This window comes from Vicugna pacos, chromosome 22 (assembly GCF_048564905.1).
Source record: "Vicugna pacos chromosome 22, VicPac4, whole genome shotgun sequence".
In the NCBI taxonomy this organism is placed as follows: Eukaryota; Metazoa; Chordata; class Mammalia; order Artiodactyla; family Camelidae; genus Vicugna; species Vicugna pacos.
This window is the reverse complement of record NC_133008.1, coordinates 26,871,126-26,932,715: the sequence shown is the minus strand read 5'-3', so window position 1 is coordinate 26,932,715 and position 61,590 is coordinate 26,871,126. Positions and strand designations below refer to the sequence as shown.

The following is a 61,590-nucleotide window of genomic DNA, read 5'->3' as shown; positions in this document are numbered from 1 at the left end:
ATGAGGTGATTTAGGGTCGGGCTGGTCACTGGAAAGGGATTATTAAAATCTCAGAGGCACCGGCCAACCCTGGGAAGGGGGAGGGGGTGCTGCAGATTAAGCTGCTGTGAAAACAAAATCTGATGAGCTTCGGCGTTAAACGCAGAGACCCTGGGACACTTGGAGAGGGCAGGGGTGGGCCACACCCCTCCGCCTCACCTCGCCCCACACACCTTCCACCCGGCCGAGTTAGGTCCTTTTGTAATAAGCCACTAATCTAATTAGTAAAATGTTTCTCCAGCTTCTTTGAGCTACTCTAGTAAATTAACCAAATCTGAGGAGGGGGTCATGGGAACCACCCATCTACAGCCGGTTGGTCCGAAGCACAGGTAACAACCTGGACTTGTGATTGGCGGCTGGAGTGGGGAGGGGCTGTCTTGAATTTAACCCTTATCCTGTGGGATCTGGTGTTCTGTCCAGGCAGATAGTGTTAGAACTGAGTTAACTGTGGTGGTGTTGGAAAAAACCCATCTGAATATGGCTGGTGGTGAGCACCTGGCTACCCCCATGACCCCCTCAGATGGCCTTGTGGTGTGGGTATTCTGACGCTCTGGCAGCCTAGGGCAGGTCCAACTCCTCTGTCTGGCCTCATGAGCCCTGGCAGCAAGTCACTGTGCTTTGGATTCCTCGTTGGTACAGCGGGAAGGATGATGGAACCTTTCCAGGGAGCCTATTCATGATTCCTGGCATGATTCGAGCAGACTTGGACCCACTAGGGCAGTGAGGGATTCGAACAGCCAAAGAAGATGCTGAGCTAGCCTACAGCCCTGTCCACCAGGTCCAGCCACTGGGTCTGCCATGTGTCCCCAAAGTCCCACTCTGCCCTGACATGACCCTCCCTGGGACTCCCACCTCCTCCCTCCAAGGCCCCAGGTGGGGTCACCTGGCCAAGGCAGGACCCAGCAGACATGGATAGAAGGTGGACAGGTGCCTACTTCTGGGATGAGGGGTGTGCCCTCTGGGATCCAGGGAAAGGGGGCTTGTTCTGCCATCCAGGGCCCTCCCCCTCAGCCTCACAGGCCAAGTGCTAATATGGTGCTGTTTTCCCGAGGAGGCAGGGCCCTGGGCCAGGCATGAATCCTCCTTAGCATAGCTTCCCCTTGCTGGCCCTCGGGGAGCAGGACTCCGGGAAGCCAGGCCAAGAGTGCCTAGAATCCAGTTAATGAGGCCCCTGGGTGCTGTGTGCAGCTATGCACGTGGGTCCACTGATCTCTGTCTCTCTGGGTCCCCAGGTTCCATCCTCACCCCCTGCCCTGGGGAGGAGAGGGAAGAAGACTGTGCCCACAGTACGGCTGCAGTGGAACCCTGGTAGTTGGTGGCTTCGGGGCCCCTCTGAAATATGGAGAGGTTGGGGCCTTGTCCAGACTTCTAGGGTCCAGGGCTGGCAGGCCAGGCTTGGACAGCAGCCCTAAGAAGAGGGCAGAGAGTGAGCCAGTGGCACGGGCCAGCTGCACCCTGCGGTCAGCTACTTAACAGTTCTGTGCCAGCTGGTAACGGGCCATTGCCCTGGGCACCCAAAGTGCCCATCCTCCCCCAATGCTCTGTGTACTCCCACCTCCCCGCAGTCTCCTCCAGGGCTAAAGAGTCCCCCCGCCCACAGGGGCCTCCAGGCCTCGGCTTGTCCATTCTCACTGTCACAGCCAAATGTCATCCCGTCTGGAGGCATCATTTCATTCAAGTTTCCTGAGACCCCACATGGTTCCAGGTCCTCATTTTTTTGATGGAAAAACAGGCCTAGGGAAGGGAAGCGACTTACCCAAGGTCACCCAGCTAGTGAGCTGCAGTATTGTGATTCACATCCCATCCAGCCTGGCCCAGGGCTTGGCCTCTTAACACAACCCACAGACCCCCAGGGAAGGCACGTGGGTACCAAGCACATGTGTGTGGATATTACTTGGGGGGCTTCTTGTCCTGGGGGAACACCCTTGTGAGGTGTATGCTATGTGTCTTGGGTAGGAGTATGTATTGCATGTGTGAGTGTGAGAGCGTGTGTGAGGATTCTGTGTGTGAGTGAGTGGGGTGTCTGTCCTGGGTCCAGAGACTGGCTGTGAGCTCTGTGTGTGCATCTTAGGGTGCAGTGAGTGTGTGTCCCCGGGCAGATGTGTGTGCGGGAGACAGAGTGTATCTGAACAGGGTTGTTGGCATGTGTGCAAGAGCCACGCAGGCTCTGGGGGACAGAGCAGCCCCAAGTCCTCGGCTGATTTTACAGGCATTTATTGTGCTCCAGTGAAGTAGAAAAAGAAAGTGCTCGCGTTACAAACGCCGCTGTCACATCCCGTACGCCAGCTGCAAACCAAACCGCGTGTGTCCGCTGGGTCTCTGGGCATGCAGTTTGCTCCCACTGTGGGAATGGGGTTGGGGGCTGGGGGGCGAGCCTGGGCTCTGGGGGCTTCGCTTGGGGGGCTTCTTGTCCTGGGGGAAGCCACCTGTGGGGAGTGGGGAACAGCAGGGTAGCTTTGCTCAGTGCATCCTTTGGGTGTGTTGGGAACACCCGGCTCCATGTTGGACCCCTGCAGTGCTCCAGGGAGGAGCCCCCCGTTCCCACCCCACGGGCCCCCCAATCTGCTCCCCCCAAACGCTAACCCTGTAGGCAGGTGCCAGGAGGCTGGAGGAGCCATGCAGGGGGAGGGGGTCGGCGGGCCAGGCCAGGCCCTGCCAGGAGCAGCAGCCAGCCTCCCTGGGGGAAGGCGGGAGGCCCGGGGCCCTAGGCGGAGTTGTAGTAGTTGTGCGGGTGGTGGTTGTGGGCAGGCTCGCCCAGCTCCGGGTACTCGGGCGTCAGGCAGTACTTGGGGTCGTAGACCTGGCGCGGCAGCCCGTACACCGTCATGCCCCGCTGCGAGGCCCCCTTGTTGCTGCCCATCTGCAGGCTGACATTGAGCGTGTCACAGTGCTCCATGCCCAGCCCTGGCTCGAAGATCTGACGCTTGGTCCCGGGCGCGGTCATGCCGGCCTGCAGAGGGCAGTGCGGTCAGGCCATGGGGGTGGCGAGGGGCACGACCCCACCAGCCCGGCCTGTGCGCCCCCCTGCCCCCGCATACCTGGCTGGCTCCCTTGTTGGTGCCCATCTGCAGGCTGATGGTGGCCTGGTCCAGGGGCTGGTCCGTGCCCAGCTTAGGGTCATAGAGGTGGCGCCGGGTGCCGTAGGCTGTCATGCCCTGCTGACTGGCAAACTTGTTGGTGCCCATCTAGGGAAGCCAGGAGGAGAATCACCCTGAGGGTTACAGAATCTCACCACGGGCCCTGAGGTTTAACTGATGTCAGTTTCCACCCTCAGGCTACAGACCGGAAACTGAGGCCCAGAGAAGATGTGTCACAGACTGGTAAATGGCTCAGAGCACTGGGGCCTGACTTCCAGTGGGCGATCCTGGCGAGGGAGCTAGCTTCTCCTGGCCTCAGTTTCCTCATCTATATAAAAGGTATGATGCCAACAGTACCCACCCCCTAGAACCATTGGAGGAGTGAGTTAGGGTACAGAAAATGCCAAGCAGATAGTTTAGTAGTAGGGACCATTCTGTCCCCCCCGAGCCTTCAGGGAGCAGGGTACCCTCTCAGCCTCCTCGTCCTCCCGCCTCCTCAGCAGCCAGACCCCGGTGAGGAAGGGGCGGTACCTGCAGCCCGATGATGTTCCTCCCTTCTCTTAGCTTCTCGGGCTCAAATTTCCGTTCCTGCTTCTCTGCGTATTTCACTCCCACGTTCACCTTGTTCCCTTTCGTCTTGGCCTGGGGAAGGAGGGGGGCTGGGACTGATGAGGGAGCTTCCAGGCTGCATCGTCCCCTTGAAGACCCTTAGCTGCACATGCTGGGCTTGGGGGGGGCACCAGCATCCCAGCCCAGACTTGCCCAGCCCCCCCTGCCCCGTGCCCGCCCTCCACCCACACTCACCATGCTGGCCAGGGCCAGGAGGGTGGACTGCACTTGTGTGTGGTTGGTGTTCTCGAACAGGTCGTTGGCCTCAAAGATGTCATGGGGCTTCACCCCATACTTGGTGATGGCCTTGATGAAGTTTCCGATGTTCTCCAGCTGGAGGGGAGCCGGTGGTTGTTAGGGGTGGGAGGGGGTGGAGGTCTGAGGGGCTATGGGCCAGGGGTTGAAAGAGTTAAGAGAGTCGAGGCTCACCTGGTGCCAATTTTGGGTGGATTCATTGACCTTCTTCACGGAGCCTGGCTGGAGTTTATTAATGAACCTACGAGGAGGAGGGGAGGGGAGTGAGGAAGGTGACCTGGCTGCTCCCGGGCACGCCCAACCCAGCAGGACAAGGGGTCAGGATGAGAATCAGTCGGCGGGCACTATCCTTTTTGCTGTTTCCCCCGAGTCAGCTCTCAGCAGCAGCCCCACCACACCATCAGCAGGCACAGGCAGGACCGAGATGGGTAACCAACCTCGGGGAGCTCGACTTGGTCCCGGTCAGAAAGTCTCCCTATGTACAGGTGTACAGGAGTCTCCGGGTGTGCCCCTGCCTCACTGGTGACCATGTTCCAGTCTCATTTTCTCTTTCAGACCTCTACACCACAGAGAGCCCACAGCTCAGAACTGGGGCCTCTGCGCTGGCCACCCTCACCCCCTCTGATCTTGTCCAAACTTGACTTTAGATGCCATTCCTATGCCAGTGACTCCCCAATATCTCCCTGCAGCTGGCCTCTCAGCCTCTATTCCAACTCCCCACATGGATATTTCCAATCAAATCCACACTACCCAGACTCCTGGCACCCACCTGCCCCTCCCCCTAGAATTCCCTCCATCCTCCCCAGCTCAGTAACCACCCCCTTCCAGGTCTCAGACAAAGCCCTCTGCTGCCCTCGACTCTCCTCTCCCTTTCTCATCCCCACATCTGATCCCTCAGCAATTCCTTTGGCTCTGCTCCTGAAGACCTCCAGAAGCTGGCCTCTGCCCTGGTCTGAACCACCAGGGTCTCTCTCCTGGGCTCTTGCCTTGATCTCTGATCTCCCTTTGGGCTCCCAGCTTCCACCTCATTGCCTCCAGATGATTTTCATCCCACAGCTAAAATGGCCTTCTTGATACAGTTCCAGTTACTCCCCAGTTCAGAGCACTCCCATGGTCTCCCATTGCCTTGAGAATAAAAGCCTAACTCCTTAGCATGACTAAGAGGTTCGGTATCATCTGGCTCCCAGCTAACTCCCTCCACTTTCCCTGATCATACGGGCTTCTTCAGCGTTCCTTGAACACAGGAGGCGTGCTCCTACCCCAGGGCCTTTGCACTGGCTGTCCCTGCCCTTAAAAGCCCTCCCAGCAGCTCCCCTCACTTCATCCAAGATTCTGTTCAAATATTCCTTCCCTGACCATTCTGTACATAGCAGCAACCCTTCACCCCACTGGGCACACCACCCCCATCCTTCCCCGCTTGATTCTTCATGGCACTTCCCATCACAGCCATGTGTGTGATTATTTCATTAATTATTTGGTCGATCGCCCCCCACTAGGACTAAAGCTCTATATGAGCTCTAAGTCGAGTCTTTCGTTCACTATCCCCAGTACCTAGACCTGGCTGGCATACAGAAGGTGCTCCATAAATGCACCTACTCCATAAATGGGTAGGTGGGTGGCTCTGCACTCTTTAAGACCTGGGACACCAGGCCGTTCTCCACGCCACCCCCATTCCTTGTTCCTAGCAGATATGGTAGAACAGCATACCCCGGCCCCTCCCTTTCCAGCAGCTAAGGCTGGGTAAGGCTGCGCCTTCGGGAAACTTCCCAAGCACGCGCTCTGGCCCTCATGGTCACCCTGCCCTGGGTCAGACTCAGAGATGAAGACAGGACTGTGGCTGGGCTCAGGGGCCCGCCCAGAAATAGGGTTGTGGTGGAATCTGGAAGGTGGAATCTGGAATCGGGGCTTGAGAGTAGTGAGGGATTGCATCTCCCTTGGTGATTAGGTTCTGAGAAGATTAGAAAATCAAAGCCCACTAAAATTACTGTGACACATCCCTCAGGTCACCAAGCCAGTGATGGACAACTGTTGTGACCCGCTGCCTTTTAGCTGTGACCTCCCTTTGTTGGAACTCTGAAGGCCACAACTGTGGCTGCCCTATATGCATTGAAGACTCTAGATTCTGAAGTCATTTCTGTTAGAACGGCATGAGACTCTGGCCATGTGTTTCACGTAACAGAGCATCAGTTTTCTTTTCTATTCAATGGGCACAATGATCATTTTCCTTCTCAGAGTTCTGTTTTGAGGTCTCAGATATAAAGTGCCCAATCCAGCTCTGAGCTTATGGTTGTGTGAGGGATTTGGGCAGTAGAGGTGAGGGGTTGGGACGGGGGCAGCCCAAGGTGGAGGGAAGGGAGTGCTCCACTCACTCGCAAAGGATGATGCCGTCTTTGAGGCCGTCCATGAAGTTGTTGCCGATGCGGCGTCCTGTCACCCCCTCAATCCACTCTCGAAGCTCCTGCTCCCGCTGATGGTCGTACTTCTGGGCCAGCTGGGGGTGGGGGCACAGACAGGGTGGTGAGGTCGCAGTGGGGACCAAGGTTGGCTCCCAGGCCCTATCCGAGGCTCTCAAAGCCTGATCTCTTCCATCCCTTCCCAACTAAAGCAATTCTGCCACAGTGTCCAGTGGGGAGGGGGGACAGGGGTGTGTGTGTGCTGGGGGGTTGAGGGCCCGGGTTGAGGTGGCACCTGCCCAGGGTGCCATTCCGGGCATTCTGAGGTTTGGCACCAGAGAATGTGGACCAGGCGGGTGGAGAGTGAGATACTGAGCTGGGGGGGGGGGCGGCGCCTAGCCCTCTGGTTCCCCCTCCAGACCAAACTTGGGGCTTAGCTTCTCCTGGCCCTGCCCCACTCCTGGAAGCCTCAGGCAGGGAAGGAGGAGCCCTAAGGAAGTGCCCTTGAGTGCCGAGTGCCGCCTGGCAGGGGACTGCTCTGTCTTGCATCTTTGTCTCAGTGTCTCTCCAGGTCCTCATCCCCGTGGCTCCCTCTCTCGCTGAGGGTGAGAGCATGCTGGCCCCAGCCATGTCTGTATTTTTCTGTCTCTCCCCATCGTCGGATGTCCCTTTCCCAGCTCTGTCTGTCTTTCCTTGGTCCTGTCTTCGCGTCCCCATCTCTCCACGTCCGTCTGGTGGTGGGGCCCAGGGCTCCTCCATCTCTGCCTCCGTAGGTCTCTCGGTCTCCAACTCCAGGTTCCCTGCCTCTGGTGAGGGTAGGGCTCCGCCGTCTCTCCGCCTCTCCATCCCTGTCTCGGTCTTATCTCGCTCCTGGCTCGCTCTGCCCTCCCCCATCCGTCTCTCTCTTGTCTCGGGCTCCCAGAATCTCTGTCTACGTCTCTTTCCCCAACTCCCCTACCCCCGCCTTCTCTTCTCCCACTTGGCCCCCCTCCGTTTCTCCAGAACCCTCCACCCTAGCCCAGACAAGCTCCCAGCCCCTGGGGGACCTGGCTGCCCCTTCTCCTGGGAGAGGGGGAGATGGGGGGACCTCCCCCTTACCTGGCCCGGGCCCTGCCGCCCCCCTCCCCACCAGCCCGGCTTTATAAAGCAAACCGGCCCTTATATAGCGCGGCCCCGCGGGCCGGGCTCCCGAGGCCGCCTTATATGGCGCGGCGGCTCCGCTCGACTCTGGGGCCGGCGCTGGGGGGAGGCGGGGGCGGCGCTGGGATCTGTCTCTGGCCTGAGCACCCACCCCCACAACCTGCCCCTTCCTCCAGCCCTTAAGATCCCCCCGACCCAGATTCCCAATCCCAGCTCCCCACTTCCTGCCTGTGGAACCCTGGGAAAAGCCACCCTGAGCCTCAGTCTTCCCCTCTGTCCAATGGGGTTGGGACTCCTTCCCTGGCAGCACTTACGGGAGCATTCCAGTGGGCTGGGGACTTCCACCTCGTTGCCCTGGACAAGCTGACCCCATTCTGGTGTGTGTCGGTGGGGAGGGGCAAGTTCAGGGTCCTAGTTCTGCACTTCCCTTATATAGGACCGAGCTACTTGCCTCTCCTCTCTGAAACCTCATTTTCCCCATCCATAGACCTAAGGAGGTGTCTCATTGTTTCCCCAGCTCCAAAATGAGTAGACCCTTGCTATGTCCCTAATGCCCACTCTCTGCCCTCCCTAGATGTCTCCCTCTCCTTTACCATCTCCCACACTTTGGGGTCTCACCTCCCAGGAACCCCAGCTCTGGAACACTCCTCAAATTCTCTGCCAGGCTGAGGATGTGGGCAAAATCAAGTCTTTCCCCAGCCCCCCAGGAACAAAAAGGATTAACAGGGGACCCTGATCAAGTGGGGTTTCTGCAATGGACCGACCGCCTCAGTTTACCCATGATGGCTTACGTTTCCCCATTTCACACCTCAGCAGTAGCTCAGGGCTCTGAGATGCTCAGGCCGGGGAGGAAGTCAGCCCCTTCCCCATCTTGTTTCTCTCTCAGGTTCCAAGTCACATAGGGCAAGAAGAGGGTCCAGGGAACCTCAAGAGAGTGGGGCCTCTGGCCTGGCAAGGCATGTGGGCCAGGCAGGGGGAGGCCCTCCAGCCCTACCTTGTTCTTCACCTCGGCTGACAACCCGTAGGCGGGGCCTCGGTTGAAGTGAGCAGAGGACATGCTGGCTGATGGTGGGTGGGCAGCGGTGGCCGTGCGCTGAAGACCGGGGCAGCAGCTGAGGCTCCGTCTGTCCCCTCTTCCCTCCTCACACGTTTTTGAAGATCTGGAGGCGGCCCGGGCCTCTTCCAAGGCCGTCCCATTGGCCATAGGGGACTGCCAAGGGGCGGGGCACCCCCATCTCAGCCACCCCCACTTCGTGATGTCAGGGCCTTGGTATTGGGAGCTGATTGTGTCATTGTTTCCACCTAGGGGGGCGGCCTGGGTTATTCTTGGGTGGGGGGGCTTGGCCAGACAGAGACCCACCTTTCCCCTCTCCCCACTGTTCAGTGGGCCTCAGGCTGGGTCTCCTAGTCTCTTTGTGTCTAACTCTGAGGCCATGTCCCCACGTCTCTGAGGTCATCTCTCTTCATCTCTTTCCAGTCTTGAGACAGGACTGCCGCCTGTGGTAGTTTATCGAGCACCAGCTGGGGTTTAAGTCCAGACACCAACAGTCTATAACTGTAAGCAAGTCCTTTCTCCTCTCTGAGCCTCTGTTGCCACGTCTGTAAAATGGACTAATGATAGTGCCTGCCTCACAAGGGTGGTGGAGGGTCAGAAAAAATAATGCCCCTGACATGCACAGTGTAGTGCCTGGCACAGGGAAAGACTCAGGAAATAGCAGTATTTCTGCTGAGAATCTGGCACCCTACTGCCGTACCCTCCAGCCCCTCATAAGGACCTGGGGGAGCAGAGATCCTGGATCTCTGGATCTCTGGGTCACAGGCCATGGACACCCCCATATATCCCTGTCCTAGCCAGGCTGGCCTGGAGGGAATACTTGCAGGCAGCCCTGCCTGGCCAGATCTCACCCCTGGACCACAAGGATGACATGGATGACATGCACATATCATGCCACAAATGTCAAGGTCATGTTAGTGACACTTGGATAACATATCAGCAACCTGCCATACACTCATGATATGTTAAGGACATGGTAATTTGCTGGCCACATGCTAAGGGCACAGCAGTGACATGATAATATAACAGCCCTTATGTCAGGCCCTACCCCAAGTGCTGTACATGTATCAGCTCATAGTTCACAACACCCTCAGAAGAGGATGCTGCTATCATATGCACTTTACAGATGGGGAAACTGAGGCACGGGGTGTGAAATCCCTTTCTCAGTGTTGCATCGCTCACCAGTGCCAGAGCAGAATTTGAACACGGGCCTATGAGGCTATGACCCTAACGCTAAGAGGCTAAGGCAGGGTTTCTCAACCTTGGTACTGTTGACATCCGGGCTGGGTAATTCCTCATGGTAGGGGGGCTGTCCTGAGCATTGCAGGACTTCAAGCAGCAGCCCTCGCCTCTGCCTACTCAGTGCCAGGAGCACCCCTTTCCCCAACCCTTAGCCTTGACAAACAGAAATGTCTCCAGACATTGCCAAATGTCTCTGAGAAGGGTTTAGGGGTAGTTGGTGGCAGATTGCTCCCATTTGAGAAAAACTGGGCTAAGGCAACTAAGGATAAGTTGATGGAGTGTAATGAATGATACGTTGAAGATACGCTAAAATACGTAAAATAAGCTTACAATTAGCTCCCGCTGTGTACTAAGTGCTTGGCTTTGTTAACTCATTCTTCATAGCAGCCCTATGATGTGGGGTCTATATTACGTACAGAGAAGAGAAGCCCACTGCCCGGAGTCACACAGCTCCTGGGTGGCGGAGCCAGGATTAGCACGCGCAGATTCTCGGATCCATCCCATGCTGGGCCGCCCTCTGCCGGCCACAGGTTGGCACTGCGCATGCGAGGACCCGCGCCTTGTCCGAGCTCTCGGCTGGCGCCCCCTGGCGGTCCAGGAAGGGCGGGGGCGGGGCCTGGCGGCGTCCGGGTGGCGATGACGCGACGTTCTGACTCACTCGGCCCCGCCCCCCTGCCCGCGGCCGCTTGGCCATTTATAGCATCCGCGCGGGCTCTGAAGTCACAGCCCAGGCACGACGGGGGCGGGGTGGGGGAGCACTTGGCGCGCCCCCAGACGGGGCAGCCCGGGGTCTCCCTAGGGGACAGCCCTTTCTGGTTCCTTTTGTCCCTCCAATTCTGGATCGGTGTCTCTGTATCTCTTGCTGTGTCTTTTGGTCGTTCTGCGTCCGTCTCTCTACGTAGCTGAGTCTTTTTCTGTCTCAGCCTTTGTCTCTCTCTGTGTCTCTGAGTCTGTCTGTCTGTCTCTGTCTTTCTCTCTGGCCCCATGTCTCCTCTGTATTATCTCTCCATCTCTGTGTCTCTGTTTCTGCTCCGCGTCTCTGGGTCACCGTTTTTCTCTATGTCTCTGTATTGTCTGTCTTGTGTGATGGATGAAGGCAGAGGCGCAGAAAGCGGACCGATCCCTTCCCGAGACCCCAACCTCAAGGGACTCCCCCATCACTGGCTGCTGGTGTGCTGTCCCTGACTCAGCTCCTATGTGGCGTTTCCCAGGCCACAGCCCCCCTGTGTCTCAGTTTCCTATCAAAATGAAAAGGATGCGCTCTTGTAAGGAATAGTTTCCAGAAAAGTCCAGGACAGTCATGAAGAAAAGCCCTGCCTTTCTTCAATCTTAGGAGACCCCATATGAACTTCCTGACTCTCAGAATTGTCACACACACACACACACACACTCACACACCTCTGTGCCTGTATGTCAACCGGGAGAATTCCCCACTTCTCCCTACTCTTGTCTATCTTACCATTTTGGGTCTGCCAGCTCCCACCCCTCACCTAGCTTTCCCCTCCCAAAATGGCTTCTGTTTCTGGAAGGCTGGCTCCACACCAGGCACTTGTCAGGCACAATCTCATTTAATCCTCACCATCACAGTTTCAAGGTGGAAATTCTTAGACCCTTTTTATAGATAAAGAAAATTCCAGGTTCAGAGAGACTAAGCCACTCTCCCGGGGTCACACTGCTCCTACTACTTGCAGATCTTCCACATGTATTTCTTAAGTGCCGAGCACGCTCCCACCTTGGCACTAGTAGTCCCTTCTGCCTGGACGCATTTCCACAAGATGCCTGCGTACCTTCTGCCTCATATTTTCTGCTCAGATGTCCCCTTTTTCAGAGAAGCCCTCCCTGACCACCTGCTCTAATATAATAGCATCCCTCACCCCCAGACTGTGAGAGGGTGATCAGAAGGGAGCTGTTCACTTAAGTGTTTGCACCTGGAAGTGGGTATGTCCCCCTCCATCAAAACTTTCATTTTAACAAGTGTTTTGGGGGTTTTGGGGGGGAATTAGGTTACTTATTTATTTACTTCCTTTTTTTTAAATGGAGGTACTAGAGATTGAACCCAGGACCTCATGTTCACTGGTCTATCTCCAGTACCCAAAGAGTGCCTGCACACAGCAGGTGCTCAAACACTGCTGAGTAAATGGAATTAAAATCGGTAAGTCAGGACTGGAACCCACATCCATTTGAAATGTTGGTGCTTAACCACACACAAAGTAAGGGCATAATTGCCCAGCAACTCTTAGACTGAGGACAGATGAGGTGGGAAGGTCCCCATTTTCATTCCAACCCTCCCCAGAACACCAGTTGGAGGGTGGAGAGGGCGTCAGGTCCTAGGCTGTGGCTGGGGTTATTCCAGGCCATTCTACAGCTGCCCAGTCTCTTGTTCAGCCTTGCACGTTGCAAGAAGATGTTTTGTAGGAAAAATCTGGTTGAACAAGAGAGGTTTTTTTTTTTTTAAGTGGACTGGACTGGCAAAAATCAGAACGCGTAACAACATGCAATGTTGGTGAGGCTTAGAAAGCATCATTGATGGGCGTGGGCAGTTTGTTAATAGCTTTCAAAATGATAAATGTCCTTATCTTTTCTGGTGGTTAATTTTATGTGTCAAGTTGATTGGGACAGAAGTGCCCAGATACTTGGTCAGACATTCTGGGTGTATCTGTGAGGGTGTTTTTAGATGAGGTTAATATTTGAATTTGCAGCCTGAGTAAAACAATCCCCTCCCCAATATGGATGGACCTCATCTGGTTAGTTGGAGTCTTGACTATTTGACACCCCTCCCCTCCAACCCGGCAAGAAGGAACTCCTCCTGCCTGCCTGCCTTGAGCTGGGATATGGGTTTTTTTCCTGCCTTCAGCCTGAAACTGAAACATCAGCTGTTCTTGAGTCTCAAGCCTGCCAGCTCTTGGACTGGAACTTATACCGTTGGCTCTCCTGGTTCTCAGACCTTTGTTCCTGGACTAGAACCACACATCATCTAACTCTCCTGGGTCCCCAGCTTGCCAACTGCAGATCTTGGACTTGGACTTCTCAGCCTCCGTAATCACTTAAGTCAATTCCTTACAATAAATTCTCTCTCTCTCTCATATATTTTTTCCTATTGGTTCCATTTTTTGTTTTCTGGAAAACCCTGCCAATCTCATACACCTTCTGAACCAGCATATCTCATTTTTAGAATAGCCTTTAGACATATAAATGTAGATGTGAAGAATACCATTTATTGAAGGGGCCTTTTCATAACAAGTCACCCTGTAGAGCCATCAACAGGGAACATGTGAGCTAGACAAAGATGACAGCAGAATATGCAGCATTTTGTCTCAATTAAATAAAGGCACTGTGTGCTGTGGTTAAGAGAGGGGACCCTGGATATATATTCCATTGGTTTGGGATATGCCCTAGTGCTTCCTGGCTGAGTGGCCTTGGACAGGTGTCTTAACCTCTCTGTGCCACAGTTTCCTCCTCTGGAAAATGAGTATATTAATAGTGCCTGCTTCGGTAGGTTGGTTTGTTTTTCATTTTTATTTTAAGATAATTTTAGACTTACAGAAAAGTTGCAAAAAATAGCATAGAGAGTTCCCAAATACACTTCACACTGCTGCCCCTACTACTGACATCTTACATAACCATAGTAGATTTATCAAAACTACGAAATTAACCTTGGCACAATATTATTAATAAACTGCAGACTTAGTTTGGATTTTTCCAATTTTTTATTTGTGCCCTTTTTCCTGTTCCAGGACCCAAGCCAAGATCCTTCACTGCATTTAGTTGTCATGACTTTTTAGACTCCTTAGTCATAATTCCTCAGTTTTGCATGACTTTGACACTTTTGAAGAGTACTGGTCAGTAATTTTGTAGCCTGTCTCTCAATTTGGTTTGTCTTGATTAGACTGGGGATTTTGCATTACTGGGAAGGATACCAGAGAGGTGATGTTCCCTTCTCATATTAGGGGCTTATGATGTCACTATGACTCATTGCTGGTGATGTTAACCTTGGTCCCTTGGTTAAGGTGATGTCTGCCAGGATCCTCCACTGTGAAGCTGCTAGAGTTGTTGGGAGTTAAAGGGTCTACCACAGGGCTTCACACGCAATATTGTGTTCTGTGTTTAAAAAATGCAAAAAATATGTAGATGCGTGTGTCTGAATCGACTACTTCTGGAAGGATAAATAAAATGAGAGCTGCAACTGCCTCACAAGGAGGAGGAAAACTGGGAGCTCGAAAAGGCGGCTGCGGAATCGGCCACCCTACGACCAACCACGCATGCCTTCACCCAAGGTCCTGCTTAGCAGCGCGAACTGAGCCTGCTCGTAGCAGGGCACGCCCAGCAGAGGGCAGTAGCACTCCCTGCGGATGCCCACGTGGCTGTCAACGTGCTGGGGGGTGGGGGTGGGAAAGCGCAAGCCCTCCTAGACCGGCAGGTGATTGGCTACAGCGCCTCTCAGATTGGCCAATCACAGGAATTTTGATGAGGCCGATGTCCTGCGGCTGCGCAGAGTCGTCGAGGCATCGTAGGGCTGACTACGTGTGTATTTCTAACCCCAAGCGAGCGCCCTGTGTTGTGGAGGCCAAAGGACTACAGAAATGGCTTTAAAGGGGCGGATAACCGCCCTCGCCTGGAGCCTCTGCTACTGCCAACCCCTTGTTTTATGTTCTAATCTACTTGGGTTATTAACAGCCTGAAAACGGGGCTTTCTGGGGAAACCCAGGAGCCCCCCACTCCACTCTGACCTCTTCACATTCCCTCAGTTAACTCCACTCCAGCCACACAGGGCCTCTGCAGCTTCTCCTTGTGCCCAAAGTGTTCCCCGAATCTCTAGATTGTCACTCACCTCCTTCGGGGTTTTACTCAAAGTTCACCTGCTCAGTGAAGCCTTCTCCAAACCAGCCAGTTTCAAACTGCAAACCACTCTTGCATCTCCTCCCCTTTTCTACTTCACTTTTATCGTATCCCTTATCTTTTTTTATAGACTTTTTTCTATATTGTAATAAAATATATAACACAAAACTTACCATTTTTAAGTGTACAGTTCTGTGGTATTAAGTACATTCATGTTGTGAAGCCATCACCGCCATCCATCTCCAGGAATTTTTTTATCTTCCAAGGCGGAAACAATGCCGCTATCAAACACTAATTCCCTATTCCCCCCTCCTAACCCCTGGCACCCACCATTCTACTTACTGTCTCTATGATAATTTCACTACACTAGGTATCTCATATAAAAGGAATCATACAGTATTTGTCCTTTTGTGACTAATTTATTTCAGTTAGCATTATATCCTCAAGGCTCATCCATGTTGTTGTATGTGTCAGAATTTTCTTCCTTTCTAAGGCTGAATAACATTCTGTTGCATATATATATACACACACACATACATATACACACACATCCACGACATTTTTTTTTGCCCATGCATCCATTGATGGACACTTGAGTTGTTTTGGCTATTGTAAATCATGCTGCTATGAACATGGTTGTGTAATGATCTATTCAAGTCCCTGCTTTCAATTCTTTTGGGTATATACCCAGAAGTGGAATTACTGAATCATATGGTAACTCCATTTTTAATTTTTAAAGGCACTGCCATACTGTTTTTCATGGTGGCTGAAACAGTTTACATTTGCTAGATGTGTATAAGAGTTCCACTTTCTTCACTTGTTAGGTTCTATTTTTTTGATAATGGCCACCCTAATGGATGTGAAGGGTTTAAACAAACTTTAAAAGTATGTCATACATACAGAAAAGGATACAAATTATAGCTCAATGAATCAATTATCACCTTTAAACTTTAATTTTACTTAAAGTAAATGCATAAATCTTAATGGAGAGCTCAATGAATTTTTACTAACATACACACCCACATAATCACCACACAGCTCAAGCTATAAAAATTCCTAATCTGTTTATTAATATCAGCCCTTTTGTTAACCACATGTAGCATTTTACATTTTTACTTCATGAAAATATGCTCTTTCTTGGAAACAAATTCTAAGCACTTGGAGGACTTAAATTTCTTTTCTGTTTTTCAAGTTAATTTTATATTTCCTTCTGGATCTAACACACAACATATATTTGTTTTAAAATACATATAAATAGTTGTTGAATTAATGAATGTATTTTGATGCTTTGTTTGAGATGGCAGAATGACAGAAGGCATAAATCTAAATCTCTAAATTACATGAGAATACAGAGAATCAAGTTGTACACACAAGCAAAAAGGGACTAAAAATTGGTGTTAAATACAAAAGGTAATATGTTCTAAGTTCCAAGTCAATGGATATTGACAAAATGATACACAAAATCATATCCTAAACAGTTTTGAAGTTGCAATTAATTTTTTCAAGCTGAAAGTAGTAAAAATATTTCTATTTCTGAGTCTTTCATCTGTCTTCCCCACTAGAATGCCACCTCCCCAAGGTCAGGAATCTTTTTGTTGCTCATTGCTGTTCCTCAACACATAGAACAGTGCCTAGTGCAAAGGCGGCTCTCAATAAATGCATGTGGTGGGGGTGGTATAGCTCAGTGGTAGAGCACGTGCTTAGCATGCATAAGGTCCTGGGTTCAATCCCCAGTACCTCTATTAAAAATAATAATAACAAATGCATGTTGAGTGACTCTGAGCCTTCTTGTGGTGGTGGTGGGGCACACCCTCAGCCTCCTATGCACAACTTCCCCCACTTTGGCCCTGGGTCTTAGACTGCAGGAGGGTGGGAGGAAGCTCCTCCAGATCTCTACAGTCTCTTTCCACACTCTGTGCTGGGGCACTCTGAGAGGGCTCCCCTACCTCATTCTCTGGACCGTGTGATGCGGCACATCCAGAGGCTGTTAAGGATGTTCAGGACCAGCATCGTCAAGGTCATCACCCCTCGAATATTAGAACAGCATCACATTGATGCTGGCTACACAGACTACAGCCATGGCCACCTCATTCAGCGAGGCCACTAGTGAGGGGCTCAAAATTGACCAAGGGCTGTGAGCAGGCACAAATGGACATAGAAGTCTGAAAGGTAATGCGGTCTGTCCCCAGGCTGGGGCAAGATGGGGGAGGGCAGTGGCAGAGTAATTAGTCAGGCATGCATAAGGCAGTCCCCATGAGGCAGGCATGCATGGGGCTGTCACAAGGGACTGTTGGCAGGCTTTAAAAGTTGGGGTAAGCTTCAGGAACATTCACTCCTTTTAATATCTATTGAGCACCTACCATGTTCCAGGCTCTGTCTCTAATGCTGGGGACACCATATCAAACAAAATATCCCTGTCCTCTTGGAGCACATGGTAACCAAGTCCACAAGAGATGTTCCACACATGCAGGTAGGGTGGTGGGAGAGGTAGTGTCTCCAGGGACCTTTCCAGAAGCAGCAGAAGCTGAAGAGAGAAGCCGAATGATAACACAGGAACATCTGATCCCATTGTGGAAAATCACCACCAGGTCTGAAGGGAACAGGGTTCAGAAGTAGGCAGAGGATTGAGTGAATGTCATGTCCCACCCAGCTGGACCCCATCGACCATAGAGCAGGTCACCAGAGTCATCAGCTGCAGTCTGTGGGATGAGGGGAGCAACTCCGGACCGCTCTGGACAGGGCAGCTGGGGGCCCAGCCTGCAGGGGTCAAGGCCCTGGTCTGCGCTCTGCCTGGGCTGGGGTAGAGACTTGCCCAGGAGGCTCCTTAGCTGGGGCCGCCTCACTCCGAGAACATTCCTGGAAGGGTCTCTTCCTCCCTGGAACACCTTCAGCAGTGTCCACCCCTCTTCCCAGTGCTGTCAACTCCCCACCCCACGGGAGTGTAGAGTGGGGCTGAAGTGGAGAATGTCGACTAGGGCCCTCGCTGACCCTTACAGAGTGAGGCTGATGTTGATTGTCTCCACGGAGAGCAGGTTGTACCCGCTGAGAGTGCTGATGGACGTGGAGAGGATGATGGGTACACATCTGCGGAGGAAACCAAGTTAGGCCGGTCTCCTTCACTAATGTCAGTGCCAAATCCCTAGCACCTGGCACGCAGTAAGGCTCGAGTTTGTTGAACAAATGAACGAATCCACATTACTACTACCTTTAATATTTCATTACTACATTTCAGGTGGGGAAACTGGGGCTGCCAGTTGGATTCACAGCCCTCCGCCGCCTTGCCCCAAGTCCAGCCACCCAGCCGGGAAATGGCCCAGTCACTCTTAGCCGGACCATACCCAATTCCTCGGTGGACGGTGCTGTTTGCCTTATCAGGGGCGGGGCCTGGCTCGTTATGAAGCGAGGCCAAGGTTTTTCCGCCTTCCTATTGGTGCTTCTCCCTTTGGGGCGGGACCTCTCTAAATCGGCGTTCTTGATTTGCTGTCTCCCTGCTAGCCCATGACCCGGAAGACCTCCGTGCAACATGGCGGCGCCCAGCGGCAAGACAGAACCGGCCGAGATTCCGCGGCTGGTCGCGTGAGTAGGTAGGTCGCGCGTGGGGAGGCAAGCGCGAATTTACGGGCTCCGGGGCGGCTCGTTCTGGGCTGGCAGCGCGGGAGGGCGGCCCCGGAGGATCCCGGCTGCACAGCCAGGGCACGGTGACCTTTTAGGAGTACGGAGCGGGGACATGCCGGGAAAAGTCGCCCGCTGTGTACCCGCCTCCCAGGTTCCTCGTCTCTGATTTTGCAGATGAGACAGCTGAGGCTCAGGTTAAAGCCATCTCTCGAGGTCACACCGCAGGTCGGCAGCTAGGCTGGGACCCGCGTCTGTCTGTTTCTCCCAAAGGACTCAAAATCCTGGCAGCCAGCCTCAGAGCTGCCGTAGGTACACCCTGCCTAGGGGTTCAGATCTATAGAAGTTTTGTGGAAATTTAGCTCTTCCCATTCAGCTGATACTTTTGGGTACCTACCATAAACCAGGCACTGTCCCAGGTGCTGGAGACACAGCAATAAGGAAGACAAAAATCCCGAATCTCCCAGGAGAGCCAGACATTGAACAAGTCGAAAATAAATGAAACAGCTGATTTCAGATGCTAATGATTGCTTTAAAAATGTGCATTCATCAATTTAAAGTGATGGGGCTTTAAATTGGGAGTGGACCGGTGGTCAGGGATGGCTCATTTGAATTTAGACCTGAATGACCAGAGACAGCTATGGCCTGATCTGGGGAGGAAATTTCCAAACAGAGAAAAGCAAGTTCAAAGACTCCAAGACTAGAATAAAGTTAGCTTGTTTAAGAAACAGTGTAACTAGAGCTGCCAGGGATAAGGGGTGGAACATGTCTAAGTTTATATTGTATGATATTCGTAATTTCAGGCAAAGAATTTAGTTTACATTTTGTTGTTGTTGAGGGGGAGGTAATTAGGTTTATTTATTTATCTTAATGGAGTACTGGGGGTTGAACCTCTACCTCTGAGCTATACCCTCCCCACTAGTTTACATTTTAAAAAGCTACCTCTGACCACTTCAGGGAGAACTGACTGGAGGCAGGTAAGGAAAGAAGTGTGAGGCTGGGTAGATGAAAAGAGGTCTTGGACTGAAGTGGTGGCCTGCAGATCGATTTACAAATACTTTCTCCTAGTATCCAAAATATATAAACAACTCAATAATACAACTCAATAATGAGAAGATAAATAATCTAATTTTTAAATGGACAAAGGATCTAAATGGATATTTCTCCGAAGAAGATACACAATGGCCTATAAGCCCATGAAAAGATGCTCAACATCATTAATTTTTAGAGAAATGTAAATCTAAACCATGGTGAGATGCCACTTGACACCCACTAGGATGTTGGTAATCAAAAAGACAGACAACAACAAGTATTGGCAAGAATGTAGAGAAATTGGAACCCTTGTATGTTGCTGGTGGGAATGTAAAATGGTGCAGCCACTTTGGGAAACACTTCAGCAGTTCCTCAAATGATTAAACATAGTTACCATATGTGCCTGTAATCTGATATCTAAGTATATACCCAAGGGAAGTGTAAACACGTGTTCACACAAGAACTACACAAATGTTCATAGCAGCACTATTATGACTATTAGTCATAATAGTCAAAAAGTGGGAAGAAATGCAATTGTTCATCAGTTGATGAATGGATAAATAAAAATGTGGTTTTTGGCAATTAAAAGGAATGAAGTCTGATACATGCTACAACGTGGGTAAACCTTGAAAACATGCTAAGTGAAAGAAGCCCAGTCACAAAAGAGCACATGTTACATGATTTCATTTACATGAAATTCCCAGAGTAGGCAAATTGATAGAAGATTAGGGATTGCCCAGGGTTGAGGGTGAGGGGAGATGAGAGTGACCGCTAATGGGTGTAGGTTTTTGGGGGGAAGGGATGACAAAAGTATTAAAAAATAAAACATAAGATTTAGCGATGGTTGCACAATTCTGTGAATATACAGTTGACCCTCAAACAGTGTAGTGGTTAGCAGTGCCGGCCCTCCACACAGTTGAAAATCCACATACACTTTTACAGTCAGCCCTTGTCTCCACGGTTCCACATCCTCAGATTCAACCAACTGCAGATCGTGTGATACTGTGGTACATATTTTTTGAAAAAACTCAGCATATATATAAGTGGACCCACACAGTTCAAAGCCATGTTATTCAAGGGTCAGTGACTGAAACAAACACTGAATTTTATCCTAAGGCTGAAATGTTTGGTATGCGAAGGAAGCTACTGAACAAAACAGACTGATCCTCTAGGGAGGGAGACCAGTGCAGGAGCAAATTCCTTGAGATAGTGAAGGGTCTGGCCCAGCAGAACAGCGATCCTTGATTGGAACAGTCACAAGCTCCACCTTGTGGGTGAGGGGACCAGTGGAGCTGGGGAGTTAGCCATGCAGCCTGGCACGGGGCCCTGCCCGAGAGAGGGGTCTCATTGCTTTTAGCGGGTGGGGTGCCTGGCTGATGCGCTCTCTTCTCTCTTCCCAGGTGTCTGCCCGACAGGCAAAGGCATGAGCTGGGCCCAAGCCATCCTGCTGGCCCGGGGCCTCTCTCGGGGCTGGGGAGGCATCTGTGGCACTGTCCTCACAGGAGCCCCCTTTTCTCAGGTAACCGCCAGTCTTGGGGTGGAGAAAGATAGGCAGGCCCAGGATTTGGTCCTAAGCCCTCAGAATCCACCCAGTGAAGCCAGCTCTTGGTTGAGGGGGTGGGGGAGGTCTGGGCTGGCCTGTCTGCTCTGACGGCCAGTTGAATGTCTCTTACTCATTTTAAGAAGTGTTGGGGCCCATGTGAGTGAGGGGCTTGAATTTGAAATTAAGATGGTCTGAGGTGGTGGGGGGAGAGTATAGCTCAGTGATAGAGCATGTGCTTAGCGTGCACAAGGCCCTGGGTTCAATCCCCAGTGCCTCCACTAAAACATAAATAACTGGGTGGGGGTAATAGTTCAGTGGTAGAGTGCATGCTTAGCGTGCACAAAGTCCTGAGTTCTATCCCCAGTACCTCCATTAAAAAAAATAATAAATTAATAAATAGATAAGTAAATAATAAACCTGAATACCCCCCCCCAAAAAAAGCAAGAAAAAGGTCTGAGCTGAGTGGATTTGGGTGGCAACTGTGGGTACCTCCTGCATTCACTTGTAAAGATGTGAGCAGAAAACTGAATTTCCCTTCCTTACCCGAAGTGACCAAAAGGCCCAGGCTGATCAACAGCTGTAGATTGCAACGATGATGGTGGTGGTGGTGGTAACAACATTTAATAGCTCCCTGATTGAGCACGGAGCCCTTCCTCTGTGCCAGGCCCCATGCTCTGCATTTCATTTACCTTATTTCATTTGTGGTGTCTCCCCTTCTTTGGGAACCTCTATGCATTCTAGAGGTTCTTTTCTGCTCTTTGCACTACGCATATACCACCCACTTTCACTTTAAATGAATGCCTTAAAAAATGCATATATATCACCTTACCTCAGCAGGACATCAGGATGGCTATTGGATGCAGCAGAGCAAAGAGACTGAGAGTAGGGACTCCAATCTTAGCTCTGCTGCCTGTAGTTGTGTGACAGACACCAGGCATCATGTTTCATCTCTCTGGGCCTCGGTTTCCTCATCTGTAAAATAGGCACCCCCAAGTGCACACCTGCAATGGACAGTGGAAAGATTAAATGAGCCTCACTCTCAGAAAGTGCTCAACAGTCCCTGGAACATAAGAATATTCAGTAAACATGAGCTCTTATTAGCCATATATTTGAAAAGATGCCTTATGTGTAACCATTCTAATTTAAACATTCAATTCATATTAAAATAAGAAATTTATTAGTGTACCAGGCTGGCAAACTTTTTTGTAAAGGGTCAGATAGTAAAAATTTTTTTAAGATTTTTTTTTCAAGTATAGTTGATTTACAATACTGCGTTAGTTTCAGGCATACAGCAAAGTGATTCAGTTATTTATATATACATTTATTTATTTATTTATTTATTTATTTATTTATTTATTTATTTATTATTTCAGATTATTTTCCATTATAGGCTATTACAAGATATTGAGTATAGTTCCCTGTGCTGTGCAGTAAATCCTTGTTGTTTATCCATTTTAGATCTAGTGGTGTGTATCTCTTAACCTCACACTCCTAGTTTATCCCTCCCTAGACCAGATTATATTTCTGGCTTTGTGGGCCATGTGGTCACTGTCACAGCTACTCAGCTCTGCCACAAAGCAGCCCCAGACCAGACATAATGAATGCATGGCTGTGTTCCAATAAAACTTTAAGACAAAAGCAGGCAGTAGACTGGATTTGCCCCACAGACTATAGTTTTGCCGACTTCTATTCTAGAGGGATCTGGCCCACCCGAGGCAGCACGCAATTCCCAACCTGGGGAACAAGGTCTCCTTGACCCGAGGGCAGTACCACCATAACAGATGGGGAAACAGGCCTGCGCAGTAGAGTGGGAAGTGAGCATCCCCAGGCGGAGGACAGCCAAGCCGAGACTCCTGCTGACTCCAAAACCTGCATTTTCTTTTTTAAATTCAGTTTCTGAAATCTATCTTTTACATAGGTAATTACAGCAGACAATATAGTTCAAGATGCAAAATGTTCTGAAGCTATCCCATGACAAGGATCTGTCCCTCTCTTGTCTGGCCACCACTTAGCTGCCCTCTCGAGAGGCAAGATGTTGCCTGCCTATTGTATTTCCTTCCAGAGATACTTCACAGAAGCAGAAAACATTTATCTATACAGTCGATTCTCAGTATTCACAGTAACATTCTAGAAAGTCACCACATTCACTGAATGAGCAAATACTGAACCATTGCTCCCAGGGGAAACAGTTCATGTGAGCCTCCGGTCACATTTTCATCAACCAATCAATCATAGCCTTGTGGTATATGTGTTTCTGGTTAAGGACGTCTTATTTAATATGTACTGCTGACTCACTAACCTAGAACTCATGGCCAGCAACACTGTAACTCATGTCTAAGCTTAACCTACCACGTGTATTTATTTTCTCTGTAGGGAACAGGGCGGCCTTCTCGCACGTAGGAACACTAGATAGGCTTCGGGGCCATTTTCAACAGCATTATCACCAAAACAAAAAGATGCAGAAAATATGCACTAAATAAACCTCTAAAAGGACACTTGGTGACAGCATGGGAGCCAAAACAAGAAGGCAGAGCAGTCACCCTGTTCCATCTCAGCTGGGAACATAGGTATTCGGTGACTCAGATGTTCCGTCCCACTGTGTGTGTCTGTGAATGGCTGGAAAGCGCCAAGAGTGTTGGCTTTGGGATGACATGAATTTTAGCAAATAGGCAGATTTGCAAATATGGAATCTATAAATAATAGGACCTACTATTTATAAGCTGTCGTTTTCTTTTCTTTTTTTTTTTTTTTTTTTGCACCAATGGGAACCTACTCTACACAGTTTCACAACTTGCTTTTTCTCATTTAATGATATACCTCAGAGCTCACTCCAGGCCACATGAGACCTCCTTAGTGGTAGGTGCTCTTTGTCCAGGTTCACAGCCATTTGCTTAGTTACTTCCTTGCTGATGCACATTTGCGCTGTAACCAATGATGCAAGCCTCTGCACAAAAGTTTTTCAGTGCAGGTGTGTCTAGAGCTGTCCGATTTAAATACCAGATGTGGGCTTACTGCGTCAGAGGGTGCATGTTCATCTCATCGTGGTGAAAATTGCCAGATCCCTCCATCGGGGTTTTACCCCTGCTGCGTCACACTCGGCCTTGGTGCCTGACCCTGGGTTTGTAACCACAGCACCACACTTCCTTGGAGGCCCTTAGGGATGCCACTGGCACCATTCCCAGCAAAGAGCCAGCCCAGCAGTCCCCCAGGGACACTGGGGAACGCCAGATTCCAGCAGCGGATCTCTGTCCACAGGTGCCACCCCAGGCTCTGCGGAGCCTCCACTGCAGCACAGCCACCCATCGCCCTGACTCATCGCTGGTCCCGTGCCCACCCAAGCCCCCAAGGAGGCCAGTCAAGGCCCTGGCACGCCATGAGGAGCTGTTCAGGCAGGCGCCAGATGCGGCGCAGGACAAGGCGAGCTTTGTGCGGGCCGTGCAGAACTTCACACAGCACAACGTGCACAAGCGGGGCCACGTCGATTTCATTTACCTGGCTCTGCGCAAGATGCGGGAGTATGGCGTCGAGCGGGACCTGGCTGTCTACAACCTGCTGCTTGACATCTTCCCCAAGGAGGTCTTCCGGCCTCGCAGCATCATCCAGAAGATTTTCATCCACTACCCACGGCAGCAGGAATGTGGGATTGCCGTCCTGGAGCAGATGGAGAACCATGGTGAGGCCAGCAGGCAGCGCGCACCAGGAAGGGCTATAGAGGTAGTGGGCTGCCTCCCTCTTCAGGGTCTCGGGCCCTCCATCGCTTCCGGGCTCTGGCTGGTCTCCTTTTTGTCTGTCTGGCTTCCTCCTCGCCCCTACACCCCACTCCATCTCTTGCTCACTCTGTCTGTCTTCCCTTCCCTCTTCCGGCCCCTCCCTGAGGCTCTGCCCGCATCTGCCTGGTACAGGGGTGATGCCCAACAAGGAGACGGAGTTCCTGCTGATTCAGATATTTGGACGCAAAAGCTACCCCATGCTCAAGCTTGTGCGCATGAAGCTGTGGTTCACTCGCTTCAAGAACATCAACCCGTTCCCTGTGCCCCGGGACCTGCCCCAAGACCCCATCGACCTGGCCCGGTTGGCCCTGCGGCACATGGAGCCCAACCTCAGCGCCAGGGTCACCATCTACCAGGTATCCACACCTCGGCAGCCTCCCCAGGGCGGGGCCCCTTCGCCAACCCCGAGTGGCTGTGCTGAGACAGGCCATGATTCCCTGGCTGAGCCTTTGCTAGATTCCATGGCCCTCGGCACAGCTTGACCTCTGACCTTTGCTCCTACCCCTCTCCCCACACTCACTGTATTCCTGGCTCCACAGCTGTTTGTTCAATAACTGATTTAAATATTGCCCATATTCTGGGGGCCCCACTCTTGCCAGGCCACATGAGGGCTCGAAAGAGAATTCCTCACAGCACTTACCTTCTGGTGCTGGAGGCCGACCACAGAGAACAGGTTCCCTCAGTCACTGGTTCTGAGATAGAGAAGCCCTGGGGGCTGGGGGAGCCCAAAAGGGGCATGGAGCAGGAAGGGCTTCCTTGAGGAGGTGAGGGCGAAGTGGGCTCAGGCAGAACAGACACAAGGAGAGCATGCCAGGCAGAGGGAGCAGCACAGGCCAGGGCTTGAGGGCAGCTGGGAGTTGATGAGATGCTGAAAGGGCCTCCTTTACCTGGAGGAGGGTGTTGGGATGAGGGAGAAGAGGCACATAGGACACAGGGTTATTGAGGAGAGAGCCACCGGGAGGTTTTAAGAAGAGGAGGGATGTGGTGTGAGTAAAGGATTTGAGGAAGCGCCCCCTGGTGGCCATCTGGATGGTGTTGGATTGCAGGGGGTGGCACAGAGGACACAGAAACTACAAGTGGTGATGTGGTGTCCAGGTGAGAGAGGGCAGACTTGGCCTTGAGTATATTGCAGAGCAAGTGTAGTTTTTAACTCATTTCTTTGTTTTTTAAATTCATTAAGAAACCAGTTTGCAAGAACATACAGTGAAGAGCTCTCCTCTCTAGCCTGGCCCTTTAGCCCCCAGGCTTCTTCCCCAGAGGTGACCACTTCTATGTCTCCCTCCAGAAAGATCTATGCATTTGCAAGCAGATATATACCTTTTTTTTTCCACATATATATCCTTTATATTTAAATATTCTTTCCCCCCTCCTCATTATTAAGTACATACAGAAAGATCATGGCAAAATGATCACCAACAGCACCTAGATTTAGAATGGGAAAAATCCAAGTATCCATCAAGAGGGATTTGTCCGTGTCCACTGTGGCACCTCAGTCAAAGACTGAAAAAAAGTGAAAGGGCAAGGTACACACAGTGGTGTCATGAGCCACCTTAAGTGTGAGAAGGGAGAGCAAATAAAATTGCATATAGCTATGTTTATTTTCACAAGCATAAGCAATGCAATGATAAATCAGCAATGGGTAGAAATGATTTATCTCTGGGCAGGCAGAGGAGATGGAGCAGAGAGAGGAGTGGGAGAGAGACAGCTATTTAATATGAGTTGGCTTCTAAACTATGGAAATGTTTAGACTATTAAAAATACAATCAAAAAGGAGGGGGAAATCCACCAAAGCTGAAAACAAATGGATGTGGCTAATTGACAGCATAACCAAAGAGAGAAAAAATTTCTTCTGAGTCACTGTCATCTGATTGCCTGTCCTCAGTGGCCTGTATTCTGAGGATCCTGAACTTAATCCCTTAGCATTCTGTTCAGTTGTAATATCAAGACCATTTACGTAGATTGATGGATAAGTCAAATATGCAAATGTGTTACTCACGGTAGGAACCAGGACTTTTAGTGTGAGAGAAAAAGGTACACATATACAATCAAAATGTTTTTCTCAAAGTTTTGAAAAGCTATTAGCAGGATTATGGTGCAATAAGACATGATGTTATTACTTTAAAAAATTTAAGTGTATGTGTTGCATTAAGAAGCAGTTGTACATTTATGATTTAGTAAACTGATTCCTGGCAAGTTGGATGGAACCAAGAAGGTGGGGGCTTGAGTGACATGGGGGAGGCCCAGTACACAGGCCCAAGAGGGGCCCTGAAATCACTGGGACCCCCTTCCCTATTTCTCTCTCCCTGGCTCCTCTGTAGGGGCTGTAGGCTGCAAGCTTCCACCCCTGCTTTTCTTTGCAGATGCCTTTGCCCAAAGACGCTACAGATGCAGCGGATCCCACAGAGCCACACATTGTAGGTAAGATCCTGCAGAGGGGGCGCCCAGTTCTCACCGGGCCTTTGGGCACAGCTCCTCAGCCCAGGTGCCCCAAGTATGTGCGTCTCCACCCCAGGAATCCAGAGTCCTGATCAGCAGGCTGCCCTGGCCCGCCACGACCCAGCCCGGCCTATCTTCGTTGAGGGCCCTTTCTCCCTGTGGCTTCGAGACAAATGTGTCTATTACCACATCCTCAGAGCTGACTTGCTGCCCCCAGAGGAGAGGGTAAGGGCCCCAGACGGGAGTTGAGCGTGGGGGGAGTGAGCTGGCTTAGAGGTGGGGCAGAGGATAGGGAAGTGGAGGGGGTAGGCTGGGGGGAGAGGCAGCAGATGGCCGCAACATCCCAGGCCTCTAACCCTGCCTGTGCCCCCCTCCCTGGGGTAGGAAGTGGAGGAGATTCCAGAGGAGTGGAACCTCTACTACCCGATGCAGCTAGACCTGGCCTACGAAAGGAGTGGCTGGGATGACTACCAGTTTGACATCAGTGAAGGTAAAAACCAGGATGGGTAGGATTCCAAACACTGCACAGGATGAAGTGTGGCCTCAGGAGTCGAGGGGTGGGGCCCAGGCTGAGACTCAGCCCAGTTACACATACACAGACCCAGCAGAGGCCCAAGTACGTACACACACACACACCTCACCCCCTAGGGGCTCTAGACGTGTCAGCCTTGGTCATTTCTTCCTACACGCATTTATGGAGCACCTCTGTGCTGGCTACTGGGTGTGACCAGGACAGGTCTAGTCCCTGCCTTAAGGCAGTTCGGGCCTGTGGTGGAATAGGCAAGTTATATTCTTGGGGTCCCAGGGGAGAAGCATACAACCCAGCCTCAGGTGGGAGTCGGAATGATTTCCTGGTGGAACATTGAACCAGGAGGCATTCCTGCATCCCCAGGTGAAGCAGGAGTGGGGCAGGCTAGGCAGAGGGGATACCCTGTACAAAGGCTTGGACACACACAAAATGCGAAAGGGAACTTAAAGTCCCCAACCTTGTGGGCATGAGGGGGCAGCTCTAGTCCCCACTGCACGAACTCAGATCCTGTCTCTCCCAACAGTGGAGGAAGGCCCTGTCTTCGCCATATGCATGACGGGTGCCCATGACCAGGCCACACTGGCTAAGTGGATCCAGGGCCTGCAAGAGACCAACCCAGCCCTGGCCCAGATTCCAGTGGTCTTCCGCCTGGCTGGGTCCTCCGGGGAGCTCCTAGCATCCTCCGCAGGGCTGGAGGAGCCACTGCCACCCCCACCCCCACCTGAGGGTCAAGAAGAAGAGGAAAACAGTCAGCAGCGACAGCAGCAGGGCCAGAGCTGAGCCTGAGTGGTCACAGAAGCACAGACTGTGGACTGGTGTGAAAGCATGAGATGACCTTTTCAGTGTACAGCAAATAAAAGTTTTCCAGCTTGGGGCTGCCTTGCCTCCTCTCTGGCAGTGTGGCCTCCCCTGCCCCATTAATACCTGGTGTCGCGGCTTTTCAAGGGCTCCAGCAACCAGCGTTGACTGGTCAGGGCCCAGACTTTCTCTCTGCCTTTACTTGACAGCTGCCACCCTTCCCTTGTCACCCCCCAATGCATTCAGGATAAAAGTGCGGAGGAGGAAGCCCCCAGTCCCCTAAAGTCTATGGACTCTCCCGTCTCAGCCTAAGTTTAACAGAGAAGGAATAAAGGGACAGTGGGGTTTACGCGCTTGTGCGCATGCGCAATTTCCGCTCTCGGTCTCCTCTTGGCGCCGCGGGGCAGTGAGAGTCCATGAGAAATTTCCCGTCGGCGCGGAAGATGCGCGCCACTTCCGGCCGGGCTCCTAACAACGGGGGAGGCTGGTAACCAGGGAGGGGGGGATGGCGGAGCGGGCGCAGGAGCCCGAGGCGGAGGCGGAGGCTGAGGCGGGCGCAGGCGGGGAGGCGGCCGCCGAGGAGGGCGCGGCGGGCCGCAAGGCGCGGGGCCGGCCACGACTCACGGAGTCGGACCGGGCCCGGCGGCGGCTCGAGTCCCGGAAGAAGTACGACGTGCGGCGCGTGTACCTGGGCGAGGCGCACGGGCCCTGGGTGGACTTGCGGCGCCGCAGCGGCTGGAGCGACGCCAAGCTCGCCGCCTACCTCATCTCACTGGAGCGCGGCCAGCGTAGCGGCCGCCACGGGTGAGGGGGCCCGGCCCGAGGGAGGGAGGGAATGAGGGAGGAGACGCCCCCATCCCCCGCTGAGCCTGGTCCCGCCCCCTCTACCCCCAGGCCCCGCCCCTGGCACCTGTGAACCCCGCCCAGCGTCCAGGCTGCCGGCCCGGGTCTCTGACTGCCGGTCCTGGGATGCGCCAGGCTCGCCGCCCCGCCTCCCGTCTCTCCGGCTGCCCAATCGTAGGATGTGCCCAGACTCCCGACCCGCCTCCTGGGCGCTTGGCCCTGCCCGCTAGAGCTCTGGCTGCCCAATCCTGGTACGGGCCCCACCTCCAAGCTTTCTAACGGCCCGGTCCCCTGGAGGGGCGGCCCCGCCTCCTGAGGCTTCAATGGCCCGAGGTCTCTGCTGGCCCCTGGCCTCTCACAGGCCTTATCGCCTAAAACTCCCACAATATAGCCTGGGGCTGTGACTGTACACCGCGGGCCATCCAACCCTACCCCTCATGAGGTTCCAGTGCCCCACCTGTGACTATATGTGGCCCCATTCCCACAACCCTAGGTCCCACGCTCCCAGAGGACCCCTCACAATCCAGATCGCATTCGCCTAAGCCTCTTGGCGCCTGGAGAGCACCTATGCCCAGGGAGACTCAGGTGAAGAGGATACCTCGAGGTAGCTGCTCAGGTGGAGGGCAGAGGCCTTTGCAGAATCTCAGTTCGGTCTTGAGAACTAGCATCATGGATGGAATTTTTCTCTTATCTTATAGGTTGATGTGATGATTAAATGAGTTAAAATACAGCAAAGGGCTTAGAACAGTTTCTGGCACTTAGTGACTAGTCCAGGTATTAGCTGTTACGATGATGTTTGTTCCCTGCTGTAAGCAATGCTCCAACAAAATCCTTGTTCTGCCCTGGTTTTCACTTGTACCTGTTCACATGTTTCTCTGGGGGGAGATTCTGAGGACGAAGAATCAACCAGAACCTGCTGAATTGTACCCACCCCCTCCCCAGGGTGGCAGGCTGGTTTTTATGTCCAAGAGGAGGGCAGAAAATGCTGAGCACTTATAAAACCTGAAGCCAGTGTCCTACTATTAGAGTTTCCGATTCAGTTGTTCTGGGTGGAGTTGCAGACCGTGTATTTTTTTCTGAAGAGCTTCCAGGGAGACTTGATGTACAGCTGGAGTTGAGAACCACTGGCCATTGGGAGCCCTTGGAGGTTCTTAAGCTGAAAGTGGTATTTGCAGAAGCTCGTTCGGCTGAGCTGGAGCTGTGTGGGCCTGCAGAACTGGAGCTGGGATACTGAGACAACCCAGGCAGTAGGTGGCAAAACTCACCCCCAGGGCACATGAGCAGTCAGGAAAATACACTAATCTGAGCGAGGGGTCTCCTGTGGGCAGTAGGCATGACCAGAGATAGGGGGCCAGTTATTCTAGTTGTTCAGTTATATAACGTGTGGTACCTGGAACGGTTTCAGTTCAAGGACTGTAAAACATAGACAGGAAGGCAGAAATGAAAATCAGGGTGAAAACAGAAAGAAAAACAGGGAACATAATGGGGCCTGGGTCAGTGCTGCTGAATTGAAGCAGAAGTCACAGGGGACATGACAAGGGCAGTTGTGTGGCACAGTGAGGTGAAAACCTGACCAGAGGGGTTCAAGAGATGTGAAGAAGTGTGAATGGGCTATGAATTTGCCTTGGAGCTTCCTAACAGCCAGTGGGCAAAGGGAAACAATGGTCAGTAGTGGAATTTCTGTTGCCCTCTTATTTATTTATTTGTTTGTTTGTTTGTTTGCTTAGGGGGTTGTTTTTTTTTTTTAATGAAAGTACTGGGGATTGAACTCAGGTCCTTGTGCATGCCAACCATGAGTTCTACCACTGAGCTATACTCTCCCCCCCATTTATTTGTTTAATGAACATTTATTCACCACCTACTGTGTGCCAGGCACTTGTATAGATGCCAAGGGTACAGCAATGAACAAAACAAAGATCGCCGCCTGACGGAGCTGATGTTTAGAGGGCAGAGGGGCTAGCATGTGCAAAGGCTTGTCTACTGCAGACAGGAAACATAATAATATGTAGCATGTGAGAGAGTCATGGGGGCTGTGGAAGAAAACCAAAAGGGAAATAGGGAAAGAGGATTCATGAATGTGAGTTAGAGGTTTAGTTAGGATGTCATGGTGGGCCACACTGAGAAGTTATCATCTGAGTAAAGACCTGAAGGAGGTCAGGGGGAGCCATGCAGATATCCAGGGGCAGAGTGTTCGAGGACAAAGGAATAGCAGGTCCAAAGGTCCTGAGGCAGGACCCTAGCTGGTATGTACATGAAACAGGGAGGAAGCCTGTGTATCTGGAGCACAATGAGTGAGGGAAAGGAGTGAGAGAAGACTAGGACAGGGAGGTGACAGGGGTTTGTGGGCTGCAGGGAGGACTCTGGTTCTGGCTTTTCCTCCCAGAAAAGGATTTTCTGTATTTCTTAAATGCAGAATTTTGAACAGAGAGATCACATATCTGGCTTAGGTTTTATTTGTTTTGTCCTTTTTTTTGGAGAGGGTAGGTAATTAGGTTTTATTTATTTATTTTAATGGAGGCATTGGGGATTGAACCCAGGACCTCGTGCATGCTAAGCACACGCTCTACCACTGAGCTATACCCTCCCCCACAACTGGCTTAGATTTTAAGAGAGGCGCTCTCCATGATGTGTGTGGCGGGAGGAATGAGTGAGGTCTGCATTGGCCAAGAGCTGACAGTCGTTAAATCAGGTGATGGGTTCAGGGAGGCTCACTCTTTCTCTCTCACTTTGTGTGTGTTTGAATTTTTCTGTTTACATCTTAAACTCTTAACAAGAAAAGCAAAAGAATCATACAGATTCCTACATTGAGACCATGGGAGGGGAGGGCAGGAGCCGGGAGACAGGAAGGAGGCAGGCTGGTCCAATGTGAACGGTGATGGGGGTGGCCCTGGGTGGGGCCGTGGGAAAATGGAGAGAAGTGGTTGAACTTTGGGCCAGCAGTGTTCCCCGAAGGCTGTGGATATGAGAGATGCCCCCAGGTTTGGGCCTGAGCACCTGGAAAGTTGCAGTTGCCGTTCACTGAGAAGGGAGAGGTGGAAGGGCCAGATGCCAGCTTGCATGTGAGATGCTGGTGAGACCTCCTTCATGGGGTGCTGCAGAGGGGCTTGGGGCAGTGGTGGTGTGTGGGGAGAGGACCAAGCAGGAGAGCCAAGTGTGGAGAAACCAGAGTGGTGTCGGTGCGGTGATGGAGATTGTTGGTGGGTGGGGTGGGGGTTGCGTGTAGACGGAGCACACAGGTCCAAACCCAGGTCTTGGACCGTCTAGGACCAGATCGACTACTGCCAGGCTGAGCAAGGTGGCCACCCCTGTTGGCCATGCGGGCAGTTTGTAGCATGGTGTGAAAAAACCCTTACAGAAAGGGCCCAGGGGAGATGGAGGAGAGGAGGGCCCTGGAGGCAGTGAGGGACATGATGGCCTGGCCTCTGGGCCTAAGCTGGTTGCAGGGACAAGACCCTTGTAGAGCAGACAGTTAAGGTCAGGGGCAAGGTCCTTAGCAGCATTGGCCCCCCAGATGGGCTGACCATCTCCCCAGGGCTCTTGGCCAGCCTCTAGGGCAAGATCCACAGGACCTTGGATGGGGTCGTCCGAGGCCGACTCCATGAATGTTCCATGTTCTGTAACCAATGATCATAGACTTAGTGGTTTCAACCCACACAAATTTATTATCTTACATTTCTGCAGGTCGGGAGTCCAGCACATTTTAGCTGGATCCTCAGCTCAGGGTCTCACAAGGCTGAAATCAAGGGATCAGCTCGCTGCATCTTCATCTAGAGGCTCCCCTAGGGAGAGACCTGCTTCTAGACTTGCTGAGAGATTTGGCAGAATCCATGTCCTGGGGGTTGTACGGTCGAGGTCCCTGCTGTCTTGCTGGCCATCAGCTGGCACCGCTCTCAGCTCCCGGAGGCCGTTCTCAGGTCCTGGCCCCTCACAGGCCCCCCACATTTTCAACCCCTAGTCTTTGACTTCAGCAGGGCCCTTTTAAGGGCTCCCTTGATTAGATCAGTACCCCCACCCCATAAGCTTCCTCTTGATTAATCCACTCCCCGGCCATGGGACCCTGACCAGGCAGCCTAACCCTCTGAGCCTCAGCTTCCCACTCTGTGAGGTGGGTGGAGATGTAGACCCTCCTGCTGGGGCTGCCGTCAGTGCAGCAGCAAGCCCGAGGAAAGGGGCATGGGAAGGAGAGCGGGCCGCCCAGGGAAGCAGACGCTAATATTCGGCTCTGGCAGTTGTAGCCTCTCAGCAACAGCAGTCATGCCCCGCGTTCACTCCCCACTGCCTCTCTCTGTTACAGGAAGCCTTGGGAGCAAGTCCCCAAAAAGCCAAAGCGAAAGAAAAGTAAGTGGGGCTGCAGCCAGGGTTGGGGTGGTATTGGGAGTAAGTGGCTTTGTTGCTGGTTCCCTCCTTCCCTCCCTTGCTCGCGCTCTCAGGGACCATTCATGGAGGGCCCACCAGGCCAGGCACTGTGCGGGATGGGACAGTCCCAGCCCTGCCCTCACAGAGCCCAGAGTCTCTTGGGAAAGTTAGGGGACAGACTGAGCAGGGCCTTGGTGAGGAAGGAGGGGGGCGGGGGCCCAGAGACGAGGCCTGCCCTGGCCTAGGACAGGGGGAGGGTTGGAGCAGGAATGTCGGAGGGGACCAGAGCCTGTACTGTGCCCAGCGCAGGGGGTGTAGGGGAGGGCTCTTATCATCATCACCTCTTGGGGAAAGGCCAAGTCACTGCCCCAGGCTGCACAGCCGGAAAGTAGCCAGACTAGACCGCAGATGCAGATCTGTGTGTTTCCCGAGTGGTCCCCTTAGAGCCTCTGCTCTCCTGCCCAGTGCGTGGGAGTCAGCCTGGGAGGGCCAGGCAGAGCAGAGGGAACAGCTTGTGCCTGGGCCTAAAGGGTGTGTGGTGTGCCAGGCTCGGGGGGAAGCCGGGCGTGGGCAGTCAGGGTGGGGGCTGGAGCACGTGTCCCCCATCATGATCCCTGAACCTTGGGGCTGTGGGTCTCAGGCCATGTCCAGCAGGGTGAGGGCTCATGGTCCAGGGACAGCTGTCTGGTGGCAGTGAGCCCCTTCCCTTCTCACAGTTCTCAGAGGTGGAAACTGAGCCAGAACTGAGACCCCCAATCCCAGAGGTGGGGAGGAAGATAAGGAGACAGTGCTGGGCTGATGGTCCCCCATGGTCATCACCGGTTGGGGCCCTCAGCACCATCCCTCAGTCCAAGGACCTTTCCTGGGCCCCCTCTTCATCTCCCAGCTGGAAGGTCAGGGGCCCACCTTCCTCCCCCTCGGCCGTGGGACCAGGATCATCACAAGTATCACAGACACCATTCCTTGTTATCAGTGTGCCCATTCCTGTTCTGGGTTCTGTGGATGCCTTCACTTTTTCCTCCCTGGCAGCCCTCAGGGAATGGGGACCATTATTCTCCCTCTGTCCAGAAGGGACAACGGAGGTTCAGAGAAGCCAATCACTTCCCTGGAACCACTCAACTAGGAAGTGGCAGAGCTGGGATTTTAATCCGGGCAGTGCGGTTCCACTGAGCCTGCCCCCTGGAAGCACCCCCTTATCCAGCACTTGTGTGGGCCAGACCCTGGGTGAGCACTGGGGACGCAGGAGGAGCAACACAGGGAAATAAATGTCCCTGCCCTTGGGGAGCTGACGTTCTGGTGGGGGAGACAGTAATATAGGAACCAAATAACCACAGATGATATCTATGTGCCACCTGGAGAAAAAGGACCCTGAGTTGGGTTGGCTGGAGGGAAGGGGAGGGGTGGCCAAGGAGGGAAAGACCGAGGAACAGGCAGGAGGCCCTGTTGCTAGAGCAGGGTGATTCGGGGGAGGGTGGGGAGTGAGGGCCCAGTAAGCCCCAGGGAGGACTTTGGCTTTTATCCCCAGTGGTGGATTCTGAGCAGAGAAGGGGTGTGACCTGACTCGAGGGTTCAGAGGCGCCCTCTGTCGGCTGCCAGGGGCAAGGGTGAGAGCTGGGAGCCGGGCCGAGGGCCTGAGCTGGTCCAGGCGGGAGACGGGGAGTTGACGAGGATGGTTGCAAGCCTAACCAGCAGGTGACACGTGTTGCGCACCTGCTGTGCCCCAGGCTTTGTTGTTTATCTGACTTGACTTATCCGGCGAGGACAGTCCCTGGCCAGTCTCTGTTGTCTCCAGGGTGGGTCTCGCATCTCCCAGCCTCAATTTCTTGATGTGTAAACTGGGGACAGGCGTGGACAGGACTCAGGAGGGTGTCTCAGTCACCAGGAGCCGTAGAGCCCCGGGTGGTTCTGGGGACGGGCTGTCCTGGCAGGCGGAGCCCCGCCCCTCACGCCCCCGGCCCCGTGTGCGCAGGGCGGCGGCGCAACGTGAACTGCCTGAAGAACGTGGTGATCTGGTACGAGGACCACAAACACCGCTGTCCCTACGAGCCGCACCTGGCCGAGCTGGACCCCACCTTCGGCCTGTACACCACGGCTGTGTGGCAGTGCGAAGCCGGACACCGCTACTTCCAAGACCTGCACTCACCCCTGAAGCCGCTCAGTGACTCGGACCCCGAGAGTGACAAAGGTGGGTCTTCGGGGTGAGGGCACACAGTGGCCTCTGGTCTCTAGGGCTCTGTAGCCTCCGGGGTCGGGTGTCGACCTGGGCTCCCTGCCCTCCTGGGCCCTACCAGCCTCAAGCCAGCATCTCAGACCCCACAGCAACTCGCTCGGCACTGCTGCTTAATGGGCTTGCAGTGTCGGAGTCCCTGCAGAGCCCGAGAGCTGCCCCACCTTGTGGAGGGACAGCCGAGGCGTGAAGCAATTTGCCCATCTGGGCCCAGGTCAGTCGCAGGCAGGCCTGGGATCTGGAGGGAGGGGCAGGCACGGTCCTCTCCTCGCCTCTTTGTCCTCCTTCACTTCCTCTGGCTCTTTCTCAGGTTCCGGGCCGTGTCTGGCGGCCTCCTCTCCCTCTCTCCAGCCTGTTCTCGTTTCTCTACACCCCATTCTCCACTCTGGGGCTTTCTTTTGTTCCCATCCCCTGCACTCATATTTCTGTGTTTCATCCTCTCTCCCATCTCCTTCCTTTTTTCTCTTCCCCCTACTGTCTCTCCCGTCTGTCCTCCATCTCACCCCTGTTTCCATCGCTTTCCTTTCTCCCCACCATTGCCCCACCCTCCCCAGCCCCTCTCCTGTCATCCCACCCACACTGGTCTGGTGGGAGCTGGCAGCCTGCTCAGGACTGGGATGGACTCATTTACGAAGGCCCAGTGGGCGCTGGTGGGGGAACAGAGGAGACACCATGGATGATGAGGGGGCTGCCCGCCTGCCTCAGGGGCTTGGCATCAGAAGGAGCCTGGGGTCCACTGCCAGGCGCCCTGCAGGAGCTGAGGGTGGGGTCAGTCACTGGGGCTGAGCCCTCGCTGGCAGACATCTCTGAGCAGGTGGCATCCCAGCTGGCCGAGGGGAAGCCGTGGGCGAGAGGTGTTCCAGGTGGGCACCTTGGCCAACGGCTGCCCTGTCATGTGTCAGCCAGGCTCCCAGTGGGCAGCCGGCCCCTTGGCCATCTTGTCTTCCCAACTCCAGGCCCTGCCCCCAGCCAGCCTGAGTCCTCCCCACAGCCCTGTCATTAGCCCCACTTGGCAGTCGAGGAAACCAAGGCAGCCCTGGAAGTAATGTGATTGGCCCATTGGCTGCTGGGTCTGCCCGGGGTGGAGGTGGCACCAAGAGGAATCCCCTTACAGCCCAACTCAACCCTGATGCTAGTGGCTTCTGGATCTGGGCTCTCCAGAATGAGTGCTGGGATCAATTAGCCAGGTCTGCTGTGGGCTCTGGGGGGCTGTGAGGAAGTGGCTGTGGGCCTGTCCCAGCCCTGGTCCCTCAGCAGCACCCTTACCAGCTCTCTGCCTAGGGCGGCCCTGCCGTCTCTCACTCAGAAAGAGGACCTCTCACCAGGACGGTGGGAGGCCACTGGGTGCACAGCCAGTTCTGTCCTTAATGTTATTATCAACTGTAAAGAAGTCCAGTGCTGGCTTAACAGCTGGACGCTGTAACTGGGATCCAGGCACATGCCTTGTCTGTGCCCCCAACTCGCTAGGTAACTGCCCCCTCCTTCAGGGTGGAATCAGGGGGTTCAGTCCACCCTGCAGATCACAGGGTGTTAGAAAGAGGGGCAGTCCCCCTACCCTACCCCGGCTGCCGCAGTATGATAGTAAGGATAATGGGAGACATTGAGAGGCTGCTTCCTGAAAGCCCTGCCATCCTGTTTACTCATTAAATACCCCAAACAGCCCTGTGTAGGTGCCAGGTTATCCCCAGGCCCAGATTGGATGTCAGGCACCCCCATTCACACAGCTGGAGGAGGGGGCACCGGGATCCCACCTGGCAACCTGGCTCCAGAGCCTGTGCTCCATGAGCCCCTGGGGGTGTAGGACACATCGTACCCAGATTGTGCCCCAACTGTGTCACAAGTGTGTAACTTAAGGGACAGTCATTCACCTTTCCTGCTCCCAGCTTCTCCCTGTATGTGGACGTGAGCACCAAATGTCTAGGTAGGATGTCAGTCCCCTTGGCCTTCATCATAGCCTTGGGTGTGGATTCATTCATGTTTGCAAACATGCACACAGTGTGTACTAAGCAGCTGGTACCCTGAGTACTGGGGCCGGTGCACAGGGAACCCCATCCTTGTGGAGTTTATGGTCTAGAGGGGAAGCAGAAAATAAATGATAAAAACAAATAAAACCTAGAGTGTGGCAGAAGGTGGTAAGTATTGGGGGGGGGGAATAAAGGAGAGAAAATGGTGCTATTTGAGACAAGGTGGTCAGAGGCCTCCCTGAAAAATACCATTTGAGGACAGGTCTGATGGAGGTGAGGGAGGGAGCCCACGCAGGTATCTCAAGCAGAGTGAGAGGCAAGTGCAAAGGCCCTGAGGCAGAAACCTGCTCAGTGTCCCTGGGCGTGGGAGGGGGGTCAGTGGGGCTGGAGAGGAAGTAAGGAGGGCTGATGTGTGGGTTGTGTGGCTGTGGTGAGGGCTTTCGCTGCCAAGCCAAGTGCATTGGGAAGGGCATTAACTGAGGTAAGTTCTGCAGCTGCTGAAACAGATGCATCCCAGCTCTTGTGACCTAACATAGCTCACTTCCACTCACATTCCACTGGGACTCAGCTATATCATCACACCTAATGGCAAAGGATGCTGGGACGTGTAGTCCACCCAGGTGTCAGGAGGAAGAGACAGGGGTTTGGTGAGCAGTTGGCCTGTCTTCTTCCACAGGAAGCCATGAGCAGATTCTCAGTCAGAGAGGGATGTGACCTGAGCAGGTGGTCACAGGCTCCCTCGCCACAGAGGGGAGGACAGACTGGGGTAGGGGGAGCAAGGATAGGAACAGAGATGGTTGGAGGGAACCCGGAAAGAAGGACGTCATGGTCCCGACGGGACTGGTGGGGCCGTGAGCAGGGCGTGTGGGGGCGCTAGGAGAAGCCATCGGCCTGGGGATATATTTTGAAAGCACCGCCAACAGGTTGTGCTGACAGATTGGAAGTGGGTGTGAGAGAAAGGGAGAGGTCAAGGAGAGCCCCAGGACGTTGGCTTGAGCAATTGGAAAGGCAGAGCTGCCTGCCATCCGCTGAGACAGGGATGTCTGTGAGCGGTGCTGTCTTTCTCTGAAGGAAGATTCAGAGCCCAGAGTCGCCAAGCAGAGTCTGAGATGTCTGTAAGACCCTCACCGGGGGCAGCAGAGGAGGCAGCAGGGGGCAGGAGTCTGCAGCTCCTTGGAGGTCCAGGCAAGAACTATCCACTTGGAGGCACCAGGGTATGGGTGGTGGCAGTGCAATAAAAATAGATGCAGGCAGACCTAGGAGATGTTGCGAGTTTGGTTCCAGACCACTTCAATAAGGCAAAGATCGAAATAAAGTGAGTCCCACAAACTTTCTGGTTTCCTAGTGCATATAAAAGTGATGTTTACACTATACTGTGGTCTGTTAAGTGTGCAATAGCATCATGTATTTAAAAAGTCAATGTACATACCTTAATTTAAAAATACTTTATAGGGGGAAGAGTATAGCTCGGTGGTAGAGCGCATGCCTAGCATGCATGAAGTCCTGGGTTCAATTCCCAGCACCTCCATTAAAATAAACTAAACCTAGTTACCCCCCGCCCCAGTTTTTTTAATTAAAAATACTTAATTGCTAAAAATGCCAACCATCATCTGGATCCACAGTGAGTCTAATCTTTTTGCAACAGTAACATCAAAGATCACTGATCACAGGTCACCATAACAAATACAGTAATAATGGAAAAGTTTGAAATATCTTACAAATTACCACAATGTGATATAGAGACATGAAGTGAGCAAATCCTGTTGGAAAAATGATGCCAAAAGTCTCACTCGAGGCAGGTTTGCCACATACCTTCAGTTTGTAAGCAGTGCAGCGTCTGCGAAGCACAGTAAGATGGGATATGCCTGTATTTGGTCTTTGTCCCTGGTTCCTGGCACAGAGCTCCTAAAACCCTTGGAACTTCCTGAGTGATAGGAATGCTTTTCATTTTTCATGAGCCCCTTTGGTAAGAAGCCTGGTCAAAACACAGCTGAGTCTAACGAGGTGACTCAGGGCAGGGACCCTAGATAGTTCTATGGTGGGGGCTGGTCACCAGAAAGGCCAAATACTTGGTTAGAGAGTGGAAGCTGTCAGCCCGACCCCCAGCCCCCAGGTGCGGATGGAGGCCAGAGAGATGGTTATGAAAACTCTTAGACAACAAGGTTCCAAGAGCTTCCGGGTTGGTGAACACCTGGTGCTGGGAGGGTGGCGTGCCGGTGGACAGCACAGCGGCTCCACGCCCCGCCCCCACCGCCCAGTTACCTTGCCCTGCCATCTCTTCCGTCGGCTGTGGCTGCATTGCATCCTTTATAATACAGCTGTAACCAGAAGTAGAGTACTTGCTTGAGCTCTGAGTTCTAGCAAATTATGAACACTGAGGAGGGGGTTGTGGGAACCTCCAAGCTGTAGCCAGGAGTGTGGGTGACCCAGGACTTGTGGCTGGTATCTGAAGTGGGGGCAGTCTTGTGGGACTGAGCTCTCTTCCCTGTGGAGTGTGATGCTGTCTCCAGATAGATCATGTCAGGACCAAATTAAATTGTTGGACACCTGGCTGGGGTGAAGAATGAGGGTGCAATTTAACGCAGCCAGCCAGGCTGATACCCTGGGCTGAGTGGAGCGCTGAAGAGAGGCCCCCACGAGAGCCTTCCAGGCCCGTAAGAACAAAGGAGGCTGAGAAGGAGCCACTGGGGAGGAGCCAGGGAACCAGAGCGTGGGTCTGGAGACTGAGGCAGAAGAGTGTCCCAAGGAGAGGGGCACTTGGAGAATCTGACCTGAGAGCTGACCGCGCTTATGGCAGAGAGAGAGTCACCATGCCCAGCCCCAGGGATCCTCCCAGCAAATACCACCTGCTGCTGCCTCAGCTGTAACCATCCCCTCTCTGTCACCACAGTGGGCAACGGCCTGGTGGCTGGCAGCTCCGGCTCATCCAGTTCCGGCTCCGGCTCCGACTCCGAGGAGCCCCCTGAGGGCCAGCCAGCCAAGGCGACAGTGGCAACAGCAGCAGTCACCCCCACCAGCCCGGCGGGCAGCAGTGGTCTCATCACACAGGAGGGCATGCACATCCCCTTCGATGTCCAGCACGTGGAGAGCCTGGCCGAGCAGGGCACCCCTCTGTGCCCCAACCCAGTCAGCAGCGGGCCCGAAGCCCTGGAGACAGTCGTGTGCGTGCCAGTGCCCGTGCAAGTGGGCCCGGGCCCTGGCACCCTCTTTGAGAACGTGCCCCAGGAGGCACTGGGCGAGGTGGTGGCCAGCTGTCCCATGCCAGGCATGGTGCCCGGTTCACAGGTGATCATCATTGCCGGCCCCAGCTACGATGCCCTCACGGCCGAGGGCATCCACCTCAACGTGGCAGCAGGCAACGGTGCCCCAGGAGGGGGCCTGGGCGACGAGGTACCCTGCGCCATGATGGAGGGTGTGGCGGCCTACACCCAGACACAGCCTGAGGGCAGTCAGCCCAGCACCATGGACCCCACCGCTGTGACGGGCATTGAGACCAAAAAAGGTCTGGGGGGCCGCGCCAGACCGGGGTGGGCACTGCGGTGGGACCTGGGAAGGGGAGGGCGAGGCGTGGCCCCAAAGCAGGCTTCTCGACAGCCTTGGTCCCCACGGATGCCCACCCTGTGTCCACCCCCGTAGAGAAGGAGGACCTGTACGTGCTCAAGAAGGAGGAGAAGGAGGAGCCGGTGGCCCCAGAGCTGGGAGAGCTGGCCGCGACGGTGCCTGAGAGCGCAGAGCCGGAGGCAGAGGCAGACGGGGAGGAGCTGGATGGCAGTGACATGTCAGCCATCATCTACGAAATCCCCAAGGAGCCCGAGAAGTGGGTGCTGGGGTGGGCGGGGGCAGGGACGAGGAGCAGCCCTCGGGCCTGCAGCCCGCCTGGTGTCAGAGCCCCAACGCCATGGGCCCCTTCCCCTCCAGGAGGCGGAGGAGCAAGCGGTCGCGAGTGATGGATGCCGATGGCCTGCTTGAGATGTTCCACTGCCCCTACGAGGGCTGCAGCCAGGTCTATGTGGCCCTAAGCAGCTTCCAGGTGAGGCCACCACCTAAGTGGGCTGGGGGCCAGCTTCTGTGCCTGGCTGCTTGGGCATGGGGGTCTGGGCATTGTGGCTCATGGAGGACCCCACCCAGCCCCTCCAGGTGCCAATGGCCTGCCTCCCAAGTACCCACCCAGCCCCCACTGATATCAGCCACAGAAGAAGGCATCACCTCTGTTCCTTACCCCCCTGCTCTCTAGCCCACCCATCCTGCCTCCTCAACCAGCCATGGCCTCTCTCTACACACCCCGGCTGGCTGCCCAGTCCTGGCTGAGTGGTTCCCCACACACTCCCCCTCTTCATGCCACCTCAACTCAGGAATTCCTGTCTTTGCCCAAGCTACCCTGTCAGTTCAGGAGGCTTCCTTTCTAAGCTCAACTCAGGACGCCCCTCCACTGGGAAGCCCACCCTCATCCCCCAGGACTTGCGGGGCCTGCGTGCCCCAGGTCAGTGCACTACCAGGACATCCCTGCAGTTGGCCCTCTGGAGTCTGGACAGGGTGTCCTGAGAGCAAAGACAGAGTTCTATCATGTCCCCACTCCTGGCATAAGACACTGCACCAGAAGAACTTTGAATTTGCCGAGTCACGTTTGCATTAAGTACATACTGAGCACCTAGCAGGTACCAGGCCTGGTGCTGGGCACTGGAGCTCCAGTCGGGCTAGTGAGTTAAAGAATGAAAGAATGAAGGAATGGATGACTTGGGGGCTCCCTGCTCCAGCCCCTGGGGGCAGCTTAGCATCACGGTGCAAAGAGCCACCGTGGGGCTGACAGCCCTGGACTCCAGACCTAGCCCTGCCACTGCCCACCTGTGAGATGGGTCAAATACTGGGGAGGTAATTGACCAAGCCTCCAGAGCCTCAGTTTCCCCATCCACAAACTGGGCTAATGGCTGGGCCCCTTCTCAGGGTTATGACAAGTTTGACTGATGCCCCAGGCCAGAGTCTGGCTGTAGTAGGTGCTCAGTTAAACTGCTGTTTGACCCCAGTTGTGCCCTTGGGCACCAGCTCAGAGCTGGGAGTCTCTCCCAAGGGCAAAGGCACCCCTCTTCCCTCTTCCAGGGAGGCCGGCCCTAGCCAACCTTCATCTGTTCCTCCCAATGGGATAGCTGCAGAGGTGGGCTGGTGGCATCCACAGCCCCATTCCTGCCCCTCTTGCCCCCAGAACCATGTCAACCTCGTGCATCGGAAAGGGAAGACCAAAGTGTGTCCTCACCCTGGCTGCGGCAAGAAGTTCTATTTATCAAACCACCTGCGGCGGCACATGATCATCCACTCAGGTAAGGCCAGGGGCGGGGCTGGCAGCATGAGCCACAGGCACAGGGGCCTGGGCCTGGGAGCCAGGGCTGGGGCAGGCAGGGTGAAACCCGAGCACAGGACTGGTCCTCTCCGAACCTCTTCCATGTCCACCACAAGGACAGGTGTAAGAGGCAGAAGTAAAGCAGTTGATTTGGTGCCCAGTGGGCACCTCCCCAGTAGTTAGTAAGTTGGAGCTACACAGGTCCCAGTGACATCTACTATTATAAAGCACGTGGAGCTGGGCAGGGGCTGGCTGTCTCTTACCCAACTTGGCCCCTGGCCTCCCCACTCCCACGAACAGTGTTCATGTGGGAGCTGTTCCAGGACTGAGTAGGGGACAGTGAACCACCCCAGGTGGGCAGGGTAGGGGAGCAGACTTGAGGCTGGACCTCTGTTTCATCTTCTCCAGGCACTCCCTTGAACCAGGGCTGGGTGGGGCGGAGGTGGGAAGGTCGTAGAGGCAGTAGTGTCTGCCCAATGGGAAGCAACGGCTTCAGATTTTTTGAGAGGCCAGAACTTTGGATATTTATGTGAAATCGCACCAATATTTGAAATTTTAGGGTGAAATTCAGGCCCACTTTGGCTTGGCTGTTTGCACCCTTTGCCCCTCAGGAATCCGAGTTTGCGTTCCAGCTCTGCCCAGTCGCGTTCCTGGGCAGCTTCCGAGCCTCATGCGGGCCTTAGTCGCCCTTGTTTTAGCTGATTAATTATTATAGTCCGCCCAGAGGGTGTGGGGTCTAGTCTGCCTGAGCTCAGAGGCTTTGCGTACCACCGGATCCCTGCAGTGCCCCAGTGACCCCACAGCCCCCTCCCTCGTCGCGGCGTGCTCAGCTCTGCGTCTCCTCCAGGTGTCCGTGAATTCACCTGCGAAACCTGCGGCAAGTCCTTCAAGAGGAAGAATCACCTTGAGGTACACCGGCGCACGCACACAGGAGAGACGCCTCTGCAGTGAGTGACGGGTTTCCGGTGAGGGGCTGGAAGGGAGGGCATCCCGGCCTGGACCTGCACGGGGCAGCTCGCTTGGGAGGGCTGCGACCCAGCGTTGCCTCTGCGAGGATTCCCTGAGCGCTCCCACCCTGGCTGGCACCTCCCTCTTCGGGGGGCGGTCCCGCCCTAGTGGTTGGGCCCCGCCACCGAGGCGGCCCCTTCCGCTCTGACCCCGCCCCCGGTGCCTCCCCGCCGGCGTCCCGGCAGGTGCGAGATCTGTGGCTACCAGTGCCGACAGCGCGCATCGCTCAACTGGCACATGAAGAAGCACACGGCCGAGGTGCAGTACAACTTCACGTGCGAGCGCTGCGGGAAGCGCTTCGAGAAGCTAGACAGCGTCAAGTTCCACACGCTCAAAAGCCACCCGGACCACAAGCCGGCCTGATCCACCCGACCACTAACCGCCCCTATTTATTCGTCTGATTGGACACCAAGCCCGAGCCTGCCAGGGCCGGGACAGCCGCGGGGGCCGCCTGGACCGCGGGCCGGAAGGAGGCGCCCCTGCCCCGCCCTAGGGCTGGGCCCCCTGGGCTGGGCCCCTCCACCCCACCGATTTCTGGAGCTGGCGCAGAGGGCTGCACTGCTGGAACTGTGTTAAGAGAGCAGAGTGAGATTAAAGAGTGAGAAAGGAGATGCCCTTCCCCTAGGCCTGGATGATTGGGGGAGGGTGGGCCCCTCTCTGCCTTCAAGCTGGTCCCTCCCTGAGCAAGAAGGGATCAGGGGCTGATGCCCCAACACGCGAACAGCGGCCTTTCCTGTTAACCTCCGCACTGCCTCGGGCCCCCTGGGCCTGGCAACTCTAAACACTCCGCCCTCTTACAGGGTCAGGTGTGGAACGCTGGGGGCCTTGGAGGCTACTGAACATCTCCCAGGACTCAGGATCCTAACGTCCTCTCCTAATCCTTCATAGAAAACTCATTCCCACCCTCAGTGAGCTCATGGACCAGTTGGGGAGATGATCAGTAAACCCCTAAGAATGGCATCTACAGCTGTGACAAGCACCATGCGGAAATTAGTTTCTGGGAATGCAGTTTGGGTCGGTGGTCAGAGAGGGCCTCTCTGAGGTGGCATCTGAGCATAAACTAGAATGACAAAGAGGTTCCTTCCCTGAAGAAAGCCGGGGGAGGCAAATCCCAGGCCGAAGGAACAGCCAGTGCCAAAGCCCCGAGGTAGAACGGGCTCAGCGTGTTCCTGGAACAGGAAGCCGCGGAGGGGACGGGAGTTGGCAGCGGCGGGGCGGCTGCCCTGGCCCCATTTCCCGGAGGAGGATGCTGAGGCTGCTGCTTCCTCCTCCTGCGGGCTGTCAGGTAGAGGGGTCGGGGAGCGAGTCCAGGTCACGCGGCCGCCAGGTGGCGCGCAAGCTTCGTGGGCCCTGGTGGCCGTAGCCACGTGACTCTGGGGAACCGCAGCCGCGAGCCGGGGCACGTGCCCGAGGGAGCCCTGTGGCGCCACGCGCAGATTGGCCCCGCCGGCTCCTCACCAGCTCGTGGGGGCGGAGCCGCAGCTAGGCCTCATTTCATTCTTCGGACCGGGGGCTACTCCAGCTGGGGACGGATGAGTCGGCGAGGATGAGCGAGTCCCTCTGCTGGGGCCGCCCCCGCGAGCCATCCCGCAAGGCTAAGTCCCCTTCGCTCTCCCCGCACAACCAGAAGCCAGCAGTTTCCATGGGAACTGCAGCCGGGTCTGCCGCCCAGAAGGAGCCCCTTTCCCGTCACAGGCACAGTTTCCGATCCCACAGGAGTCAGGAGGAACGCGGGGTGGAGAACAAGCCATTGCTTGGGGTCCCCGGGGTCGGCAGCCAGGTCGCCCGGGCAAACCCGAGAGGACCCAACCGGGGACCCGCATCACCGCCGCCCAGATTGCGCGGGCCATTATGATTGGCCTTGCCTTTCCATCGGCGTGGCAGCGCTCTCTACTGCGCGCGCTCCCATTGGCTCAATCTCGAAGGCATCTTCCCGCAATTGGTCCTCTCGAAGGCCATCCCTGATTGGTCAAATTAGGCACTCTTCACTGGGTTTGATGGCACTCTCGGACAGTCTGCAGCCTAAAAGGGCGTGCAGGGACGAGGATAGATTTTGGGCTGTGACTCTCAGGTTAGGGGACACTGGCGACCCTGCCCGCAGCGCCCTGGACCTGGCCATCGGACCGCTGTCTGTGGTGCTGAAGCCTCACTCGAAGGTGCCCCTAGTGCTCTAGCGGAAATACCTCCTAGCGCCTGGTGGCCGCCCCTACAAAAACATGCACTTAACGCCCGCGCACCAAAGGAGACGCCATCCCCTATCGCCTGAGTGAAAGGCCAGGTCCCCGCTTGCAGAGAGAGCGCGACTCCAGAGGCCGACAAATCACGAGCCCGGGAAGCCAGTATTTACATGGCAGAATCGTCCACCCTAAATTTACGGGGTAGAAGAAGGCCCGATGGTTTCCCGGGGCTTTCAAGTCACCAGCGGGGTTTGCCTGGAACACTAAGCCCCAAACTTCTTCACCCTCTTTGGAGCACTGCTGAGTCTCCCTGCACTGTTAGGTGCCCGTCCTCCCTAGAGACACCTAGCCAGCTCAGAATCCACAGGATCCTAATTCCTTCTGCAGGCGGACTAGATTCCCAGCCACCTCCACATTCCTCCCTTGGTTTTAGGACTACACCTGGTCCCCTCAAATCTGAGGACCCAGGCCTCTTCCCTTGAAGTCTTGATTCGTCCTCCCTCTCCAGTCCTGTCGGTAGACAGCACCTCCTGAAGGCACTACAATCGGGCCACCAATACCTCCTAGCCCTCTTTGCTCCTCCAACTCTGGGTACTGGAGAGAGGGGAACCCTTCCTGTCTTCCGAGCAGGAAGCCGCCCAAGAAGGAGCGCCAACGCAGGAAGCAGAATCCGTGCGGGCAAAGGGGCGCGAATCTGGCAACCCGAGTCCCCAGGATGTGCTTTCTTGGGGTGCGGAGTGCTGGCCAGCGCGCGCTCGCTTCCACCTGCCGCGCCGTCGGGCGCCGCGAGGAGGCGGGGCTCAGTTGCCGCAGCCAATAAGCGACGCTGGCGCTGGCAGCTGCTGCTATAAAGGGCTGGGGGCGGCGGCGGCGCGGCCCAGAGCGCGGAGCGCGCAGCGCGGGCCGGAGGGAGGGAGGGAGGGCGGGCGAGGGGAGAGGACTAGACACCGGGGACCGGACAGGCCGGGCCGAGGGGCGGCGGCGAAAGGCAGAGCGCCGCGATCTCTGTCGGAAAGCGCAACCTCCCCGGGCCCCGCGGGGCCGCGCAGGGGGCGTTCTCAGTCCCGCGCCCGCTCCCTCTTTCCATCCCCTGCCGCCCGCAGGCCACCCCGGGGCCCGGTTATCCGCGCGCGCGCACCCGGGCTCGGGCCCGTCCCCGGCCCTCGAGAGAGCCGCTGCCCTCAACGAGACCTTTGCAGCGGCCACACCAGAAGCCGCCTGGGCGGGACCCCAGCGTGAGCATCGAGCGCCCCCCAAGGAGTGCACGACCCCCGGAGCCGCCCTCAACACGGACCGCGCCCGCCGGGCACACAAGAATGGTCACTGTAGGTATTCCCCTGTCGCTGAGAGGGAACCTGGTCGGAGAAGGGTTAGGCACAGGCTCCGAGAAGATGGGGAGGGGGGGTAGGACCAGGCCTAGCTAGGCCCGGCGTGGGGGGGTAGGACCGAGCCTCGGGGCCAGAGAGTGGGCAGTGCCGCGCCCAGAGTCCTGAGGGTCGCTTGGAGTCTGGCTTGAGAGGCCTTAGGGAACCGAGCTGCGATTCGGGAGACATACTACGGCGGCCTGGGGGCGGGATTGCCCCCTTTCAGCAGGCCTGATGGGGGAGGGGCCACAGCGGCGGAGGATGCCTCCTCCATCCAGGCCCGGACCCAGCAGGCCTCCCAGGCAAACACAGGGCCCAATCACTGGTGCTGGGCCAGGACAAGGCGGCAAGGAGTCTCTGAGAGCCCCAGGGAAGGGGTGGCGTCGGATCGCGCGCCCTGGGCCTCCACCGCGCCCGGGAGCCGGGCGTCTCGTCCTCGAGTCCGTCGACCTTGCGGCAAGCGGGGAGGGGAGAGGAGGGGGCGCGTCCGGAGGCCCCGCGGGCCCGCCGCCACCGCCGCCGCGTCCCTTTGTTTCTCGGCGCTTCTTCGCGGGCCGTAGCCTCGCGCGGGCGCCTCAGGCTGCGGGGAGGGGGAGGGGAGAGGAGGGGCCGCCGAGGGGGGGTTGCTGCTCCGTCCCTGAGCCCCCGCCCCCCAGGGGATGGGGTAAGGAGCTCAGGCAGGTCCCCTAGCCCAGGTCCAGGCGCCCCACCCCGCCTGAGCCCTGGGCCGCGGGGTGACCTTGAGCGCGCCCGCCTGCCAGCCAGCCGGAGACACTCGCCCCGCTCCCGGTGCTTTCAGCAGCCACCGAGCTGGTCAGCTCCCGAGCGCGCGGCCACGCCCGGCCACGCCCTTCCTAACCACGCCCATTCCCCGCCCATCTAGGCCCCGCCCCGGGGCCCCAGGGGCCCGGCCTCGCCCGAGCCCTCGGATTTCCACTCGGCAGCCCGGGCGTATCCCGGGGGCGGGGCTAGCCAATTCTAGCCCCACCTCTGCTCCGCCCCCGCCCCCGCCGCGCAACTCCGCTCCCCGCGCCGCCGAGCGTCCTTTGTCTGGTCCCGGCGCCCGGGCCTCCTTCTTCTGCTCTTTCTGTCTCTCTAGTCTCTATGTGTGTGTCTCTGTACGCTGTGTCTCTTTCTGGACCTCTTTTTCGAGTAGTAGCGAGCATAGTGGCTGGGGGGATGCTCAGCACTCCCTCCATGCCTGGGCCTCTCCCCTGCTGGACCCTGGGACCCGCCCACCTGGTTCTAAGAAAGGAGGCCCAAGAGAGATCACCCTTTTCTGCTGTGTGATCTCTGGCCAGCCCCTTCCCCTCTCTGTGCCTTACGCTGCTCACCTAGATCCAGAAACGTGAGTGAGGACTCCTGAGGACCGTTGGCACCCCCACAACAGTCCAGCATCCGTTGCTGTGATCTGTACCCTCATTTGGAAAGGGAAGCTGATGCGCAATGGTGGGGGGTGTGGTCAGAGGTCACACAAGGGCCTTGAAGCCCTCGGAGTCCTGGTCACTCTGATAGAGGGTGCTCAGGCAGAGACCCACTATGGGGACAGGCCAGAAGGAAGTGAGAGGATGTATTGAGACAGTGAGGGCCCGGCGTGGAGGGAGAAGGGCCCAGAAGTAGGAGGCTCAGTTAGCACCACGTGGTGGCCTAGCCTTACCATGCATAGCCACTCAATGCCCTATTGTCACCGGCACCCAGGCATCTGTCACCGTGACTAGGGCCAGGGGGCGAAGCTGGGGACCAAGGGGGTCTGACACAGCAAGTGACCTCAGGTGTGTTCACTGCACAATCCATGTCAGATGTATGTACGATGGTGCAAAAGAGTTGGAGAAAGAGAGAAAGGGAGGTGGAGATAGAGAAGGGTTCAGAGAGGAGAGATGGGGACAGAGAAGAAGAGAGAAACTGAGAGGAAAGAGGGAAAGAGAAACAGAAAGAGGGAGAGAACCAGAGGAAGAGTTGGAGAGAGTGGGAGGGAATATTCCTTTGCTGCAAGTCAGGGTCTGCCTCTCCATCTTTGATCTGCCTTCCTCACCTCTGACTTCATCTCTCCATCCTTGCCTTGGGACAGTCCTCAAAGGTCCCTGTGATCCCTGTGTCATCCCAGGACATGTATTTGCTGTGGGCTGAGGCAGGGCGGGTGTGGCCTCCACCAATCCGATCCCCATTAGCAGCTCAGCCGGCTCAGCCTTGGAGGAAATGCGACACTGATCCCTCTAAGCTCTGGCACAGATGGGAGGGAGATGGGGTGGTGGTGAGATTAGCAGACTGGGCCTCAAGATCCTGGGTCGGAACCCCCCCCCCAGTCCCCTCTTAATGCCATCCAACTTGAAGACAGTATTTGCGGTGGGTAGAGACCTAGTAACCCTGTAGATTCTGGGGTCATCAGATAAAGGGGTCAAACCCTAATGCCATCGCTACCACTTCCCCTTGTCATCCTGGGCAAGTCACAGATCCCTTTTACCCTCAATTTCTCCATCTGAGAAATGGAGATTATATCCAGCTTTCAGTGTGGTTGTGGGAAGGCAATGAAGACTGTATCTGTTCAGTGCCTGGCCCTTAGGAATGCTTCCAAAGCTGGAATCCGGTGGTGCCCTGAAACAGTGGCTTGTGTACTGCTGATTGCTTTTTGAGCTCCCATAGCAGACATTGTCAACCAATCACAGAACTCTAGCTTGCTGAACAGGAATTCAGACTCCATCTCCTCATACATGGGGACTTCTGTGCCATAGCTTTAGTGGTGGGGCAGAGGCCCAGAGAGGCAACGTGAGTGTCCGAGGACACACAGGGAGGAGGGTGGAGCCAGCAGCTGGCACATGGTGGCACCCGGTAAATATTTGTTGAATTGAATGAGTAGACTCTGCCAACAGAGTGGATTTAAATGTAGTGATGCCCAGGGTTTGGCATAGAGGAGGTGTGCAACTTTGCTTTGCTTTGTTGTTATTATTATTATTATTATTATTATTATTATTATTATTAGCCTTTTCATTAAGAAAGTGAGCCCTGGAGTCTAAACCCTGGATCTGAATTCTTGGTTCACCAATTGCATGCTTCCCAACCTTGTGCAAATCCCTCCTCCTTCAGTGAGACTCAGTGTTCTCATCTGTTAAGTGGAGAAAAGAGTTCCATAACATTCAATGTTGGGAGAATTGCTTGGAAATTTTCACATAAAGAATTTTGTCTGGCACATAGCAGGCCCTCAATACAGGCCACATTACTAGAAAAGTGTCAATGTTACAAGACCAGGATGCAGATGTGTGGCGTTTACATTACTGCTTTACTTCAGGTGCCTGTGGCAGACATTGCTAATCGACCCAGTTTGTGTTCCTGGTGAGCCTGGACGTGGCTTCAGAATAATCCTCCAGACGGCTTCCCCAGACAGCCACTCCAAGCCAACTGGAGATGCCAGAGAGTTGACTCTCTGTGTCATCCTTTAAATAAGAATAAATGGAGAGAAAGCAGAAGCCCAAAGAAGAGCTAAGATTGTCCCTGAGGACATACAGCTATTAGGTGGCAGAGATGCCCCCAATGCATTGGCCAGTCATTAAAAACAGTCATTAAAAGCTCTGAGGTCCAGCATATCCAGGTTTGAAATCAAGTTCCCCATCTATATCACCCAATGTCTCTGAGCTGTTTCCTCAGTTACAAAATGGAGAATGTGTTGCCATCTTTCAAAATTTTTGGGAAAAATAAGTGAAATCATTCCTTGAAGCACTTCACATGGTTCCTGGTACCTAACATGATAGGTGTTGATGGAGTGAGATGATTATTAATAGCAGTATTGTGAGGCAGGGCTGGTGGACATGACAAACCTGCTTCTACTTTCCAGGACTGTGCCTCTGGCAGACATGGCTAGCCAATCCCAGAATGCTTTCCAGCTGCACCCACAATTGGTTTTAAATTATTCCCTGGTCGCTTTGCCAGTAAATTGGAGTTTGCAGCAAAGTGGAGCAGAGGTCCAGAAACATTAAGTAGCATATTTGAGAACACACAGCTGGGAAATGTTACAGTCAGCACTAGTCTTGGTTGGCAGTGGAAGTTGGAAATACAGACTCTGAATTAGAAATGCTCGTGTACAAATCCCTGTTTCACCATTTATAGGCTTCATAGTCTCTGAACCTCACTTTCTTCATCTGTTGTCTTAGTCAGCTCAGGCTGACTGAAATACCATAAACGGGGTAGTTTAAACAGCAGACATTTATTTCTCATAGTTCTGGAGGCTGGGAAGTCCAAGATCAAGGTGTGAGCTGATTTGGTTCCTGGTGAGGGCCTGCTTCCTGGTTTGCAGACAGCTGTGTTATCACTGAGATCATCTCTCTCCTGTCTCTTTTTATAAAGCACCACCCTCATGACCTAATTACCTCCCAAAGGCCCCACCTCCAAATACCATCACTTTGGGGCTCAAGGCTTCAGCATATGAATTTGGAAAGACACAAGCATTTAGCCCATAGCATCTGTTAAGCAGAGGGAATAAAACTCTCCCCTTTGAGACTTGTGAATAAGATAAGAATTGCCTGTAGAGGGCTTTGCACTGTGCCTGGCACACAGTATGCCCAATATTTGGGAACAATTCTGGTATTGTTTTGTGGGCCAGGGGTGGCTGAGAGGATGTGTACCTGCTGACTCTTTATAAAAGTTCTGTGGCCACAACAGACATTGCTAATCAATCACAGTGGTCTTTCCTGCTGAAACAGCATGGCTTTAAATCCTTAATTCATCCCCCTAGGAAGATAAAACCCAATTTGGGTTTCCAGGTGAGGGCAACCTGTTCACCTGCTGTGCCAGAAGAGAATATCTAAGAAAATACTCCTTTCTGTGCCCATGATAGACAACACAAAGCACTCCCGGCATTGTTTTTGTCTGAGCCCAGATGAGGCTTTAAAATTCTTCTCTATATGGCCTTTAAGATAGCCATTACTAACTGTTTTGAGTTTTCACCAAAGTGAACCAGAGGCCCCAAGACGGCGAAGAGCATATCTAAGGGCACACATCAAGGAGTTGTCAGAACTGGTACCTGCCTCATTGACTGGCATGGTCAAAGAATAGTAGGGTGGTCTTCAGTTCTAGACAGGTCTGCATTTGTGTTTCAGTGCCACCACTGATATGCTGTGTGACTTCAACAAGTTCCTTGACATCTCTGAGCCTCAGATTCCTCATTTGTCATAGAATAATAAATTGTACCACAGCCCTCATGTGAATTAAATTTTTAAGTAGCATATCTTCCTGAACATAGAGGTTAAAAATCATTAACAAAGAACCAACAAAAAATTTGGCAAATCAAATCTGACGATGTATATAAACAAAACTGCAACATGACCAAGTTTAGTTTCTGAGGAAAGTTAACTTAATATTGGAAAGTTAATTAATGTAATTCATAACATTAACATATTAAAGCAAAAAATCATTTCAATAGATGTAGAAAAAGTATTCAGTAAGATTCAGTATCCAGAGGGGGTGGGTATAGCTCAGTGGTAGAGGGCCTGCTTAGCATGCACAAAGTCCTGGGTTCAATCTTTAGTACCTCCATTTGAAAAATCAATACCTATTCTTAAAAAATATATCCTACTATCCTTATTAGCATACTAGGGAAAAATTAAACATTCTTAACTTGATAAAGCCCATCTACAAAATATAGTAAAGTTCATATTTAGCTGGGAAATGTTTAAAACATTTCCTTTAACGTCAAGAATAAACAAGCCACTATCACGCAGTAGCCCCTGCAATAAGACAAGAAAACTAACATGTGTAGATTGGAGATAAATAAGATTGTCATTATTTGCAGGTGTTACTATGTTATACACAAAAAACTCCGAATATCTCAGTGGAAAAACTGGGGGTAAATGCCTAGTGGGAAAATTATGCATAAAACAAAAGAAATATGATCACATTTGGGGTAGAAATTATCTTTGGTGGAAGGAAGGAAGTACTTGGTCAGGGATGTGATTGTGAGGGCTTTGAAGCTAATAAAAATGTTTTAATTTTTATTCTGAAGACAAAAGTATTCATTTCATTATTCTAAAAATGCAGATTTATTTTAGACAAACAGACACGCATACATGCAAATGGGCGTATATGGACTTTTTTCACAGTAAAATCGCATGTAAAGTGCTTTGCCTAGTGTTCCAGGAGTGGAAGGAACTATCGTAATAATACCTTATCCCCTCCACATGTTCAAGCCCCTGTCAGACATGACTGATCTGTCACCTCCTCACTCCCACTGGTCCCTGGTGTGGGGACTGGGCCGTGAGCGGGTGCGGCCTGTTGTCTCCAGCAGATACTCGGGGCCATGGAGTCTCAGGTGGCGGGGGGCCCGGCCGGCCCGGCCCTGCCCAACGGGCCACTCCTTGGTACAAATGGAGCCACTGATGACAGCAAGACCAACCTCATCGTCAACTATCTGCCCCAGAATATGACCCAGGACGAGTTCAAGAGTCTCTTTGGCAGCATTGGCGACATCGAGTCCTGCAAGTTGGTTCGGGACAAGATCACAGGTGTGGTTGCTTGCAGGTGGGGGTAGGGGTAGGGGACAGAGGTGGTAGCCTCAGGAGTACGGGTGTGGTGTGGAGACAGGTGTGACCCAGGTGGGAGGTGATGGGAGCAGGTGGGACCCTGGGAGATCTGAGGTGTCCTGGGGACAGGGTAGTACTCTGAGGGAACAGATAAGGGTGGAGTCTTGGTTCTCATAACCATGAGGGGGGTGGTCAGCCTCTCAGGCCTGGGTGTGGGAGGACACTGGCAAGTACAGGGAGGTCATCGTCCTGGTCCTGCCTACAGGGCAGAGCCTTGGCTACGGGTTTGTGAACTACTCTGACCCCAACGATGCAGACAAAGCCATCAACACCCTCAACGGCCTCAAACTGCAGACGAAGACCATCAAGGTCAGCGCCCTCATTCCCCGCTGCCGCCCATCCCGTTGACCACCCATCCCAGCTGAGCCCATTTCCCCTTTATTATCACCCACCTGGACTACCCCCTTCACTGCCACCCAGACACCCATTCCCCCAACTGCCACCCATCCTCCATGGCTCATCCCCTAAGGGGTTCAAATCACTCCCCAAAGGCTTTCTGGCTGGGGCCCCAGTTGTGAGGCCAATGGCTCTGCCTCTCTGAACCCCAGTTTCTTCACTTGTCAGTGGGGAGACAATCAGCCCCACAGTCTCTGGCAACTCAAGGAGTCAGCCAGGCAGTAGGAGAGAGTGACCAGGGTCCGGTGGGCAGCCCCTGCCCTGCCTTTGTCATGGAAATGGGGGAGGGGTGGGGGCCCATCTGCCATCTGGAGCCTAACTAGGGTCTGGGAGGGCAGGATTAGGGGTGGGCCCCTCCCCCACCTTTGTGCAAAGCCCCTCCCCCCACGACCTCCCCTCTCAGCAGCTGCAGCTGGGACCCTACAAGCCCAGGTTCCCTGGGGGGGAATCACCATGGAAACCCCCTCTCTAGGCTCTCCTGGGGGTGTCTGGGCTCCACCCCGCAAATCTGCTCCTGAACCCTAGGGGAGGCTGGGCTGGGGCGGGGCACCCATCTGGCCCCCAGTTCTCCATAACAGGTGCAGGGTCTTCCTCTCCCTGATGAGGGGGCCAATGAGGCTGTGACCTGATGGGTCCCTTCATGGCCAACTAGACCCAGGAGCCCTCGGGCTGTGAGTGTGGACCTAGTGATGAACCGTATGGCCCAGAAGGCCACTGTATGATGTGGCGAGTGTATGTGGAGGGGGTCCCCATAGCTATGTGAGTGGCTTTCGGTCATGTGGGTCTGGCTGTTATTGGCTCTGGATGTGTCGCCATGTGTCTGTGATATGGTGTTTATGTGACAGGTGCTTTGTGACACACTGCAACTCCAGCTGTGACCTGGTATGGCTGTATGGGTGTGTCTGGCTGTGCCCCTTCGGGGTGAAATGTGAGTGACACTGAGGGCTTGTGCGGTGATGTGACAGCTGTGTGGTTCTACAACTCTTCCTGGAATTCTCCAAGACTCCCAGGGTCACCATCAATGTGGCAGTGGCCTTGTGTCACTCCTGCTGGCATAGTCACTGTGGCTATGCAGCGGGTAGCAGCGTGGCCCTCTGTGTGTGTGTGTCTGCCCAGGTGGCCGTGTTGTGTGGTTGGCCCTGATTGGGTGTTTCAGCAGATTCTGCCCAAAATATTTCCAGCCACCCGTTGTGTGCCATCCTGATGAGGGGGGTGTGGGAGGAGCCGATACCCAGACGAGGGACCTGGGTCAGCCCACACCATGGAAGGATGGGAAAGACCCCTGAAGACCTACTCTGTGCCTCAGGTGACCCCTGACCCCAAACACCCATCCTGGAGCTCAGCCTCCCTTCCCCTCCCCCCAGCCCCAATCCATCGACAAGTCCTCAATCCTAAAAACTCACAGCCCTATGGGGCAGGCGAGAGTGGAAACCGTCAAATCCATGACTGAGTTTTACTGTTCTAGAAATAATAACAGCTGTGGTGTTTTGTCTTTTTATTCCGGAGGACCCCAGGTGCGCACGACTGCATCAATTAGAATCCCCCCTCCCCCCACCCAGTGAGCACTCTCACCCCCATCTGCCTTTGGCCCAATTTATTCATTTTGTTAGTTTTTTAATTCGTTATTTCTAATGAAGTAATATGCTCTCACAACCCCAGACCCTCACGACCGGACTGTCCCAAACAAAAGCCAGACCCTTGACTATGACCCCTATCTACCCAGAGGTAAACTTAGAAGTAAGAGAAAATAGACATCCCCAGAAAGAAGGGGGAAAGAGCCTATCCCCGCACTGACCTGCCAGCTGTCGGTCACCCTGTTGGCATCTGGGTCCCCCAAACCATGTTTCCAGGACATCACTAAACACACAATGAGATGGGGTCACACTATACTTGCTGCTCTGTAAATGGACTTCTCTTCCCCCCACTTCACAATACTCGCCACTGTTTCGAGGGAATAAATATACACGTCCACCATTTTTTAAACAGCTGCAGAGTTTCATTGTTGGGCTGGACCACAGTTAATGACATGAATCGAAAGATCGTAATAATACGTGTCTAATTCACAACTAAGAGAGGTGCTTTGAGAGGGGAACTGGGGGTAAGGGTGGAGGACCAAATTCAGACAGGAGAGGACAGGGAGGGTATTTCAACTAAGACCTGGAGAAGAAAGGCAAGGAAGAGCGTTTCAAGAACAGGGAACAGCAAGTGCCAAGGCCCTGAGGCTGGAGTACACCTAGTATGTTTACGGAACATGGAGGAGGCCCATGGCTGGACAAGAGATACTGAGAGGGCCACTGGGCAGAGATGAGGGCAGCGAGGTGATGGAGCAGGTTGTGCAGGGCCTTGTGGGCCATGGGAAGCACTTTAACTCTGAGGAAGGTGGGATCCACAGAGGTTCTAAGCAGAGTGGGGATGTGACCTGGCTCAGATGAGCACAGGCGCCCTCTGATTGCTGTTGTAGGAGAGGACCACAGCCTGTTGGGGGCAAGGGTGGCCAAGTAGACCAGGGCAGAGACTGCTGCACTCACTGGTCTGGGTGAGCAATCGTAGGGCAGTGGATGGGGAGAGATGTGTATGGATCCTGGATGATGAGGAACGTGGAGTCCATAAGATGGATGGTGGTTGGATGTGGGAGTGACTGAGATATCAAGGACAACCCAAGGCTGGGAACCTGAGCACCCAGGAGGACCCAATTGCCATTACTGAGTTAGAGCAAGTTGGGGTGCTGAGTGTGACCCCCCCATGAAGGCTCCTTGTGGGACACTTGGAGGCAAGGGTCACACAAATGTGCAACTCAGGGGCCAGGCCCATGCTGAGGACAGATAGTTGGGGGTCTCAGGGTTGAGCTGGGGGATGAAGGATCTGAGTGACCCTGAGGGGCCCAGTGTAGTCGGGAAGAGAAGGGGCCAGCATCCCAGGTTCACTTTCCAAAGGGGTGAGACCTGTTAACGTTGATGGAGAACATGAGTTAGAGGTGTGAGGGGTCGTGGGGTCCCCAGGGAGACATGTGGCCCCAGGGGCACAGCTCCTTTGACCTCCTCGGGCGGTGGGTCCCTCTGACCACTCTTCAGGGCCAGCCAGGTTGTCTTCATCACAGCCATGCCCCCCCCACCAAGCCCTGGTCGACCCCACCTACCTCCCAAGGTGACTACTCACAGTATTTGCTGAGTAAACGGATGAGGGATTTCGGTTGCTCAGTGGTGGTTTGGATGTGGCCTCCCTCTCCCCATCTGGGAAATGGATCTTGCCCTCACCCCTGTTCGCCTGACCCCCTCCCCCAGGTATCCTATGCCAGACCTAGCTCTGCCTCCATCCGGGATGCGAACCTGTACGTAAGCGGGCTCCCCAAGACCATGAGCCAGAAAGAGATGGAGCAGCTCTTCTCCCAATACGGTCGCATCATCACTTCTCGCATCCTGGTGGACCAGGTCACAGGTCAGGCTGCCCAGGAGGGCGCACCTGGCTGGGGAGCTGGGCAGAGGCATAGAGATGGGACCAGAGTGGAGAAACAGGGAAAAGCGGCGGGGAGGGGGAGGGATCACGCAGGAAGGGGCGGGATCTCCATGACGCCCTTGCGCCCGGCAGGTGTCTCTCGGGGTGTGGGATTCATCCGCTTTGACAAGAGGATCGAGGCCGAGGAGGCCATCAAAGGACTGAACGGGCAGAAACCGCTGGGCGCGGCCGAGCCCATCACAGTCAAGTTTGCCAACAACCCGAGTCAGAAGACCGGGCAGGCCCTGCTCACTCACCTCTACCAGTCCTCCGCCCGGCGCTATGCAGGCCCCCTGCACCATCAGACACAGCGCTTCCGGTGAGCCCCCTGCCACTCCCTTCCCCCCAGGCTTACAGCTGCCCTCTCCCAACCCCATTTCTGCAGGGTGGAAAAACACCAGGACACTCAGGGGCTGCTGAGGGCAGCAAAGAGGAAATGTGGGGGCCTGTCAGGGCCTGAGGTCTGGCCCTTGTATACAGCAGGTGCTCAATGTGTGCAGGCCATACCGAGTGGCATTACTGGCGCCAAGAGTTTTAGAATCACTTGATCGGATCGGCTCTGACTGGCCCCACCTCCGCCTCGGGCACCTGCAGGCCAGGCACCCTTCCTTATTCTGCACAGCAACCGGGTCAGAGGCATTGTCAGTTGCCTGGCCCAGACACTGCGGAGGGGAGGCTCCAAACTTTCCTTCTGGGGACCCAAACCCTGCCCGGGGGGAGAAGGGCAGGCGATCCAGGCTGGGTGGCCAGGAGGGGGAAGACGAGGACTCCAGTGCAGGCCGGGCAACAGCCGGGCAGGCGAGAGGCAGTGCCTGAGTGACTGCGGTTCCGTGCCAGGCAGTGTCCAGCCGGGCGGGGAGCGGGCAGGCAGGCAGGCGGGGGCAGGGCTGATGCTGCTCGACTGCTGGGTGGGGGCGGGGAGGGCAGGCTGACTGCCCATCGTCACAGCCGAGGGGCGTGCCCAGAAGCCACCAGTGACCACCCCTTCTGTCTCCACAGGCTGGACAATTTGCTCAACATGGCCTATGGAGTCAAGAGGTAATAGTGCCCCCGCCCCGCTGCCCCCAGCCCCTCTCCCTTCCTCGTTGGACTCTTGCCCTGATGGACCCCTCTCCCACTTCACCCCAGACTGCCTCTGTCTTGGAGTAGTGTGGCCATTAAGACATTTGGGGGCTCTTGAGCCTAGTACGTGCCTAGAAAGAGCTACTACAAAACTGGACCTGGGAGGTTTGTCTGGCCCTCTCTATCCCATTGAAAGGCAGACAGTGTTGCCCAGGTCACAGCTGTGCCCCACTGGCCCCACTGTTGCTCATCTTTACTGAGGGTCACAGAATGCCCCCTTCCACCTCGTAGTCAGGGATGAACCCTGAGGCCCCCACGATGTTATCCACGCCCCTGACTCTGTGACGGTCCCCATGTTAATAGCGTCAAGAGCTGTTGAGCATATGCTGAGTGCCAGGCGCTTGGCTTGGGGCTGGGGACACAACGTGGCCCAGCCAGAGTTGGTCCCTGATGGAGATGGAATGATTCTGAGCATGGTGCTTGGCACACAGTGCGCACGTGCTTAGTAAAAAGCAGCCGCTCTTATGAGATAGCTATGAATAGTGATCGGGCTATGAAGAGGGCAGGAGACGGGGTGATGGCGACCCAGCGGAGACATCACTCAGGAGACAGGAGCAGAGTGGAATTGGAGTTCCTGGCAACAGGGACGGCTTGTGCAAACAAATAATGCTAGAAGGGAGTGGACAGGGTGGGCTTCCACCTGGCAGGGTGGCCAGCGGGGCAGGTGGGGCAGCATTGCCAAGGGCGGGGTCAGGGCAGGAGTTGGGTAGGAAGAGGTGCCCAGGGGAGGGTGGTGGCCAGGGGTGGGGAAGGGGTCAGGGTCAACAGTGCTGAGGACCAGGCAGGGTCCAAGGTCATAGGGTCCAGGGGTGGATCGGGGCTCAGGGCAGGCTCATGAGTGAGTACCTAACGTTCAGGGAGGGTCAGAGGTCAGGACAGGATGGAGATTGGAGGCTGGAGTCTCAGTGGCTCAGAATGTAGAGTTTAAAGTAGGGTCACAGAGGGAGGTCACAGGGCTGTGGCAGGGTCAGGACAATGCAGGGGTCACACACAAGGTCCCAAGATCACAGCACAGTCGGAGGTCATGACAGGGTCGGGGGCATGCCGGGGGTCAGGGCAGAGCCCGCGTGACCCCCAAAGTAGTCCCCTGTCGCTCATCGCCAGGTTCTCACCCATCGCCATTGACGGCATGAGCGGCCTGGCGGGCGTGGGCCTGTCGGGGGGCGCGGCGGGCGCAGGCTGGTGCATCTTCGTGTACAACCTGTCTCCGGAGGCTGATGAGAGTGTGCTGTGGCAGCTGTTTGGGCCCTTCGGGGCGGTCACCAATGTCAAGGTCATCCGTGACTTCACCACCAACAAGTGCAAGGGCTTCGGCTTCGTCACCATGACCAACTACGACGAGGCGGCCATGGCCATCGCCAGCCTCAACGGCTACCGCCTGGGCGAGCGCGTGCTGCAGGTGTCCTTCAAGACCAGCAAACAGCACAAGGCCTGAGCCACCGCCGCCCTCCCCACCCTCCCCGGGCAGCAGAGACAGAGAGAGAGAGAGAGAGAGAGAGAGAGAGGGGCCCGAGAGAGACAGCGCAGCAGACCACGGACAGCACGAGGGCCCCGTGTCCCTGCGGAAGCCACAGGGTGAGCACTCGGTGGGAGGGTCTGCAGGGAGTGGGGGGTGCCTGGGGGTCCCCCACCCCATCCTTCTGCCTCCCCTCGCACCCCCCCTCAGGCTGGGCTGTTCACTCTCTCGTCTTGGTTTTGTTCATGGCGAAGGTTTTTTGTTTCCTTTTTCGGCTAAAACGAAAGCAGAGATGTGCCCCCAGCCACCTTCACCACCCTCCATGGATGGCCTGGGAGGGCACTGGGGGTGCCCTCCCAGGCCCCCTTGCCCAGGCCTCCCCAACACCTTGGTGAGCCTGAGGGGGTGGGAACAGGTTTAAAAATCCCCAAAAAAGCTAAATGTGAGAGGGATGTGGGCATCCCTGGCCCAGAGCCCCTGGGCGGAGTGTGAGGAGCAGGGGGAGGGGCTGGAAACAGAAACAAAATGAAAAAAAAGGGGGGGGGGGTGGGAGGGGAAGAAAAACTCTATTTTTGTAAAAAGGGAAAAAAGACCTCGTGGAGAATTTTTACTGGGGATTCTTGAACTTGAAAAAAAAAACCACAAAAAAAAGACAAAAAAAAAAGAAAATATTTTGGCAGGTTATGTTTACCAACTGGGGCAGGCACGGGGAGCAGGGCTGAGAGGCTGGGGGGTCCACAGGGCTACACAGAGATACAGCCACGCAAAGACATGCCGAGGCACACACACAAACACATACACACCCCAGGGACACAGAGCAGCACAGACAGACCCAGAGACACGCCTCGGGAACTTGATGGCCCAACTCAGACATGTAGACAGACTTGTAGGTAAACAGAAGACCGAAGTGTGGGGCTACATA

At 54.5% G+C, this 61,590-nt stretch overlaps 4 protein-coding genes and 1 long non-coding RNA gene across 11 annotated transcripts; 3 read left to right on the top strand and 2 right to left on the bottom strand.

Annotated features, from left to right (window-relative positions):
- Positions 1 to 2,237: 2,237 nt before the first annotated feature.
- On the bottom strand, positions 2,238 to 8,722 carry CNN1 (calponin 1). Of its 3 annotated transcripts, none has more exons than XM_006206311.4 (7): positions 8,508 to 8,722; positions 6,350 to 6,471; positions 4,155 to 4,221; positions 3,921 to 4,058; positions 3,648 to 3,758; positions 3,078 to 3,224; positions 2,238 to 2,989 (listed from the first exon to the last, which is right to left on the bottom strand). In XM_006206311.4, the coding sequence occupies exons 1-7, from the start codon at positions 8,715 to 8,717 to the stop codon at positions 2,744 to 2,746; spliced, it is 1,041 nt and encodes a 346-aa protein (XP_006206373.1). In that variant the 5' UTR covers positions 8,718 to 8,722; the 3' UTR covers positions 2,238 to 2,743. The 3 variants fall into 3 exon arrangements, with proteins under 3 accessions (XP_006206373.1, XP_072803865.1, XP_072803867.1); XM_072947764.1 differs by lacking the exon at positions 8,508 to 8,722 and adding an exon at positions 7,420 to 7,508; XM_072947766.1 differs by lacking the exon at positions 8,508 to 8,722 and adding an exon at positions 7,472 to 7,492.
- A 6,977-nt stretch (positions 8,723 to 15,699) lies between these two features.
- Positions 15,700 to 24,445, bottom strand: LOC107033722 (uncharacterized). The gene is made up of 3 exons (XR_012063197.1): positions 24,325 to 24,445; positions 21,662 to 21,833; positions 15,700 to 17,235 (listed from the first exon to the last, which is right to left on the bottom strand). It is a non-coding gene; the product is annotated as an uncharacterized lncRNA (long non-coding RNA).
- ECSIT (ECSIT signaling integrator) lies at positions 18,150 to 28,441 on the top strand. Its single transcript, XM_006206308.4, has 8 exons — positions 18,150 to 18,229; positions 20,690 to 20,808; positions 24,088 to 24,505; positions 24,735 to 24,958; positions 26,963 to 27,020; positions 27,115 to 27,263; positions 27,423 to 27,528; positions 28,091 to 28,441. Exons 2-8 carry the CDS (start codon positions 20,713 to 20,715, stop codon positions 28,345 to 28,347), a joined length of 1,308 nt encoding a protein of 435 aa, XP_006206370.2. The 5' UTR covers positions 18,150 to 18,229; positions 20,690 to 20,712; the 3' UTR covers positions 28,348 to 28,441.
- A 376-nt stretch (positions 28,442 to 28,817) lies between these two features.
- On the top strand, positions 28,818 to 44,704 carry ZNF653 (zinc finger protein 653). Of its 3 annotated transcripts, XM_072947763.1 has the most exons (11): positions 29,033 to 29,169; positions 29,260 to 29,459; positions 32,890 to 32,953; positions 33,504 to 33,546; positions 35,534 to 35,749; positions 40,646 to 41,257; positions 41,392 to 41,572; positions 41,674 to 41,785; positions 42,953 to 43,067; positions 43,935 to 44,034; positions 44,281 to 44,704. In XM_072947763.1, exons 2-11 carry the CDS (start codon positions 29,335 to 29,337, stop codon positions 44,456 to 44,458), a joined length of 1,746 nt encoding a protein of 581 aa, XP_072803864.1. In that variant the 5' UTR covers positions 29,033 to 29,169; positions 29,260 to 29,334; the 3' UTR covers positions 44,459 to 44,704. The 3 variants fall into 3 exon arrangements, with proteins under 3 accessions (XP_072803863.1, XP_072803862.1, XP_072803864.1); XM_072947761.1 differs by lacking the exon at positions 29,260 to 29,459 and having other exon boundaries at positions 28,830 to 29,169; XM_072947762.1 differs by lacking the exons at positions 29,260 to 29,459; positions 32,890 to 32,953 and having other exon boundaries at positions 28,818 to 29,169; positions 33,503 to 33,546.
- A 2,529-nt stretch (positions 44,705 to 47,233) lies between these two features.
- ELAVL3 (ELAV like RNA binding protein 3) lies at positions 47,234 to 61,226 on the top strand. Of its 3 annotated transcripts, none has more exons than XM_006206307.3 (7): positions 47,234 to 47,597; positions 53,908 to 54,124; positions 54,408 to 54,511; positions 57,880 to 58,033; positions 58,184 to 58,409; positions 59,090 to 59,128; positions 60,296 to 61,226. In XM_006206307.3, the coding sequence occupies exons 1-7, from the start codon at positions 47,589 to 47,591 to the stop codon at positions 60,645 to 60,647; spliced, it is 1,101 nt and encodes a 366-aa protein (XP_006206369.2). In that variant the 5' UTR covers positions 47,234 to 47,588; the 3' UTR covers positions 60,648 to 61,226. The 3 variants fall into 3 exon arrangements, with proteins under 3 accessions (XP_006206369.2, XP_015096556.1, XP_015096555.1); XM_015241070.2 differs by having other exon boundaries at positions 53,905 to 54,124; positions 60,317 to 61,226; XM_015241069.2 differs by having other exon boundaries at positions 53,905 to 54,124.
- The last annotated feature ends 364 nt before the right edge of the window (positions 61,227 to 61,590 follow it).

What these genes read in the sequence shown, in the direction of transcription:
- ZNF653 (XM_072947761.1), top strand. Translation starts at nt 28,871, where the DNA reads ATGGCGGAGCGGGCGCAGGAGCCCGAGGCGGAGGCGGAGGCTGAGGCG. An exon ending in ATCCCCAAGGAGCCCGAGAA is followed by an intron (nt 41,573 to 41,673) that starts GTGGGTGCTGGG and finishes CTTCCCCTCCAG; the next exon opens with GAGGCGGAGGAGCAAGCGGT. An exon ending in GCACATGATCATCCACTCAG is followed by an intron (nt 43,068 to 43,934) that starts GTAAGGCCAGGG and finishes CGTCTCCTCCAG; the next exon opens with GTGTCCGTGAATTCACCTGC.
- ELAVL3 (XM_015241069.2), top strand. An exon ending in GGTTCGGGACAAGATCACAG is followed by an intron (nt 54,125 to 54,407) that starts GTGTGGTTGCTT and finishes TCCTGCCTACAG; the next exon opens with GGCAGAGCCTTGGCTACGGG. An exon ending in ATGGCCTATGGAGTCAAGAG is followed by an intron (nt 59,129 to 60,295) that starts GTAATAGTGCCC and finishes CCCCCAAAGTAG; the next exon opens with TCCCCTGTCGCTCATCGCCA.
- CNN1 (XM_006206311.4), bottom strand. Translation starts at nt 8,717, where the DNA reads ATGGCCAATGGGACGGCCTTGGAAGAGGCCCGGGCCGCCTCCAGATCT. An exon ending in GACGGCATCATCCTTTGCGA is followed by an intron (nt 4,222 to 6,349) that starts GTGAGTGGAGCA and finishes TCCTCCTCGTAG; the next exon opens with GTTCATTAATAAACTCCAGC. An exon ending in CCAACAAGGGAGCCAGCCAG is followed by an intron (nt 2,990 to 3,077) that starts GTATGCGGGGGC and finishes TGCCCTCTGCAG; the next exon opens with GCCGGCATGACCGCGCCCGG.
- ECSIT (XM_006206308.4), top strand. Translation starts at nt 20,713, where the DNA reads ATGAGCTGGGCCCAAGCCATCCTGCTGGCCCGGGGCCTCTCTCGGGGC. An exon ending in GGAGCAGATGGAGAACCATG is followed by an intron (nt 24,506 to 24,734) that starts GTGAGGCCAGCA and finishes TGCCTGGTACAG; the next exon opens with GGGTGATGCCCAACAAGGAG. An exon ending in CCAGGGTCACCATCTACCAG is followed by an intron (nt 24,959 to 26,962) that starts GTATCCACACCT and finishes TTTTCTTTGCAG; the next exon opens with ATGCCTTTGCCCAAAGACGC.